This window comes from Melospiza georgiana, chromosome 32 (genome assembly GCF_028018845.1).
Source record: "Melospiza georgiana isolate bMelGeo1 chromosome 32, bMelGeo1.pri, whole genome shotgun sequence".
In the NCBI taxonomy this organism is placed as follows: domain Eukaryota; kingdom Metazoa; phylum Chordata; class Aves; order Passeriformes; family Passerellidae; genus Melospiza; species Melospiza georgiana.
Genome location: NC_080461.1, coordinates 2611107 through 2681382, shown reverse-complemented (window position 1 = coordinate 2681382; position 70276 = coordinate 2611107). Strand labels below are relative to the sequence as shown.

General features: G+C 49.4%; 3 protein-coding genes and 1 pseudogene across 4 annotated transcripts; 2 read left to right on the top strand and 2 right to left on the bottom strand.

Moving 5' to 3' along the window:
• Positions 1-35565: 35565 nt before the first annotated feature.
• LOC131094965 (zinc finger protein 239-like) lies at positions 35566-49605 on the bottom strand. 2 transcript variants are annotated; one of them, XM_058042567.1, is made up of 3 exons: positions 49164-49605; positions 38199-38274; positions 35566-37404 (listed from the first exon to the last, which is right to left on the bottom strand). In XM_058042567.1, the coding sequence occupies exons 2-3, from the start codon at positions 38245-38247 to the stop codon at positions 36566-36568; spliced, it is 888 nt and encodes a 295-aa protein (XP_057898550.1). In that variant the 5' UTR covers positions 38248-38274; positions 49164-49605; the 3' UTR covers positions 35566-36565. The 2 variants fall into 2 exon arrangements, with proteins under 2 accessions (XP_057898550.1, XP_057898551.1); XM_058042568.1 differs by lacking the exon at positions 38199-38274 and having other exon boundaries at positions 49164-49604.
• A 586-nt stretch (positions 49606-50191) lies between these two features.
• LOC131094991 (uncharacterized) lies at positions 50192-60466 on the bottom strand. The gene is made up of 6 exons (XM_058042587.1): positions 58881-60466; positions 56406-56489; positions 55645-56023; positions 54600-54720; positions 52727-52811; positions 50192-52540 (listed from the first exon to the last, which is right to left on the bottom strand). Exon 6 carries the CDS (start codon positions 51212-51214, stop codon positions 50192-50194), a length of 1023 nt encoding a protein of 340 aa, XP_057898570.1. The 5' UTR covers positions 51215-52540; positions 52727-52811; positions 54600-54720; positions 55645-56023; positions 56406-56489; positions 58881-60466.
• A 1405-nt stretch (positions 60467-61871) lies between these two features.
• Positions 61872-62621, top strand: LOC131094971 (zinc finger protein 79-like). The gene is made up of 2 exons (XM_058042570.1): positions 61872-61946; positions 62133-62621. The coding sequence occupies exons 1-2, from the start codon at positions 61925-61927 to the stop codon at positions 62471-62473; spliced, it is 363 nt and encodes a 120-aa protein (XP_057898553.1). The 5' UTR covers positions 61872-61924; the 3' UTR covers positions 62474-62621.
• On the top strand, positions 62477-63428 carry LOC131094990 (zinc finger protein 418-like; annotated as a pseudogene).
• Positions 63429-70276: the final 6848 nt, after the last annotated feature.

Genomic DNA, 70276 nt, shown 5'->3' with positions numbered 1-70276 from the left:
AGTTACAGATGCCAGACTGTCGGAGCCTGGGTGGGATCCACAAGAGCCAGACAAATTCTTACAGTTCACCTGAGCACCCATCGGCTGCAAAATACCCTTCTTCTTTCGTGAAAACCCCCATCGAAACCAAATTAAAATCCCTAACTTTCGGGCATGCACTGATTACAACATGACGGTCCTGCAGCCAGACCACCCTAGCTGGGCCACAGGCAGAACATGGACAGTGGTCCTTCAAGGGTCAAAAGAGAGGGTGAACGTGCAAATTATCAGGCTCCAGCCGTCAGCATCCCGAGCAGTCGGACCCAACAAAGTGATTAAAAGCGTGCCGAAAGGGAGAAACATAACCTACCCCAAAACCTTACCCACAGGGGTCAGCAATGTCCCGACCGGTCAAGCGGAAACCTTCCAGATGAGTCGCTTAACCGGGTCAGACGCAGACCCAATCCTTCGTATGTTAGAGGCTACCTTTGTATCCCTGAACGAATCCAACCCTAACCTAACCGAATCCTGCTGGCTTTGTTACGACGTCAAACCCCCCTTTTACGAAGGAGTCGCTTTAGACACTCCCTTCAGTTATTCCACAGCCGACGCCCCTCACCAGTGCAGATGGGACACCCCTCGCAAAGGAATCACCCTGAGTCAAGTCACAGGCCGAGGCAGATGCTTTGGCAATTCAACCCTAGCTAAGCGGGGAAGTAACATCTGCACCAAAATTAGCAGGCTGAACAGGGAAAACAATAAGTGGGCAGTCCCATCCGCATCGGGGATGTGAGTTTGCCAGCGATCCGGAGTGAGTCCTTGTGTGTTCCTTCCCAAATTCAATGACTCTAACGACTTTTGTGTCCAAGTTCTGATTGTTCCTAGAGTCTTGTACCACTCAGACGAAGAGATGTACCATCTTCTTGAGAGACCCAGCCGGATCCACAAAAGAGAAATAATGACAGGTATAACTATTGCAATGCTGCTCGGCCTGGGAGCAGCAGGAACGGCCACGGGTGTCTCAGCCCTAGCGACACAGCACCAAGGACTGTCACAACTGCAGGCAACGATTGACGAAGACCTGCAGAGGATTGAGAAATCCATCTCCTATCTAGAGAAGTCAGTCTCCTCACTCTCAGAAGTAGTCTTGCAGAACAGGCGGGGCCTGGACCTCCTGTTCATGCAGCAAGGGAGCCTGTGCGCCGCCTTGAAAGAAGAGTGCTGTTTCTATGCAGACCACACGAGAGTCATGAGAGACTCCATGGCAGAACTCCGGAACCGACTGGCCCAGAAGCAGAAAGACAGGGAGGCCCAACAGAGCTGGTACGAGTCCTGGTTCAATCAATCACCTTGGCTAACCACTCTGATTTCTGCCCTGATAGGTCCATTGGCGATGCTGTTTCTAACAGTCACCTTCAGACCATGCCTGCTGAACAAGCTGGTCTCATTCGTTCAGAGTCGCCTGGAACGGACCAACATCCTGTTCATAGGGCGACGACAACTGCTGTGAATTCAACCAGAGAATTCAACCAAAGAACACTGCCAGTCACAAGATTTTCAAAACTTGTCTGGCAAAAGCTTACTGAAGTTTCCCAAAATCCCTTTCCCTTGTCAAGTCACAACTTTATACCTCAATTCAATATCCATGTACACGACTACCTCATTCATTTGTGAAAAGGGAGGGGGAGATGTGGTAGCTAGGGAAGAGGCGCTGCGGAAGATTTCGCGATGTCACGGGAAGCTAGGACCTTCGGTTCCCCATAGATAAGACCCTCAGGTACTCATAGATAAGAAATTAACATAGGAATGTGGTCCCACTAACAATAGGAATGTTGCCCCACTGAAGCCAGTAACTTTCCATCCCTTACCCAGTACTTTTCCATCCCATACTAACCATAGGTAAGAAGGACAAACCCCTTTTTGACGTAGAGACCCCTAAGACTATAAGACCCCATGAGAAGAAGTAATAAAGGCCTTTTGACCATCCACCACATTAGTGTCTGCGTATGTCATTGGCCCGAACGGCCCTAGAGAGAGGGCTGTCGAGCTGTACCTCAGAACCAGGTCGCCTGCCTTGGTCTAGAAGGCAACAGCCCAGCATCCTAATTGTTTTGCTAAATTCATGGCTTTATTGGCAGATCCTCCTGGCAAGATAGTTGAAACCACCACCTGTTTGAATGTGCCCCAAAACCGTGGATCTCCTATCTTGCTGCAGTCTAAGTCATGTATGCTACGTTTTCTCCTGTTTGAATTTTGACTCAGCTGCATTAGCAAGGACACATTAGGATGAAACAATGACAATTTTCCCAAAAACAGGGTCCACCCTGTGGTTTAGCTGGTATACCATTCCATGCCCTGTCTCCACAAATCAGAAATATTCCTGTGGGTAATTTCATTGCTGCTGTGATATTTGTGCCGTTACATTGACTGTAATGCTGTGGAGAGAATTCACTCACTTTCAGGGATGAATCTAGGGTGGCCCATGTTTCTTTAGGTTGGTTTAAATTCTGAGCACCCGAAAGTTTGAAGCTAAACCATCCACCAGCTGTAGTGTTAGATATGCTGGCATTTGTACTTCCAAAAAGATCCAATTCCTCAGGAGGAGAATGCAAAGAGGTGTTAACTGATTGGATTAGTAAGCATTGACGATAGCCATCACTCTGACCTGCAGTATACCCTTGTTGCACCGGCAATGTGATGTTTGACATGTTAGACATACATAAGGTTTGATTGTTTATCAAACTGCAAAATTCTCCAGGAGACCACACCGGAAGTCCCACCAGGCATGTTCGAAATGGGTTAGTGACTCCTCCAAGACTAAGACAAAGTGATGATTGGTTAGTTTGATTAGCAAGTGTCACCCATAAATTTTCCCTTGGTTGACTAAAGTGTGTTACTCCTACTGCTTCACTTGCTACAGCATTGAGCAGTATAACAAAAACAAACCTCATTTTTCTTTCTGCTTGCTTTGCTTCTCCTTTTCTTCCTTCTGCTTACGTTGTTTTTCCTTTCTTCGCTGTCTTTTCCCTGGTTTGCTAGGTTGTTTATTGTAAGGCTGAGTCAATTTTTGAATATACTGATCTAACTCTAAATCAGCATCCTTGCTCACAGGTATAGCATGAGGTAAGTTTGAAGGCAAATCAGCTTTGCAGCGAGCTGCTACGATGCGTGAGGCTTTAGTAATTTCAAATATTCTAAGGTTTTCCTGTAACTTCCACCTAAGATATGCTATAATCACTTGTTCTGCACTCTCAAAGAGCTTTAATCCTGTCCGTCCTGGCAGGCCAGTACTTTGTTCAAGAGCTCTAACCCAGATATGATTTCGAATCCACTTTCCAAAACAAGATGTACACCATAAATATCCCAATGACCTCTGTGGATACCAATAAACCTGATTACAATCTGCACAATGCAAAGCTACCCATGCATAGCATTCATCTTTATCCTTTTTGCAAACATAACAAGGAAGCGAATGTAAGTAAGGACCAGTATAAAATTCTGGTTCTTCAACCCAAAGCAACCAATTCAATGGTGGTGATCGCAAAGCCTCTTCAGCTTTTTTACTATATGAGGCTAACAGCTCAAGGTCTTTCTTTAACACAAGGTGTATCTTATTTCTTAATCATAGTTCTTGTTCGTTATCCTCCTCAACAACTATATCCTCCTGAGGGTCCCACAACTGTAAAAGTGTTCTAATCATAGAAAATTAATTAGCAATCACTGATACCCCTATTCAAATGAGACCGTTCCCTTTTTGCCTTCTTTTTCTTATCTGTCTTCAATCTTGCTGCTCCTAATTTCACTGGTCCTGCCACTTTCAAACTTAATTTTTGCAACTTATCAATGCAGCAATCTAATGCTCTATCAGGATCCCCTTGGAAGGGTCCTACAACTGAATGCTGTGTTAAAGGCACTAATTTCCTACACCTTATAGAAACTATACGTGATTTACTTTGAACCTTAATTCTATTTACAATACATTGTAATTCCCATCGATAATAAGCAAGAACCTTCTGTTCAGGAGACTCATAAAGATTTAAAGCTATATATGCGTTTTGCCCTGTTTGTCTCCATAATTCATCTTGCCAGCTTTTGCCCCACGTGTGCTCATGTTCACAAGTGTGACACCACAAATCCCGTAATAATGATTGTTCTATCCAAAAAGTTCTTTTACAACCCCCACAACGCAGAGCTATCCAGGCAGCACAATGTGGATTGTGACAGTCAAGGCAATGTAGTTTCGCTGGATCTGTTAAATGAAAAGTTGATAATGAGTCAATGAAACGAATCAACTCCTGGGCCGTCCGATAGTGACGTGTCAGTGCTCTGTCCACCGCTTCCGAGTACCCCTTCAATTGTAACAGTAGTGGTTGTAGGACTAGAAGCAGTTTCTTCCCCAGTCGCTCCCTGTCCTCCTCCGTAAGGCAATCCACCAGAGGCTGCATCAAAAACAGGTTTAGTCCACTTAGCAGGCACCCAAAAAGGCCCTGTAGGTGAGGAAACACAAAGATACCCCCGACCCCAATATAATACTTTTGCAGGTTTTTCCCATAATCCTGTACTCGGGTTCTTATACTTAACCCAGACCTCTGTTTCCTTAGTATTTTCCTGACCTGGCCTCGGATGATGTTTCATTGCAGGAGGGGTATCATCTTCCCCAAAAATGCATAAATGATTAATCACATACAAAACCTTAGCCAAACATGGTTGTGGGTCTGTCAAATCTTGATGTTTTTCAATATACTGCTTAAGGGTACCGTTTGCTCTTTCCCGTAAAGCTTTCCTTAACTGTATCAGTAACTCATACAATCGTTTATTATTCACTTCCTTAATTGCTGCTTCCTCTATTCGTTTGACTACTCCTTCAACATACATAGAGTCTGTGACCACATTTAAAGGCTCCTGTAAGTTGGACACCGCCCATACTACTGCTAACAATTCCAAAGTTTGTAAGCTATCTGCAGGGTCTGCTTGTGAGGAGTTGATGCTTCCATTGTCCTTTTTCTTGCCAGGTAACAGCAGCACGCCTTGATTTCTTTCCTGCATCTGTAAAAACTGTAATAGCTCCTTCTATGGGGTTTTCTTCTCTCAACGGTCGGGTAATCCAGTTCCATTCTGTCATCCATTGCAAAACTCTAGGCACTAATTTACTAGTCTCTACTTTAGCAGGTGACATCAATAATGCTTCTTGTAAATTCTTTGAATTTATCAAGTACCAGTCCAAGGTTTCTTTTTCCATAGGCAATCTAATAGTAGCAGGTTCTCTACCATCCACTTCAAGAATTCTGAGACGCCCCTTTTTGATTAATGCAGTCAATTGTTCAATTTTTGAAGATATTGTTTTCTTATGCTGTAGTGGTGGTGACAACCATTCCAACACCCGTATCTCCCCCGTTTTCTTTTGCAACTGAGAGAGAGCACCAAGCAAGTGGCAAGGGCTATTCCAGATAGTAAGGTCAATGGGGTGGTCGAGTTGTCGATGAGACACATACCCTTGCTGTACACAGTTACTAATTTGCTGCAAGGCAAGACGATGCTCCTTTGTCAGGTGTACAGGAGTAGTAGGGTCCACGCCTTTTAACAAAGGCCGTAGGGCTTCTAATAAGTGATTTGGTATTCCCACAATAGGCTTCAGCCACTGTAAGTCTCCCAGCAACTTCTGTGCATCATGTAGAGTTTTAATGTCCAATTGTAATTCCAATTTTTGTGGTATCACTATTTGATCCGTCAAAGTCCATCCCAAATATTTCCAGGGCTTTGTAGTCTGAATTTTCTCTGCAGCAATAACAAGTGAATATGCAGCAAGAGTATTTTTAATGGTGTTAATCTGTAAAGAGGAGAATGGCTGTTGCTGTGCAAACAAAATATCGTCCATGTAATGATATATTATAGTTGCTGGCCATTTACGATGTAGTGGCTGTAATGCAGCATCAACATAAAGCTGACATAAAGCGGGGGAGTTGTGCATGCCCTGCGGAAGAGATGTCCATTCAAATCTTTTATCTGGTTCCCCACGATTTATTGCTGGTAAAGTAAAAGCAAATCTCTTCATGTCATCAGGATGCAGGGCAATAGTGAAAAAACAATCCTTTAGGTCAATAATTAAAAGTGGCCAGTGTTCTGGAATCATAGCTGGATTTGGAAGACCAGGCTGTAAGGCCCCCATTGGTTCCATTTGGTCATTTACAGCCCTCAAATCATGTATCAAACGATATTTCCCTGATTTCTTTTTGATTACAAAAATAGGTGTATTCCAAGGGCTTGTGGATAGTCGAAGGTGTCCCTTTGTATATTGTTCCTGTACCAATTCATGGGCATGCATAAGACTCTCCCCTTTTAATGGCCATTGCTTAACCATCACCGGTGTATCCGTTTTCCAGGTGAGTGGAATGGGGAAAGTCCAAGCAATGGCAATTACCCCAAAGGGTGCTGATTAGTTAACACCACTCCCAATTGTGTTAAAATGTCCCTTCCAATTAAACAGGAAACTGTAGGAGGCAGTTGAACAATTGAAAACACAGCAGATATTTGCTGATTCTCAATGCACACAGACAAAGACGGCGACCTGCTTGCCAATATAAATCCTCCCACTCCTGTGAGCATGTTTGATGAGGGAAATAGAGGCCAATGTTGTGGCCATGCTTCTGGAGAAATGATGCTAGTATCTGCTCCTGTATCCAATAATCCATAAAGGGTTATGCTTTGATGCCCATAGGTAATTTCAACCTTTTGCTTTGGTCTATTTTGTAAATCCACAGTTAAAAGTGTAACACCAGTAGAGCCAAAACCTTTTTCATCCCATGTTTGACCAGTAAATGATTGTATTCCTGCTATCATTTGTGACAGTGGTACCAATTGTGCAATGCGTTGTCCTTTTGTAATTTTAATCGGAGGATAAAGGGTGTAAGCCATAATTTGTATTTCCCCTGTAAAGTCCGCATCGATAACACCAGGCAAAACAAATAATCCCAACATAGTTATAGAGGAACATCCCAGCAATAATGCTCCACATGTTTGTCCATTTAATATAAGAGGACCCTTTACTCCAGTGGGTATCCTCTCAGGCCGGTTCGTCATTAGTGTGACGTCTACTGCTGCTGATAAGTCCAAGCCGAAGCTCCCTGTTGTTGCGGGTTGCAGACAGGAGATAGCAACGATGTCACGGCAGCTGCTGGTGTCTCCGATGTCACGGCGGCAACTTGTGTGATGAATGGTCTCGAGCCTCCTTGCGTGAATGCCAGTGAGCCATTTCAGAGAGAAGCAAGAGCAGCTAACACCTGATTTTGAGTAGACTATGCTTTTGCAACCCTAATCCTAATTCCTTTAAGGCTTCTGCTATAAATGCCTGTGAAGCTGTTGGCATTAATGCCATTCGCTCTAATGCTTCCTCAATAGTCTAATTTGCCCCTAAAGTAGCTAACACTCTTTGGATTGCTGGATTGCTATTTTGCAAGGCACACCTGCTTCAATAGCGCCCTGCAACACCAGCCCGATCTATAGCAGTAGCTGTTCTATCGATAAAATTTCCAAATGATTCTTCCCTTCCTTGCTTAATACCCATATAAGCCGGTAACCCTCCTGGCTCTTTAACCATATCTATTGCAGCATGCACTAACCACATAGACTCTGTAAGTTTATCAGCTCCCAATATCATCTGTGCCTCTGTACGTAAAAATGCCTCTAAGCCCATCAGCTCCTTTACTGTTACTCCATGTAATGGGTCATGTGCATTAAACAATAACTGCTGATGCTGAGTGAATATCAACCGAACTATTCCTCTTAAATCATTAGGACATAAAACCTGAGTATTAAAAAGATAATCTAACATTTGCTTAACAGGTTCACTTTTTACTCCAAACTGACTAACCGTAGAACGTAGCTGAGTTAACAGCTTCCAATCTAAGGGAGTATATTCTGCTATATTATGCGTAAGGTTCCCCTGTGCATCATACTGTGGTGTGTATGTAACTGGACATGCAAGACTAGAAGCTATTTCCACCGCCTCACCATCCCCCATTTGCATTACTTCTTTCGCCAAAGCAGCCCAAGCTTCCCTCCTCTGCTCAGCCATCTCCCCCCATGGATCACGGTGTGCCCCTGGGACGGGATCTGGCTCTTTAAGGGTGCTATGCTGCTGGCGCTTTGGTGCAGACACCTAGTTTTTGCGCGGGGGGGGCAGTGAAGCAGAGGCTGGCTCGCACGGGGGAAGCCCCGCTGGAGCTGACAGTGAAACCGGAGCTGACTCAAGCGGAGCCGGCCTGCGGGGGGCAATCCGCCCCTCCGCCGGAGCCGGCTCTGGCGGAGAAATGGGCCCTTCCCCCGCCGAAGCTGTAACCGGAGCCAGCTCACTGAGGGGCAGCGGCAGAGGCAAGGCTGGCGGCGGAGGCGAAGCTGGCTTGCTCCCACCCCCACCATCCGACCCGCCTGAAGCTGGTGGCGGAGGCAAAGCTGGCTTGCTCTTACCCCCACCATCCAACTCGCCCTCCCCCTCTGGCAGGAAAGGTGCAGACGGTTCCACTGCGCCTATAGAGAAATCCTCCACACCACTTTGCTGGGGACTCTTAGGCATAAGTACCTTAGTTACAGAAGGTGCCAGGGGATCATCTTCACGACCATACCCTATATTCCTCTTATGAGCTTCTGTCGCCCTTTCTGCTGCCTTTCTCTCAGAGACCTGCTGAAGTAACGTGTTATACACCACCCGCCATAACTTCCCGAATTTCTTTGCTGACTTATCATCGTCTAGTACTGTATCCCACAATATTTCCCCAAACTTTCTCCACTCTGATAACTCATGAACTGTATGAGGATTAGAAAAGATACCCTTAGCATGGCCATAAGCTAATAACCCTGGTAACTCCTTTTTTAAATCTATCCCTTTTATCCCACGCCGCTCTAAATAGGCGGTAAATACATCATATGCCGCTTGCCTATCCATACCTATTAATCAGCGCGCGCTGTTGCAGCTCTCCAGGCTCCGGCGGACATGTATTGGCTTAAGTCACAGTTGTGAACCTTAAGGGCACTTCAAATTCCGGCACCGTCCCAGCTGCAAGGACCCAAACCCAACTTCCTCGACCGTGGCGTAATCCCTTTTTCTTTTAATCCGAGAAAAAGGGCAGAGATTCGGTTATGCCTGCATTCTCCACCATTTGTCGGCGGAAGGGAACCAGGACATCAGTTTGATCATCACAGGCTCGATTTTATTGATCAGTATGGCGGGTTAAATACAGTTAATAATGAGCTTCATACATATTGCAAAAGTTGAGCTCAGGATTGGTCAGCTTACATATCAGCACCTACGCCTACTTCTACATTCCTATGGTTCTACTTTTGATACTTTCTACATATTCTTAGGATATGTTCAGGACTAATCTCAACTCCCTATCCTCATGTTGCAGCAAGGTCACTGCTGACTCTTCCTTTCAGCTTGCTGACTGCTGACTTTTCTCCTTCAGCTTAACCAGTGGCATTATATCAGTGTGGCCTTTCTCAGCTAACCAATTATTAATAATGCTCTCCACATACAGCCTGTAGAAGTGACCTGCCTTTGAGCTCGAATTACTATCAGACTTTCATTTGAATTCAAAGTGGACACTGCACTTTTTACCACAGCAGGGCCTTACACACCCCATACTAGTTCAGACTCTACCCAAACTCCAAACTTGAACCTAACGTAGTAAAGAATGTGACTGAACAACAGATCCTTAGGTCATTTTCCAAGCCGGTTGGCTGAACATTCAGGCAATGGCTGGTAAAGGGTGCTGAACTGCAGGTGGTAAATTAACCCAAGCAAGGAAGGTGATTTTCTTTATTTATAGCTATCCCTATTCCTACTGAGATTTGGATCAGTGATTGTCCCAATCTGAGGCAGTTAGATCCTGCTTAAAAGAGGTAGAGAGAGACCCCCCCTCAGAGCTCAGTAGCAGGCTGTAGGATTTTGAGCATCACTTTTGTGCTGAGTGTTTCAAGTAGCAGAAACCTGATCCCAGTTTCTTCTGAGGCACTGCAATGAATTTAGGCTCTTCTCTCAGACTTCCCCTTCATTATTTACTTGAAGCTTGGACCTGAAGCTAGGGGCAAGGTGGGTGAAGTTTTGTAGACCAGGAGAGACATTCCTGCTTGCCACACATCTGGGAAATCAGGTGCTCTGGAGGGGGAAGGAGATTCCTGAGGTCTCTACATTTCAGAACAAACATCTGCCTCAAATATGACCTAAACCTCTGTCAGATACACTTGTGAAGTGTGTCTGAATTTGCAGTGTGAGCCCAGCACATCCCTCTGGCAGGGAGGGATGGTCATAAACAGAAAGCAGTTCCTGTTCCCCATAACAAACATCTAACTGGCATATTAGGGACAAGATTAAGAGTTTTAAATGGAATTGATTCAGAAATACTGGTGAATAAACTGGCCACTGCAGCAGGTAGCCTAACAAAATTGAAGCAGCCTTTATAGTAATCTCTATTGGCATTAGGAACTAGCCAGTGACCGATTTCAAAAGTACTGCCAAAGTAAGGAAGTATGAAAAGGCCGGGGACCAAGACCACAAGTTGATAGTAGAAGCACTTAGTATAGTACAAGGTAACATGTCTTTAGCTTTCAGTTGTATACAAGCACAGTTATGGATACAAGCAACAGCAGCTCTGATCATATGAGAAAGGGGTGAAGGTAATTTTCCAGCTGAAATTCAAGAAATTGTGTGGGATAATGCAATTGATGTTGAAAGGAAGTTTCAAACCTGGCAGACTATGGTGAATTTCACCTATGATCCTGTTTCTAATGTAGCAACTGCCTTTGTGCTTACCATACATAATGCCACTGTTTATGTTATCCATCCCATCGTTGCTCTAGGATCAAACCATGAAAAAACAATACTCTATCCTTCAGAACATGGAGTGTGGGCACGAAAGATGAATGAGAAGTGGCAGACAGTAAACTTAGAATCCTGCACTACTAGAGAACAAATGGGATTCATTTGTGAAAGCAATACTATTAATGCTCAGGATGTGTGTTTAGACACTGAGCAGAGTATTTGTCACTTCGAAATTCATCCAGTCACTGACCAGAAAACTGTGCTCGTATACACTGGAAAAGGGGGTACGCAGGAGAACTGCTTGTGCTGCTGTACAAATTGATAGCAATGATATTATTCTGTCTAGTAGAAACCATTCTAATCTCTGTATATGTAATTTTGTTAAGATTATTGGATGTGATCTTTGGGTGGTCACCAACTGCAAATGGAATCTTTAATAAGTTGTGCCACCCCATTGTAGTTTTACTAATATTAGTTGAGGTAAGCTTAAGATTATCTATTATATTATTAATTTGGAACTGGAGAATGCTACAACAAATAGCTGTACTAACATCTTCGTCAAAAGCACATGGTGAAGCACTAAAAGACACTGTTGTGAAGGTTTTCATTAAGTAAAAGAATTTACTTATTTCCTAGGAAAGGGGGGAATGAGACAGAGTAAAGATCCATTCTGAATTAGGTGAAGTGTCTAAGAGAGGTGAAAAGTCTGTGAGGCCAAAGCTGAAGGAAGAACTCGCATGCCGAGACAGCAAGGAGACAGAGAAAGAACAACAGAAAAGACCACAAGGTCGATTTGCCCCCGACTTAGAAATTCCTTTGATAAAGAAGAACTGGTGCTAAATGTCACACGGAATGAATATGTATGAACTTATTGTGAAACTGTATGCATATGCATTTGGAAGGGGGATAAAAGAAGACCCGAGGTCTTCAGAGGCACGCATGCCTTGTTGGGGGACTTGCGTCCGGCGCGCGTCGTAAATAAACATACCGGGCTTTACAACTTTTATAAAGTTGTGAGGTTTCTTCTTTTCTCCACAAAACACAGCCCAGGCAGTTTTCTCACAGCATCTGACTCATTTCCCGTGCCCACTACAGGTCACCTCAGGCGTGTATTCAGTGGTGCTGTTCCTGAGCTGAGTGAGAAAGGGACATTTCATGTTCCTGGTGTTTAGGAATTCTAGAACCAGATGTCAGCTTGGCCAGTAGCAGTAGAGGACTGGCTAGGGAGACCGAAAGAAAATCCATTTTGATGCCTTCAACAAAGGTAACAAAGGCGTAAGTGGATAGTTCCTAGTTTCCCTCTCAGAGTCCTGAAGAACTACAAACTCAGTTTTGCAGAGAAAATGTCTCTTGCTGACAGCAGCCAGAGGAGAACACTGAACTAAGAGCAACATCCCAGAGAGTAGAATTAGCCCAGTTCAATTTAGTCAGAGACACTGAGAATTCCATTCCTGTCAATTTAGTGACATCTCCTTAGAAGATGCAGTTGTGGAACAAGAAGGCCATCTTGAAAAGGTGGATGCTGTATTTGAAGTCAAACAGGCAACTTTTTGCCTGGAGAGCTGCATGGGCCAAAAGGAGCCAGGGGTGGTGGCCTTGAGCAGCTGAAGATGAGGCAACATGTGGCCAGGTGGCCAAGAAGGCCAAGGGCATGGTGGCCTGAGTCCACAGCAGTGGGGCAGCAGGAGCAGGGCAGTGAGTGTGGCCCTGTGCTGGGCAGCGCCGTGGCCACAGCTGAGGTCATTCTTGGAGTTCCTCTTGGATCCCGTGAACAACAGGCTTCGGCCCACAAGGAGAATTTGTGCTGCTTTGTGACAGAGGAGAACTTCCCAGGCTCTTTTCTGTTTGCTGTAGGGAAGATTGGGTATTGCTTGGCATAAATTCACAGACCAACACAGAGCATTTGCTTTGTCTTGTCGGGGCATTGTTGCCACCTCGTCATAGTGACATCAGAAGGTTGCCTTGGTGCACGGAAGGCCTGAGTGTCAGAGCAGCCCTAGGCCTTGCCCAGTGCAGGAGGAACCTCGTGTATGAGTCATTTTTCGGTGGGCACTTGCACTTTCAAACGCATTGTTTTTTCTGGTGTTGCAGCACAGCCTGCAAACTTGCAGAGCAGTGCTATAATGATTCACCATGTTGCTCCTGCGCTTTTTGCTGTATATGGTGTTTCCTTTTCAATCTACTATTTGACTCTTTTTGCACATAAGTAGAGATAAGAAGAGAAGAGCCGTTTTTCCTCTGGCTCTCTCTATTATTGCAGAAGAAGCCAAAGAGGAGCAAACTGAGGTGGATGACTACAACCCTCCGATGGTGTTCACACTTCCCTATTCTAGACCTGTAAGTGCCAGCTGTGTGTGGTGCTGTCTTTAGTGCAAGGCACAGCTGCAAGTTTTGGAGCAGCCAGCACTTTGCTGTTTCTGGCCAAGGGTGCTGAGTGCTGGAGTCCTGCCAGGAGCTAGGGATTTCCTCTAGGCAGTGACAGCTAGAGACTGGCCTTTGACCTGTCCTGTTGGGGCAGTGCAGAGCTGGGGGCTCTGTCTGATCTTCTGGCTGCTTGATTCAGGGAAGCTCCATCTCTGGACTTGTGCGGGGTCATGGCCAAGGGCACACGTGGTAGTGCTGGAGGTCAAAAGGCTTTGTTGTTTTCTTTTCCCTTTTTGGAAAGGTGTGTTTGGCTTGTGGAAGTGTTCTGCAGTTTTCTTGAGTCGTTCTTCACTTGCAGAGTCACTGTTGACTCAATTGCCTTTTGGCTTTTGAGAAGCTGCAAACAGCAGAAGGGGAAAGTTTCTGCTAATCCATTTTGTACTGAAGTCTGCAACTTTGGCAAGTGCCTTGGAGCCCAGAGTGGGGGTGAAGCTGCAAGTCCTTGACTGCTGTCTTGTGTTGCTCAGAAAAGGAAGGCCATCTTGAAATGGTGCCTGCTGTATCTGAAGTGAAATGGGCACCTTTGTGGCTGGGGAGCTGCACAGGCCAAAACGAGCCAGGGTTGCAGCTGGTCAAGAGGAGCTGAAGATGAGGCAGCGTGTGGCCAGGTGGCCAAGAAGGCCAAGGGCATGGTGGCCTGTGTCAGCAGCAGTGGGGCAGCAGGAGCAGGGCAGTGAGCATGGCCCTGTGCTGGGCAGTGCCACGGCCACAGCTGGAGTGCTGTGTGCACTTGTGGGTCCCTGGGAAGCAGAGAGTCATTGAGGGGCTGCAGCGTGTGCACAGAAGGACAGGGCAGCTGGGCAAGGGGGTGGAGTACAAGGCCAGTGAGGAGGTGCTGAGGAAGCTTGAGCTTGGACAACAGGAGCCTCATGAGGGACCTTCAGCATCTCCTCAGTGTATCCAAATATTTAAGCCGCTTTTGGAAGCGACTTTTCCCCCTTTTTTTCCTTGGTTTTTGTTTTTGTTTGCTTGGAGGAAGAGGCTTTTTCATTTTCTTTTTCTCCCAACTAAAGTTGTTTTCATAATTTTTTTCTGCCCTTTTATAGTACTGGGACTGAGTCTGCTAGAATTTTAATTTCCAAGGTATCACTTCTGGAGAATGCAGTAGTTTTGCATGAAAACACATCATTCTGTGCAGGGACCTTGGTTTAGAAGGAGCTGTTGTGGTTCCAGGCCAGCCAGTATGGCCTCACACATCACTTTGAACTTAGTAGTGCCCGTGCCTTTTTGCAGCCCAGGGAACCAGTGTGTGTTGTTTGGGAACTGAGCAGGAGGTCAATGCCCTTGCATTCCAGCTGCTCCTCAGAGATCACAGGAGCTGGAGGGAGCTGGGCTTTATTTCTCATTCCAGCCACTTTAGCACCACCGGTGTGGTTGAGTCCAAGAGAAGAACTTGCCCGAGCACAGATGCACAAAGAGTGCAATTCCCAGTGCAATGCTCTGGGTCTGATCCCTTTCCATAAGGACCTGCACGCTCCAGATTCCCCAGGCGTGTGCTTTTTTGAATCAACAGGACAGCAATCTCAGGATTGTAACTGAGCAGGGCACTGGCTACCAAGTTCTGATGTCTGTAGCAGCAGAGAGGACAGTAAAGAGAGATTTCAGTAACGAAATCTGTCTATCTATCTATCTATCTATCTATCTATCTATCTATCTATCTATCTATCTATGTAACATTTGCATAATTGAATCTTCCTGGCTCTGGTCCAATGCAGTTGGAGGTGCAAAGCTCACCTAAAGCATCCCTTTCTGGCTAGGATTGGACACATATTCCCTCAACCGATTCTGAGCAGGCAGAGATGTTTCTGCCTCCAGATAGGATGGTTTTCCCTTTAGAGTTGTTTCCCCCCTCTGGCCTCTTCTGCCCTGATGTCTCCAGTTAATTCTTTCAATTTCTGCCTGTCCTAGAAAGGTGCAACAATTCCATGTTTAGGTGGTGTTTGGTGACTCTGCTCATACATGCATTATGTGACACATGGTTTCCTTCACTGGCATCCCCAGGCCTGTGTAAGTGCATTCGTTCATGGGGCCTTAGGAGAGTCTCTTTCCCTCAGCAGCAGCAGCAGCAGCAGCAAGGAGCGGTGGCAGGGTCAGGACCAGGAGGAGGTGCCTGCCCTGGCCCTTTGCTCCCAGGCCCCAGGCCAGGAGCGCTCTGGCTGCAGCAGGGCGCTCATCAGGCAGCCCCTGCACGGAGCACGGCACGCTGCCCTGCCCTGCTTGTGCCGCTTTTCTTCAGCAATACCCTAGCTCCTCTTCACAAGCAATAAACCCCAACAATGTAAAAAGAGCTAATTCAAGTACACTGCTATCTGCCTTTGTATTGTAGTTCAGGGCATGTATTTTTTTTTGTCTAGAATTTCATGATTTTTATGAAAACATGCATTCGTATCTGCACATTTTTGTGATTTTAATTATTCATATACCAAAATACTCCTTTTTAAACTCTTGATTTATTGCAGTTGGTAATTTTGACGTTGTATATTTAAAAATGTCACAAAACAACACCCTTTGAGTAGTTTTTCTCACTCTTAAAAAAAAAAACCCATATGCCATTTTAGTCTCTGTCTCTCCAAGTTGATTCATACCGGCCTATTTTAAATCAGGGCTACAATATTTTTAGAGGCTTGAGAGAGGGCCAATGAAATGCACACCAGTGATTCCTCTTGTGCAATGTCATGGCCCTGCCATAAAGCCTCTTTTCACTTTTTTTTTCTCTCATTAGCTCAACTGCAAACACATGTTTAGTTGCAAACTTACACAAAATGAGCAAAATGAAAATGATGTGAGGGGCCTTTGGGAGCTCCTTGCTGATCTTTCTGCTTCTTCAGCTGAGCAAGGCTCTGATCCAGGCAAAGAGATTGCACTTAGTGCTACGTAACCATTTGGCTGGAACTCTGCTGATTTCTAGGGACAGCTGGAGGCCTCAATCTCCCCAGGATGTTTTGGCTGAGCCAAGCTTTGCTGGGTTTTGGCTGCAAATACCATTGCCCTTGCTGTCTTATATCCACAAGTACCATGGCTGGGCAAAAACTGCCACATGGGCTATCTTCCAAAGGCACTTTGGTCTGGAGTTTGTCAATGAACAAGAGCCTCATCCACTGCCAAACCACATGAAAAAAATCATGAAAGAGAACTTCCCATTCTTAACAAACAACTGACAATTCAGAAGCGGATCTAGAGCATCAGAATGAAAAGGAAGGCAATCTTCCAATGGAGTTGTGCTTTCAGGAGTTTTTCTTCTGACTCCCACTCACAGCTGGCACTGGAAAAAGTCATGTCTCTGCAAGCATCAGTGTCTTCTGTCTGCCATCAGTTGCTTTGCTGCAACAATCAGAACAGGCATCAGGCTGGAGAGAGGCTCAGCTGATGCTAGCAACAGGAGCTGCCCCAAGCAGAAAAAAGAAATCAAATTTCACCTCCCAAACCCATCTCCCCAGAGGCTTAAGCAGGATTCCTCTGGGTCCCAGAAATACAAAGAAATAGGGCTGAGAAGACCCTCTGCAGCTATGTGTTCATGCACAAGACTTTGCTGATGCCATTTGGGTTTGCCTTTTTTTCTTTTCTGTATTCCTTGCACATCAATTTAGAGCTCTGTAGGCTACTCTATTTGTGACTACTTTTCCCAGTCCTTTTCCATGGCCTTTGCCTAAGCAGAAAGACAAACTTCCAGAGCTCCAAGCGCCAGGGGGTAGAAGGCCCCAGTGTTAGCTTGGTTCTTCCTGGGACAGACCCCTCTGGGGAGCTGGTGGACTCACCATCCCTGCAAGCCTTTCCAAGAAGACTGGATGTGGCACTCGGTGCCGTGCTTTAGTTGACGTGTTAGGCCATGGGTTGGACTCGATGATCTTGAAAGTGTCTGTCTTCCAAGCCAGGGATTCTGTGATTCTGTGACTGAGGCAGCTTTTCCTGCAGCACTGGAAAGGGCTGCAGGGGCCCTTGGCCAAGGATGGGGATCAGGGCTCACGGAAAAGCAGCGAAGGGCTCAAGGCGAAGGCCGAGAGGGCAGAGCTGCCACAGCGCGGCCCAGAGAGAGCCTCATGTCCTCCTCCTCAACCTGCGCCCTCTGCGCTGCCCTTTGCGGCGCTGGCGGCTCCTCTCACTGCGGAGCTCCAGGGCGTGCTGGGGGCCGGGCCCCTCGTCTCCGGGAAGCGCCGGAGCGTCGGAGGCGAGCGGCGGCTATTGTGACCGGCAGGGGAGAGCTGCGGCTGCGGCCCTGGGCACGACGAGCAGCCGCTATGGCCGGCTCCTGCCGCGGCTCCTGCCTCTGCTGTGGGCTCTGCTCCTGCCCTGTGCGCACAGACACGGCCGAGGGCTGCCCGGAAACTCCGTGCTGCTCCGCAGCGGGCCCGGCCGGGCTGCTGCTCTCTGCGGCCTCTGCCCGCCGCTGCCGGCCCCGCCGCGCTCCCGCCGGCCTCTGCCGCAGCCGGGCCCACACGAGAGGCAGCACATTGCGGCCGGCTGGGTAAAGCCCTGCCCGCAAACCGCCCGCCACGGCCTCGGCCTCAGGCCACAGGCTGCCGGCGTCCTCGCAGCTGCGAGCCGGCCCGGGCCGCCTGCCGGCCTTGGCCACAGCTCCCGCCTGTGTCTCCATGGCCGCGGCTGCTCAGCACAGCGGGCTGAGCACAGCCAGCACCAGCAGCAGCTCCTCACGGGCCCAGGGTCCGGGAGCTCCGAGCCCGCCCTCCCCCGAATCCCACCCCTGAGGGGCTTGGCGTCCCAATGCATCCCCTGGGGACAGCAGGGTCGGCCGCTGAGCTCAGCCCATGGTGACACCAACAAGTGACCAATGGAAAATTCACCAAATTCTTATCAGAGACAAGAGAAAACTCCCATGGTGCCTGACAGCCTGAAGCAACTGCCAATTACAGATCATTCCATCCATGTGGGAAAAGAGACTTTTGTGTTAAAGCAAAACAGAGTTATCAAAAAGGAGGACAGGAACAAACAACAAAGTTATTTGGACTCATGCTTCTTGTGTCTGTTAGAAAGACCAAGAAAATGCAATCCTTGCTCTTCTGACACAGCTCTCTCTGTTCATGGTGTGGGACAGCAAGTGCTGATGATGTGCAGGACCTGATGCAAGGGACAGAGAGGAGGATGCAGCAGGCACAGTGCCAAGCTGACAGAGGGATGATCTCTGGCAGTGGCACTGAAGGAGAAGAGTTTGTAGGCAGCACAGAAAATGGTACTTTGTTTCCCCTCTTCTTTCAGTGTTGCTAAGAATATAGCCTGGAGCAAGCTGGGAACACCAGAGCATGGAGCCCTTTCCAGGCAGGGCTGCATCTGCTGAAGGGGCACAGGGAGCTCAGCAAGAATCACACACAAACCAGCAGGGAACTGAGGAGCCCCTCTGGTGGCAGAGAGGAGCCTCGGGCTCTGCTCACTGCTGCTGCCATTTTCTATTGAACCATCTCCAAGGACTTCTGTTGTGCTCTGTATTTCTAAGTAGTTTCCCCGTTGGTTTTTTTTTGTTTGTCTCCTGCACCTTGATTTCTCCAAATTTTCCTACCCTGTCAGCAGCAGCCCCTGCCCAGAACTGGCTCTAAAATATGAGGAAAGCAGCTAGGAACAACAATGGATGGAATCCTGTGGCTCAGGAATTCGTATGCCAGAGCCCTGCCTGTGCATTATGCTTTGTCAGGCCCTCCTTTTCTGTGCAAAAACTAGTGAGCAGTGCAGGTTTTTTTGCCTAAGAGCTCCTGAGAAGCAAATGTTGTGCTAGGTTTCTCATGAGTGCATCCGTTAAGTTCATTACTGGAAACAGAAGGTAAGGCCAGGGTAGCAGAGTAGCTGGGAGCTGGTCACTCCCTGCAAAGGGCTGGTGTATGATGTGAGAACACCACGTTCCAGGATGGGCGAGCAGGGTAAATGTGCTCAAGGTGCTGCAGGTGAGGTTTGGGCTCACTTACAGGGCAGTCAGGGGTGGTGAGCACTGGAAGATCCAGCTGCAGTCCCCATCCGCGTCCCTTTCAGTGCTGGCATAATGTGTCTGCAGCCTGGATCCAGAGTGCCCTGGGCGGCTCCTGAGGCTGCCTTTGCACTCAGGGTGAGGATGCGCAGGAGCCCCTGAGGCCAGCAGTGGGGACCAGGGCTTGTGGCCTGGCAGGTGTGGCTCTGGGGGCTGTGACATGCCAGGGCGTGGGTCACTGTCACTGGCCTCCGCAGCCCTGGCTAGCTCTGGGACGTTCCAGGGACAATGAGTGGAGAACTGGCTAGACTAGGGTTTGCCTGAGCCAGAACCTCTAGGTCAGCTGCCTAGCAGTAGAGATCCCTGGAGGACCAAGTGGAGCAAGCAGCAGAAGCTCTTCTGTGGTATAAAGTGCAATGAATTTATCAGGAGAAGCAGAAGGAAGGTACTTAGCACAAAATCCCCAAAACGAAGCTGAAGTTAAAAGAACCCCCAGCACCCCTGTGCACGGGTTTTTAAAATCTTTCAAAACAGGGGGTGGACACCATACAGTAACCAATAAGCGACTGTTGGGGTGTGGTTTCAAGGGCCACAACAAATCAGAACAAGGGGAGGAGAGAGGGTTGGGATAGAGATTGGGTCTTGGGGTAAGAGACAGGGAACTTTCTGGAACAAAGGGTAGGGTTTGGGCTGATGGATGGGCCAAAGGGTCCGGGTTGTCTTGACAGACAGGCAAAAATCTGGTAAGGAGGAAGGGGATTCCTTGAGGGACACTTAGGGAAGAGAGCATAACACAGGGGAGAAATTAACTGTAATAACTCGGGGAACCCTTGAACATACCCCAAACTAACAGAACATTTGGCTCAATAAACTAACACACTGCAACACAGAAATTCAGGCTTTCAGCAGCTGAGAGATGGCAGTGTTAGAACGCGCAGCAGCTGGTGAAAGCCATCTCTCTCCTTCAGGTTCTTGCTGTGTGGGAAGGTGCTGCGGGTTGTGGTGGCTGCACTCCCTCTTTGCTCAGAGGATGATCTGTACCAGGGCAGAGCAGAAAGCTGCCATGGTGAGCAGAACATGCTCAGAGCATTACAGTTCAGAGAATGGCACTGCCCCTGAAGGGCAAAAAGCTTGAAAGCATAGAATTCTGTGCAGAACCGTTGCACAAATTTTCTCTTCTAGAACATGCCCATTTTTGTATGCTGTGGATGAATACATGGGATTTTTTTTCTTAAGGTTTTTGGGAGAACTCTCAGGTTTATTTCTGTTTGCATTTTCCATCCAGCATGTATACAGATTTTTTTTTAATTGTTCTTTTGTAAATATTTAGGGAAAAAATACCAAAGCATTTTTTACTCCTTTGGAATATTGTGATTAATATTCTTAGAAAGAAAACCTTGTTGAACAAGTCTGAAAACACAGAGAGAAGAAAAATAGCATAAAAGTCTTTTTTAAAAGGGTGTATAATGAGGACTGCAGAACTGAATAATTCCTCCAAGGGCCAATTCTTCAAGAACAGCCAAGATATTTCCTTAAATCAAGGGAAATATGACATGAAGCCATATAAAGAGCAGCCAAAGCAAATGAAAACCCTTTGGAAAAGACGGAATTTTGCCAGTGACATCAATCTGTCGGGATAACTAAGGGATGTCTATCATTTTTGCACTGCATTCCTTGATATTTATAGTGTGTTTTCTCCCAGTTTCTGTGAAGTGAATAAGAAACTGCAGTTGTTTACTGTGCAAATCCACAAAATTAGAGGGTTTTGGGGAGGCTACAAAATGCAGGCCCCAGAGACAGCAGAACTGTGACTAGAGCTAAGCAGCAGCCGTGAGATAGGCAGAGTTCCCGGAACAGCTATGGCAGTGACAATCTTACCTGTTCTTCTGAATCAGACACAAGAGTACTGAGAGGGAAAAATAAAGCACAATCTAAATCAGAGGTGAACCCTCCATTGCAATCACCTAATTGATCTAATATTATTCAAAATTTAGAAAAATATTTGGATTCAAAGAAACAACTCTTTGCCTTACCTGTAAGATATGGTCGTGATGATGTAAATCCACAATTTGAAAGTCTTTCTCACCATGATACAAAAGAACTCCGTCAATCTTTGGAAGAAAGTGGGTTCTCTTCTCCTTATTTTAATAATGTGTTGAAAAGTCTTTTTTATTCTTATGACCTAGTCCCTGCTGATTGTTGAAATGTGGCTTCCCTAATTTTAACCAATTCACAATATCTGTTATGGGAATTACAATGGAAAAAACTTCTTAATAAATTGTTTGAAAGATATGAAAATACTCCTTATGAGAATATAGATGTTACCCAACCTAGCAAGTGATCCATTTTACCATAGACCAGAAAATGAAGTGGCAGAATTGCCTTGGCCTGTATTACCAGATATTAAAGGTGCTGCTAGAAAAGCTTTGTTTTCAATTAAGCCAGGTGGTACCCATGTAAATGCTTATACTACTATCAGACAAGGTGGAACAGAGACAAGGTGGAACAGAATCCTATGGTTCTTTTCTAGCCAGATTAACCCAAGCAGTCGAAAAGCAATGTCCAGATGAACAAGCTTGCTCCTATATTGTTTAAAACCTTGCCTTTGTAAATGCTAATGAGGAATGTAGAAAAAATATTTTATCTTTGCCTGATCAGCCTCCAACTATTACACAGATGCTAACAGCTTGCAGTAGGCTCACTTCTCTACAACATCTTGCTAACATACAAGTCAATGCATTAGGAAAAACATTGGAAGATAATCTGACACAATGAATGCATAAATTTGAAAAGCTCCTAGAAAAACAAGAAAAAATTTGGGAAAAATCTGTTGGTAGTGTACAGTTGGACTCTGATAAAAAGACTTGTGGTAAACCAGGTCACATTAAAAAGCATTGTCCTATGAAAACAACCCAACCTAAACAACTTTCTATTTGCCCTCAATGTCGAAAAGGGAAGCATCTTGCTAAGTACTGTCACTCTCAGTTTGACGTCGATGGCAGACCTTTGTCGTTAAACTTAAAAAAGAGCACGGATTACCACCGCGCCTTGACGCAAGTAGTGGTACCCCCTGGCAACCAGTTACCCAGTCAAGTGGTGTTAGTACCTGAGTCATTTATCCCTCAATCAACCAATCCTCAAATGGTTCCAGGTCAATACCCTCATGTGCAACGTTCGAATTGGCCTCCTCAAAACTGATTAATCTATTAAATAATTTGTGTTGTGTAAGCATTCCTACTGGAATTGTCAATCTTTTTCAACAAAGATAATATTTTTTGATTCTAGGCAAAGCCAACAACAAAATTTTCAAACTCTCAATCCTTCCTTCTGTTGTTTCAGTAAATTGTAATGAAGAACTAGTGATTTTAGCTCTTGCACTTGATGTTCCTATGGTAATTCCACCAAAAACACCTATTGCTATTGCATTTCTGTGACCAATGAATATACCCAAGCAAAACAACTTTCCAAAGGATTCAGTTGTGTCTTTGGCATCTAGTACCTCAGGTCCAGAGGTCTTTTGGGTGCAATGTTTGGACAGTAACCAAGCAAAATTGACTTGTAGCCTGATTCACTGTGGTAAAACAATGTATGTTACAGGCATGCCAGACACTGGTGCAGATGTCACTGTAATTTCTCACATGTTCTGGCCCAATGGTGGGATTTGGTGGCTCCTTCAGGTTCCCTCATAGGAATTGGAGGTGCTGCTGTGTGTTTGCAAAGTGCATCCATGATTAACATTACAGGTCCTGAAGGAAAGACAGCAACGGTGCATCGTTTTGTTGTTCAGAAGCCTCTCACCATCTGGGGGAGAGATGTCCTGTCCCAATGGGGAGCCAAACTGGAAGTAGGAAGTTGGCCTGTGATGGAAACCACGTCAAAACCTGCCACTTGAAAGCTGACCTGGAAAACTGATCATCCTATATGGATTGGTCAATGGCCTTCAACAGAGAAAAATTTAAATATCCTTTAAAAAATTGGTAAAGGAGCAATTACAACAAGGTCACATCACGCCCACAAATAGTCTGTGGAATTCACCAGTGTTCATCATCTACAAGAAGACATCAGACTCGTGGAGGTTGTTTCATGACCTGAAGAAGATCAATGAAGTAATTGAAGACATGGGACCTCTTCAACCTGGACTCCCTTCTTTATCAATGATCCCAAAACACTGGCCTGTCGTTGTCATTGATTTAAAGGACTGTTTTTTCCACATTCCACTTCATCCTGATGATGCTCCAAGATTTGCTTTTTCAGTTCCCATCATCAATCGAAGAGAACCCATGCAGAGCTATCACTGGAAATCATTGCCCCAAAAAATGAAGAACTCGCCTTTAATTTGCCAGTATTTTGTTACCCAAGCGTTGTCTCCAGTTCGACAGAAGTATCCAAGATCCATGATTCTGCACTACATGGATGATTTGCTCATTGCAGCTCTAATGCAGGCAGAGATGGAGAAAACCCATGGTAGTGTTGTTACTGAAATCCAAAATGCTGGACTTGCAATTTCTGCTACAAAAATCCAAGAAGTTCTACCCTGGACGTATCTTGGATGGAAGATGACTGAGAAAACAATAACACCACAGAAGATACAGCTCCGGACCAGTGTCAGCAATCTGCAAGGCTTACAGCAGCTTTTGGGAGAAATCAGTTGGGTCAGACCTGTTTTGGGAATCATCAATGATGAACTGGGTCCACTTTTTGATTTACTGAGAGGAAGCTACAACTTCAACTCTCCAAGAACCTTAACACCTGGAGTGTGTTCAGCCCTTGACAAGGTCATGGAAGCTCTCCAAAGACAGCAAGCTCCTTGCTGTTTTCCAGAAAAGCCTTTCTTTTTTGCAATTTTAGGAGAAAAAATGCAACTTTGTGGTCTCATTTTTCAGTGGGACCCTTCTGAGAGAGATCCTTTGTTGATAATGGAGCGGATTTTTCTTCCCTACAGGTTTCCAAAGACTATTTTCATAGTTTTAGAGACGATAGCACAAATTGTAATTAAGGCCAGGACCAGATTGTTAAGTTTAGCAGGTCAAGAATTTGCAGTCATCTATTTACCATTGAAAAAAGATTATCTTAATTGGGCAATGCAAAATTCTGATGATTTGCAGTATGCATTGTTGGACTTCCCAGGTGTTTGTTCTGTTCATTACTGTCACGGTCCGTTCCGGTTAACGGGTAACGTGATAATTTTTTGGTGCAAAAATAACCAACAAGGCACAGGGGATTTGTAGTAACAAATCAACGAAATGCAGTTTTATTGAAATAACCACAACTGAAAAGCGTTGGTGAGGGGAACTGGGGAAGATAGGGAGAAAATAAGGAAAGAGGGAGGACAGGAGGGTAGAGGGGTTATAGCTGCTGAGATGTGGTGCCACTTTTGTCCTTCGGGGTCCAGCCGTCGAAGCTCAGTGGGTCACATCTGGGGAGATCTCAAAAAGCACGGCTAACCAGGGCTCCAATTATACGATTTTTTTTGTTAGGGGGAAGGGGAGCCAAACCCAAGGTCTCCGAGGAGGCTAGCCAAGCAACAGGCAAAATCATTGTTTTCATGGCCCAATGCTCGCAGGTGCGTTTATTCTGGGCAGCTTTTCCCCCCTTCGTGCACACCTCCCCTGATCTCAGGGGGGTGTTCAGTCCCAGTCTCTGGAAGAAGGTGAGAGGGGGGTTTTCTTGCACAGGGATTTCTTGTCTTGGTTCCTTGATGAAGAGGCTCACATCTCTGCTTGTCTGTCACGGTGTTTGAAGGCAGACAAGAGGGGTCTTCTCTTGGAGGGGGGCACCGCCCTAGAGCTCAGACCAGCCAGGCCAGGAGGTAGGGAGAAAGTCCAGATCCATTGTTCAGAAAGGGCAGAATGCCCCCTTCAAGTTCAGCATGGCGTGTTCTGCAAACAACACCTGTGGAAACAGTGAGCTGAGAAGCACCTGACCTCCCCTCCCCACTGGCTCAACAGTTTTTAACTTTTCTGTGGTCTTTTCTTCATGGCAATTGTGAGGCAAAAATGAAGGACATTTCGGACAGACTCTCACACGACCCCGTGACTCACGATTGTCTTGAGGGATCTTCATCAGCAGAACTCTGGAGTGTCGTTGATGAATCTTCGGAACTCGTTGCACGTCGGTAGCATAACCAGGAAAAAATAGGGATGACATAAAAAAAGAGGATAAAAAGAAGAGAGAGGGAAAAAAGAAGAAAAAAAGAAGGGAAAGGGAAGCAATAAACAAACATAAATAATATTGATTATCATAACAATTTTCACACGTGGTTATTCTTTTATAACAATTTCAAAATGGCTAATTATTATGATTTCAAAAAAAAAGCTAATTAATTAAAGCAGTATCATTTGTATAACAATTTCAAAAAATGGTTGAAACAAATCACAAATAATCAAAAAAACCAACAAACAAATCAATATAAGCATTGTCTTTTAAAAATTATTTTCTCAAATAATCTACTAAAGATCAAAATTACCTTCTGTAAATCATACTTGAGAATCAAAAATTGCTCTAAAGCACATATGCTTATTTCATAATTGTTTTGTGTCAAATGTTTTGGGGACGTCTATAGTATAGAGGACATCAGCTAAGCAGTGTGCATTGATTACAGACATCAATCTCCTTAGCCTTTTCATCATGTTCCAATTCATAACGAATAGGGCTGCTGACAAGATAAAACCAAGCATAATTAGAATCAAAAGAACAACAATTGGATGGCACACACTATTCAGGACACCTGTGGCAGTAGGTGACCACCCAAAGACAGTATCCCACCACCTATGCTCAGCATCTTGCTTTACCCTCTCCATAACCCGGTGTATTTGTTCTTGAGAATTTCAACCAGGTCCTGATGGAGCAGCAGTTGTCTCACGAGGGTGAGGTTCATTCCGATAGGAGTGGGCATCAGCTTGTGAATCAGTGTGTAGTTGGATTGCAGTAGGTAGTGAGAGGTAACTGGAGCTTCATAAGAGAAATCACATCCTACAATCTTAGTAAAGTTACAAGCACAAAAGTTTGAGTGATTCTTTGTATCTACCACAACATCTTTTACAAACACAAAATCACAAATGCTTCTAAAGCATGCACATCTATTGCCTATGTGTATAAGAACTGTTTCAGTAGCCTCATTAGGACGAATCTCAAAATGACAGATGTTTTGCTCTGTGTCTAAACAGATATCCTGAGCTATGATTGCATTGCTTTTACAGATGAACCCTTGGTTTTCTCGGACAATACAAGATTCCAGATTAACAGTTTGCCATTTGTCATTGACCTGACGGGCCCATCCCCTATGTTCTGTGGGATAGAGAGCAGCTCCGTCATGGTTTAATCCTAATGCAAGAACAGGAACAGACCAAATGCACAGAAGCATTGCGTATGCTTAAAACAAAAGCAGTGGCTGTGTTTGAAATGAGATCATAAGTAAAGTTCACCAGATTCCACCAGGATTGGAATTGTCTTTCAAACTCAGTGGCACTGTCCCAGATTATTTTCCAAATTTCTGTGGGGAAAGTTCCTTCCTCGCCCTCTCTTATAATTGAAGCAGAGACTGACTGCATCCGTAATTGTGCCTGGATACAGCTGAGGCCTAAGGAAACACTGTTCTGTGTAGCACCAAGTGCATCAATTACCAATTTGTGATTATTCACGTTCACTCTTTCCCAATTTGGCAAAATGTTTGACAGCAGCCACTGGTGTGTCCCCAAGGGTAACAGAGATGACCTCAGTGGTTGCTGTAATTTGGTCAGATCTCTAGTTGTAGCAGCCAATTTGTTCATTAGTACTTCAGAATCAATGCTATTCAGAATTCCCAATCCTGTATCCACAACACTGGTCACGTCCCTTGGTGTTCTAATTTTAAAAGAGCTTCGTTTCCGAAGCCAAGTGGTCCAACCTTCAAAAGAAGTTTGCAGAAACAGAGAACAAGCTGGCTGAATATCTGAAACTTTGTTCTGCATTAGCAATTTGATCTGTTTGAGAGACATGCCAAATTGAACAACATTTGTTGTTGGCCAGTTTTCCTGATTATATACGGTCCAATCTTGAAAATTCTTGGGATGAGTATGACCGGTGGTACGGGTGAAGTGGTGACAGTGGTAAAGTAGGTTTCAGCATTTATTACAAATTCAAAAGAAAGGTCTTGAGTATCCTTGGACCAGAGGCAAACTACCTCCACAGTGTGAGTTAATGTAAAACTGTGCCAGCAGTCTCGTACGCTTGGGTGTGTACAGACTTGCTCCTGTTTGTTTTCCTGATCTGTGGAAACACTGATTGCAGTTGCTTTGCCATAGTCAGACCCATTAACTGTTCAACACCCAATGCTAATTTGTTCTCCCACTACTCCTTGAAGCTGCCCGGTTTTGTTTCTCCCATTCTCATGTAGTATACAACTTGTCTTCATGTGTAACTACTGTTAGTAAGTTTAGACCCGTGACATCTCCCATAGATCCGGTAAATTGCAGGAAGGCTTGAGACCAGGGCCATGTAAAGGGGCTTTTTGTTGCCTCTTTCAATTGGGGTGTGATTGCTGTGTTTACCATGCTCAGTGCAGGCCTTGCAGTGTCTGCCCTTTGAGATGTATTAGAAAAGGGCTTCACACCTTGCATCTGAAAGAGCGTAATTACAGCACTTGGTGTGGGTTTTGGTACAGTGTTTATCTTAAATGTGTAAACCAAGCCTCTTAATCCGAATGGACTAGCTGTGTCATTCTGCCAACGACATGTCACGTAAGTAGGTTTGACCAAAGTAAAACTGTACCAGCAATCAAGTGATTCATCATTACAACCTCTTGCAATTGCAACATTGTTAGTTTTGGGACCTAAAGCATAACTACCAATATGTTCCTGGCGGCAACGCAGAGCGAGGGGACTTTTTATTTTGGAACTTCCCCATTTCTTCGTGGGACATAATTTTGCTGAAGGGATATCCAGATGATTCCTTCCACCTGTTTCCATAAAATTTCCAGCAATTATGATGGAGGTGGCCTTTTCATGGAGAGTTCCTTCCACCTTTCTGCATGTTACCACAATTGACTCACCAACCGTTCCCATCAGGGTTCTGACCAATTCGTTCTGGTCCCATCTCCACTCATTCGGGCGGTACACCTTGGAGTCACACTGCACTAGGGTTGCCAGGCTCGGGTAACGACCCTTGGGATAGGATCCAAGAACACTGGTGTGCTGAATGGTGGCTTTGGGCCACAGCTTCTCACCAGGGGGTTGTCCATGAAATTGTGGTAATATGCAGAAAAGTATTAGCAAAGCTATCATGTTTCAGATGATTCTCATGTCCCTTGGGGTTCTCCTGTAAAAGCATAAACAACAAAAAATCCTGCCACTGAGAGGCAGAAAGGAGTTTAAAATGAAGGGATTATCCAGCGTGTATGTATGCAGTGCTCTTTTCCAAGAGCATCAGAGGCTACCCATGCATGTTTGTTCAGAGGGGTTTTCAGCACAAGTGGTACCTTGCCCACCGTGGGGAGGTCCACTAAGACAGGTTGTCCAGGGTAATGTGATGGATTATTTGGATTGTCAGGACCCTCCAGCGAAGGGACGATGCTTGGAGGTGTAGGGTAAAAAGCAATGACTTTGGGGCAGCCGTTCACCCCCCCACCTGCCTTTCGCCCCCTTAACAGCCTCCCACAGCCGGCAGTCCCAGTTTGCTTTCTGTGGCTTAAGGAACCACTTCAAAAGGCCATTTGTCCTTTCCACGATCCCGTTAGCCTGAGGGTAGTAAGGAGTATGAAAGCTCCACTTTATGCCTTTGGTTCTGGACCAATCCTGTACCGCTTTAGCAGTAAGGTGAGACCCGATGTCAGACTGAATTTCTTGCGGGTTTGGAAAAGTTCCAAACCACCCCTGCAAAGCTTTAACTGTATTATCACCTGTGGCCCTTTTAAAAGCATCGCCTTGTACCAACCCAGATACAATTTCTACTCCTACCAACACAAAATGTTTACCTCCTGACCTTTTAAAAGGACCAATATAATCTACCTGCCACGCTTCCCACAAGCCTTTACCTTTTCTCAAATGCAGAGGGTCATCCTCTAAAGGATGCCTTTCCAGTCGCTCGTGGCACTGTTCGCATGCATGTTTTACACATTTCACAGGTAACTGGCCAGCCGTGGGTGTGTGCTTCCTGGTACAGATCTTTTGCACCTGTGTGCTGTCTTTTTACATGTAACCATTCTAATAGTTGATTCCAATCTTCTGAGATAGTTTCCTTTTTCAGGGGGCTAAGCCTTGCTAGTTCATCAACTCTGTTGTTCCATTCACCTGCTTGATTCCCATCTGTTTGGTGAGAAGCTACCCAACCAACCAAAAAGTTTCCTTTACTGGCGATTTCTGGGATTTCTTGCCATTTGTCTTTCTGCCACACTGGGATTCTGTTAACTTCCCAGCCGTTCTGTTGCCAGAAAGGGAGCCACTCAGTGCAGCCTTTGTATACTGCATATGAATCAGTGTAGATGTAGCCTTTTTATACTGCATATGAATCAGTGTAGATGTAAACAGGAGAAGTGTTCTGTGCCTCACGTTGGAAAACACTCCAGAGAGCTATGAGTTCTCCAACCTGAGCACTGCCCTCCCCTTCTGTGATAATTTTTTCACCAGATGAAATATGTAAGGCAGCTGCCTTATATTTCCAAGTCTTTCCTTCCCGCTTTGAAGAAGCATCTGTAAACCAACAGTTTGCTGCTATCTCAGGTGAGAAGGGTGGTGCTACTTTTATTACAGAAGCAGGTTTGTCTTGGCTGGTATCCAGGCTCTCAGTGTCTTGTATTGCCAAGAATTTTGCAGCACCTTCTGTGACAGGAAAGCTATTGGAATAGTACTCTATTTGAGCATACAATTTCCTGACTGACGACTTTTGGGCTATGCCATTGGGTGGAGGGGTCCCATTTGTGACAGCTTTAATTACCTTGAAGGGACCTCTCAATATGATCGCTTGCTGCCGTGTGATTTTTTCTACTTCAATAAGAGCTAAGCTAACAACAACGATCCCTTTTCCCAAACAGTGTATCTTTTTTCAGCATCTTTAAAACCACGGGAAAAGAAGCTGACAGGCCCTGTTGGACCCTCAGGACCTCGCTGCCAAATGTGTATTGATAGCCCTGAGGAGGCAAACTCCCATTCCACTTGGAAAGGGTCTTTAGGATGAATGGGCCCCAATGCCTGATGTGCTGTGGCTTCAAAAATCAGTAATTGTAATGCTTCCTCCTGAGAAGGAGTCCAATCCCATTTGACTTCTTTCCTTAGTAAATTGTAAAGGGGCCTAGCAATGATTGAGAAATCTGGGATATGTTTCCTCCAGAATACTAACAGTCCTAAGGCTTGCTGGAGGTCTTTTTTGTTTTCAGGCATTTTCATCTGCTCTAAAGAAGTTAAAGTGTCAGGTGGGATACATGTGCTTCCGGATCGCCACCAAATTCCCAGAAATTTTACTTCCTGAGAAGGCTTTTGGATTTTCTCTGGGGGAATCTTTAAATCTAGGCTCTCCAGATGAGAGATTATATTCTGCTGGAGATCCCCCACCTCCTTAATTTCCTCTCCTCCTACCAAAATGTCATCAATGTATTGGTAAACAGCTACAGTGTCAGTTTTAGGTATTTTTTCTAATTCCTTAGCTAAAGCATTGTGTGCTAGAGTTGGAGAGTGTATGTATCCCTGAGGGAATCTAGTGAATGTCTACTGTTGTCCCTCCCATGTGAATGCAATGTGGTCCATGTCCTCTGGCTGTATAGGTATCATGAAGAACATGTCTTTGACATCTATGGTTGCCATGACTCTGTGAGCTTTTTCTTGTATTGATGTTATTAATTCAGCTAAATTTGGCACTGCTGCAGTCAGGGGTCAGTGTTAGCATTGAGTCTACGATAATCAATCGTGAGCCTCCACATCCCGTTGGGCTTTCGGACTGGCCACATGGGTGAATTGCATGGAGAGTGTGTGTTAATTATTATTCCTTGGGCATGCAAATCTTTAATAACTGGTTTGATGCCTTGCCTAGCTCCAGAAGGCAAAGGATATTGTTTCACATTGATTGTTTTACTGCAAGGCAGTGCGGGTGCGGTCTGAAGCGGCCTAATGTTAAGTGGTGGAGTGCCAAAAGACCACAGAAAACCCTCAGTGTCTTCCCACTGTCTTCCTGCGAGGACATCCATCCCTAGCATATTATTCAGAATGTCCCCAATTACCATTTTGACAACTAATTGATTTTCCTCTCCAGGGAGTGTTACTCTGACTAAAGCAACATTCATGGGTTCTATAGTTCCTAAAGCATTAAGAACGCAGCATTGCCTTTTTGTTGGAAAAACTCCACACTTCTGGGCACATTTATGTGTTAGTGCAGAGATCTGGGCTCCCGTATCAACAATGAAGGTCACCAGAACTTTTTTGGGGCCCATGATAGCTGTGATTACTATATCTCCTGATTTGTTTTTTGTGAGCATTCATAGGTAAACCCAACCTCCGTCCCTTCGTCACCTGTAAGCAGTGGAGATATTAGTTTCCCGAAAGCTCTGTTGGTGTGGATTCAGTGTTTGTGTTTTGGGGTACGAGCGGGTGGGCAGTTATGTTGCTTAGGCTCTGTGAAAGAAGTTGCGAAAGAGTTACTTCCAGCTTACTGCCAGTGCTTTTTAAGAGACACGCAGCCAGGGTTTCACTGTCCAAGTTCTGAGAAAGAAGCTGAGAAAGAGTTAACTTTAGCTCACTAGCTGTGTTCTGTGGGAGGGACTGAGATGCAGTTTCACTGCTCAGATTCCAAGGGAGAAACTGGGGAAGGGTTAACTTTGCCTCATTGCCTGTGTTCTGTGGGATGGACTGAGATGTGCTGTGTGTACTGTACTGTGTATTAGAATGGGGACCTTAGGGCATCGGCCTGGCCATGGCCGTGCAGCTCACCAGGGACCCCCAGAAGCGACACCTGGGTGAGAGGGGTGTCCCCAAATGTCCCCAGGGCAGGGAGGGTGAGGGGGGACACACAGGGCGGGGAGGGGTGGATGTGGCAGATCTGTCGCAGGGCGCCGAGTCCCGGCTGGATGATAACAGGGGCGCAACAGAGCCCCCGTTGGAGCTCTGCAGAATCCCAGCTGCCAGTGGAGGTTCGGCGCGGAAACAAAAAGGCAGCAGCACGGGCCCTGGGGTGGAACTGGGGGAACTTTATTCAATGGCAAAACTCCCTGAGTCTGAGGCAGGCTCCATGGAATTGGCCAGGGCCCCATGGAGGGCTGAGGCTTAGCGAATAGGAATTGCTGAGTCATGATGAAACAGCAAAATAAGCTCCCGTCTTCTGTCTCTCGGACCTCAGCTTATCTCTGCAACCCCATAGGTCACTTTCCCCCAATCCCTACTATTGGACAAGTTTGGATCCCTTTGTACCCTATAAAAAGGGGCTGATTTAGCCCATTTGGCAGAAGAAGAGCCGTCGCTGGAACCCTTCACAGACCCCCCAATAAAACCATCGCTGTGGAACGCCAGGACCTTTTTTCTCCTCTCTCGTCTGCTTCCCCCAATAGCCTGCCAGGCACCTTAGCAAGCAAAGAGCTGGAATTCCAAGACAGCTGATAATCACTAAAGAGCTGATATCCACTCAGCTTGCTTAATGTAGCCATGGCTTCGAGCAGCCTGGGTATTTGGGCTCTCTGTCCCCAGCAGGGACTGAGCTATCCGGCCTGTGCTGCCTTGCTCCGGGGCAAAACCTGCCCTTCGGGCTGAGGGGCAATGCGAGTCCAGGATCCCAGGACCCTGAACAGAGGGCAGACAACAACTTATAAATGGGGGGGTCTCAGGGAGGATAAAATCTCTAGCTAATCGGGGGAACTGGGGGTGGAACACAAGGCAGGGAATACAATGTGTAAACCAATAAATGACTTCAAGGGAGGATAGCAGCTTGAGTAAACCAATGGGGTTTCGAAGGATACAAAACTGACAGGGAAGTTTCTATAGGGGAGGGCAGGTTCGGGCAGGGATTGACATTTAATGGAAGGAGGAGTAAGGAAGGGTCTGGGGCAAAGGTAGGGGCAGGAGGCGTTAACAGCTGGGAAGGGGGGGAGGTTTGAAACTTGGCAGGGAGTAGCTGGGTAACAAACAGAACTAAACTGAATAACGGGGAGGAAAATACAGAGGGGTTGCAAAACCACAAATTACACAGAGAACCTGCCAAATAAAGAAAGCACACTACAACAGGTGGACATCCTGGAGGTGTCCTCAACTCCTTAAGGGACACATCAGGATTGTCCCCAGCAGGGGATTTCGGGATCCCTGATGGATTTTTTGAGATCCCTGATGAATTCTGGGAGGTTTTGGGATCTGTGATGAATTTCTGGGGTTGCAGTACCGGCCAGCATGCGGAACCTGTCACGATGGATTTGGGGCCAGGACTCTCTAATGGGGTTTTTGGGATCCCTGGTGAATTTTTGGGATCCCTGATGAATTTTCGGGGTCACTGACTGATGTTTGGGGTTGCAGTCCTGGCCACCATGAGGGCCCTGTTGCAGCAGGGGCCACCAGAGGTGGCAGCCAGGGCCACCCTTGGGGACAGCCTACGGATCCTGTGGCTCAGTGTCACCAGCAACAGTTCTGTGGCCAAGAGCCTGGGGGGACTTCCAGGGGGATGCGTGGACATCATGGGTGAGGAATTTTGGGGAGTTCTGGGCTGGTTTGAAGTGAGACCCATAGCACGGGGAATGGACCCAAAATGGAGGGGGAAGGACTCAAAATCAAAGGGTGTCATGGGATGTCGTGGGGTGTCACAGGTGTCATGGCAGGACTCTGCCTGTGCCAGGGTGGGCGCAGACACTCAGTGCCAGAAACAGCCATGGGAACATCCTGAGGGACACGGGGACACCCTGCAGGACACAAAGAAACCCTGCAGGACATGACCCCAAGACCTCAGGGACTGCAGCCCCACCAGGGGTGGGGACAGGGACACAGGGGGAGGGATAGGGACACACAGAGGGGGACAGGGACACACGGGACAGGATGAGGACACAAAGAGGGGTGACAGGGACACACGGGACAGGACGGGGACACACAGAGGGGTGACAGGGAGCCATGGTGGGACACAGGGACATACAGAGGGGAGGGGACACGATGCAACCATGACAAACATCAGGGGACAATGTTGCCTCACCTGTGTGAATGCTGCCACCAGGACGCCTCTGGTGACACCCAGTGCAGGGCAACCTGACGTGCCAGGTGACACTGACCTTTTCCCCTGTCCCCAGCCTGTCCCCGGGGCAGTTGAGGTCCCCTAAGTGTGGTGGTCCTGGGACACCCTGGTGGCTGTCACTCGCTTCCGGGCCACTTGTCACCAGCTGAACAATGTCCCCACCCCGCCCTGATGTGTGGGATCTCAGCACATCAGGACTGATGTGCAGAGTCACCGAGATAACCCTTGGGGGGCTCGGAGGTCCTGGAATGTCACCAGAAGTGTCTGGTGGCTGGACTTTGATCCTGCACAGGAGACGACACCTGTATGAGGATGGGAGGATCTCACTGGGATAAATGGTGAAGGGATAGGTTAATTATAGTGTGAAACACAGGTTTTAGAATTTCGGTACAGGGGGGTCTAGAGAAGTAAGATGGAGGAATTGGGGCGTGTCCTGTCCTTCTTCTTCTTCTTCTTGGCCTCCATCTTCTGTGGTGGTGGTGGCACTTTGGGATTGGTTCTTACTAAAAGTGCACTTGTCAATAAGGATGAAAGGTATTGGGGAAAAAAGGCAAATATCTTTTACGTAGTTTTGGGTATAAAGATAAGTGACCACCCCGAGGGCTCTCAGTGTGCTCATGGCTGGCGTGCTGTGCAGACCTCTGTCGGCCGAGAGAAAATCTTGTAGATAAAAACTAATAAACACTGAAGTCTGAGAAAAAACGTGAAGACTCTTTTCGTCCTTTGGAGGGCGGGCTATCCCAAGGCCATCCCGAGCCTTTCCAGGCCATCAAAACAGCCGAGAACGGGACACTGATGGGTGGTGACATTCAGCTGGGACACTGCAGTGGTGACAGTGGGGATGTGGTGGCAGGAACTGCATCAAGCAGCGCTTTGCCATGGCCCAGATGAAGGTGCTGGTGGCACTGTGGTGGCGGAATTGACGCTGTCCCAGTTCATGTCCCCATGCATGTTTGCCATGTTCCCATCCATGTCTGTGTTCCGCCATGTCCCACATGGTCCTGTCTATGTCCATGTCCCCCCATGGCCCTACACATGCCACTGACTATTGGAAAAAGGCTCCCAATATTACCAGTTAGATTGTGCCTGGGCCAGTCTGACTCTCGCTGCTGGGCCAAAGGCAGCAACTGCGGTGTATCACCCCAGAGCTACCTTGGCTTGCTGGTGGTTGCAGCTGGGCACTGAACAAGTCCAGGCTTGTAAGGAACCCCGTTTACCTCAGGAGGAATAGCTTCAGGCGATGGTGAAGAGAAAAAGGAGAGGATTCTGCCGGAGGGTTTAATGTCCAGAGGTTTATTCCATGGTTACAGAGGTCTGAACGTGAGGAACGGCTCCAACAGAACACAGCCGCATGGTCTGATCACCCTTTTAAGCTCAGGGATAGGGGGAGGGGAGGTACAGGTGAGCCACCAACCAGGTGAGAGGGGCAGGGTCTCAGGGGAAGATGACACCCAGACAGGCCAATGACCTCTGGGAATAGGGGCATCCTTTGAACTTGACCAACCACACGACGCCTTGCTGGAATGTTAAGCCTGATTGACAGGACTCACTCAGCAAGGGGGCAAGGGGGAAGGGAGAGAGGTATAGGCACACTTGGGGAAATGACCTGGAAGGCCAAAATGGGACATTACAGCACACCACAACAATTGTCCTCCACATGTCCCCATGCATGCCTGAGTTCAACGCCTTTATTTCTACCCCAGTTTCAGGACTTTGAAAGGAATGAACAGAAACCTTTTCATTTCAAGGCAAAAAAAAAAAAACCAAACGATTTATATTTCCCTGCTGGCAGAGCAACCACGTGCTTGGCGGGTGGGAAGAACCTTTTTTGGAGGGGTTTCCACCCAACTGTGTCCAAAATTGAGAGTTTTGTCCCATTGGCAAAAACCCATTGAGAGTTTTCTCCCCATTTGGCTGTGGAAGATGCCCGTGGGCCAGAGAGAATTAAAACGATGGATTTATGTTGGAGAAGACCTCCAAGACTATCCAGTGTTGTTAAGGCCACCAAAAGAGGCAAAAAGTGATTTTTTTCTGGGGTCAGGAGTGGACAAACCAGCTCTACAAAATGGATTTTGGATGTTGGTCTGTGGACGTGTGCAGGTATCCACAGGCAGCCAGGAGGATGTGAAGCCCCCCAGCCAGGTGTCTTCCCAACAGGGATCACTGGCACCACGGATCACTGGGGATCACTGGGGATCATCCAGGGTGGATCTTCCATAGGGGATGGAGCTGGAGCAGCACAGGAAGCTCTTCCTGCACTCAGGGCACTCACAGGGCTGCCCTTAGTGGTGCCTCCGTTGATGGTGGGTCGCGGCTGAGCTTTGCCGGAATCTCTTCCCACACTCGGGACACTCATAGGGCATCTCCCTGGTGTGGATGCGCCGGTGGCTGGTGAGGTGGGTGTTGCGCTGGAAGCCCTTCCCGCAGTCGGGGCAGCGGAAGGGCCTCTCGTCTGTGTGAGTGCGCAGGTGCAGCAGGAGATGGGAGCTGGTCTTAAAAGCCTTCGAACATTGATCACACTCGTACGGCCTCGCCCCAGGCCTCTCTCCGGTGTGGATGTGCCGGTGCTTGAAGAGGGTAGACCTGTCCTTGAAGCCCTTCCTGCAGTCAGGGCAGCGGAAGGGCCTCTCATCTGAGTGAATGCGCTGGTGCTGGCGGAGATGAGAACTGGTCTGAAACCTCTTCCTGCATTTATCACACTCGTAGGGTCTCTCTCCAGTGTGGATCCGCTGGTGGACAGGCAGGTAGCAGCTCCTCCTGAAGCTCTTCCCACACTCAGGACACTCGTATGGCCGAACCTCTGTGTGGATTCTCCAATGGCGGATCAGGTAGGATCTCTTGCTGAAGCTCTTCCCACATTCTGAGCACTTGTGGGGCTTCTCCCCATCCTGAATCTGCTCATGGACCCCCAGCTCTGAGCTCCGGCCGCCTTCCCGGCCCAGGGTGGGACTTTCCTCCTCAGATCCCCGAGATTTGCGTTTGCAGCCCCTCCTCGTGCGGGTTCTCCAAGACTTTTCCTCCCCATTGGATTCCTGCGCTGTGGAGTTGCTCAAAACAGTCTCTTCCAAAAGGTTCTGCTGTGGGGATTTGTCCTCCGTGGTCTCCATGCTCAGCTCCTGGTCTGGGGGAGGAAGGACAAGGAGAGGATGGGATTTGCCTCTGTGCCACAGGGAAGGGCAAGGAGATGCCCCCAGTGCGTCCCCAGTGAAGCCCCAAAACAGATAGCCTTCAAGAAATAATGAGTTAAAACATAGAATGTGAGGCATTTGAAGAAAGCATAGCATTAGGAAACACATAAAGCAATAAATCAGCTAAAGTATGAAACACAATGACAGGAAAGAGAGATAGGTATAGGAGAACTGATGGGCTAAGCATGTTCAGAGCCAGCAATGTCAAACTGACCCTAAGAGATTTGCCAAGCCATAGGGACCGAGCCAACTACACCGGGAATTGACCAAATTAGGAAAGAAGTTCAAAAGTTTAAGGAGGAAGACTCATCAAGAGACCCCAGCCCATGATGAAGGCAACCAGAACGACCACCAAGATGATCCTCAAAAGAGGTGTCCTCGCCCACGCTCCGCCTACACCACGCCCCATATGAATATTCATGCAAAGATATGATTATGTATATGATCTGATGTAATTTTATATCCAAAAACTGTATAAAAGGCCTGCCTTTGTTACGGGAAACTCAGAAATCCATTTTGTGATTTCTCCGACGCATCGCAATAAAATACCTCCTGCTTATCTGACTTAGGCTGAGTCTCTTAAGCAGTTATTCTCGCCTTTTGGGGCAAAATTCGGCATGACCAGCAGGACAGCTTTGGCAGCAGGGTTGTCCTGCAGCCAGGGGCCGTGCTGGGCTGGGAGATGGAGCAGGAGAGAGGGGGAAAGGGGCACTGACTTTCTCCTCACCTGCCTGGGGCTCCCAGGCCATCTTCCTCTTCCTCACGGCCTCCTGCATCGGGCCAAGTTTTGTGAATGGGAAATCCTGGTTTGGGGAAAAACAAGGGATGAGCATGTTGGGTTTGATGGTCCCTCTGCCCAAGAGCAGCTGGAGAAGTCAGCACCCCTTTCAGCCTCGGAAGCCCGGAGCCCGCTCATCCCCAGCCTCCCGCACCCCTCCAGGCAGCCGGTTTGTCCGCCGGCTCCGGGATTGCCCCTCTGCGCTCTCCCCGCTCCGGGGTGTCTGAGCTCCCCCCGGCTCTCCCGGGCATCCCCAAACCCAAGATCGCCCCTGTGCCCGCCAGTACCGGGCTGTGAGAGTCTGTCCGAATTTTCCCTCATCTGCCTCACGATTGTCCTTGGGAGACCACTGAAGAGAAGACGCCTCCTGTCTAAAATATCTGGCTCTGAAGGAGAAAAGTCACATGCCAAAGGCCCTGAGACCTGAAAACTCAGTGTTAAGCTTTTGTTTTCCCAGGTGTGTTTGCTGTATGCTAAGAAAGGGGGCACGGTACCCCGTTTTCAACAATAGCAGCTTTGGAATCTGTCCCACCTCTTGGCCTGGCTGGACTTCTCCTGAGTTTCGGGTGGTCTCCCACAGAAGACCCTCACCTGTTTTACAACCACCGTGACAGACAGACTGAGATGTAAGAAGCTTCTCCATCAAGGACTGAGACGTGAAACTCCTAAAAGGCCCCTCTGCTCCTTCCAAGGACTGGGACTGAAACCCCCAGCCCGGGGGAGGTGTGTGGGGGAGGCAAGCTGACCAAAGCGAGATGTTTGCCTGCAGGTTGTGACCACTGAACCAAGAAAACAATGGCTCTCGCTTACTGCTGAGAACATGGACTACCTGTTACATCTGTTCCCTATTGTACCTGTTCACCCCCCCTCACAGTTTTCAGTAATAAAAACCTCTGAGTTAGCCAGAGCCTTTGAGATCTCCCCAGCGTAACAAACGGATCCTCGACTGGACTGGACCAAAGGACTTTGTCTCTGCGTTGGTAGCTATATCCCCCCTCTCTCTCTCTGTTATGAACAAAAACTCGGTTAATATTTTTTTATGAGAAAAAGTTTCAAAAAGGCAGCCAGACCACTGGCTCTGCCCAAGTTCTGTGTGTTTTGTTATTGTAATCACGGGTCGTTGTCGTTAATGGTTGTTTTTGTATTAGTAAAAGCCCTGGCCGGGGCGAGGTAATGGCCCTTCTCCTGGGTGGGGACCTTGCCCGAGGCTAAGTTGTACCTTTCCCAGAATAGTGAAGACACCTGAGAAGGTGGGGGGGGTTATGCAAAGTGACTCGCAAGACCAGAATGCTTTGTGAGACCCCCATCTCCAAACTCATGGAGAAACCCCAAAAACAACGAGCCACCTAAGAGTTGAGAGACTAGAGTGATGTCTGGACGTGAAGAACCGAGTGCTGAGCCTGCAGAGATGCGGAACACCTTCGGACCCTCTCGCCCTGACCATGGGAGTTGACCCCGGAGCTGAGACCAGGCCGACTGAGTGGGAGAAACTAACATCTGACACCATCTTATGGGATCAGGAGACCCAAAAAGGCTCCCAAGAGGATCTGATCCCCAGCTCTGCCCCTGGTGGACAAAGCTGCGCATATCCTCCTCCTCTGAGTCGCCCTGGGAGACGACGGACGCTGCAGACCCGTCGAGCCGCCCGATCCTGAGCTGATCACTTTTTAATAAAGGCATTACACAGGAGAAGAAGTCTCCTGGCCCTGTTTATTTCAGCTGGGGGCGCTCGTCCGGGATAGCCACACCGCAAGAGGACTCAGGACTGGCCATCTTGGATCTTCAGAGGACAGCTGGCTACCAGGACCAGAGGGACCGGCTCAGGACAGCGACGCAGAGGAGCACCGGAGCACCGGACTGGTGAGAAACTCGGTGGCGGGAGTGGGAGACGTGCGCATGTGTGTGTGAGTGAGACGAGGGCCGGCAGCCGGACCTTCGAAGCGAGAGTGGACCCCTTAGTACTGCGGTTCCGTTTTTTCGCGAGAAAAGCGGCCAGGAACAGGGGGACGCGAGTGGAATTAGTGTGAGTGAGTCGTCTCCCAAGGGGGAATAAAGGGCCCCCCCCCACTCCGGGCGTGCGGAGTGAATTACTGTGTATGAGTGGCACGCACCCCAAAGTCCTGACAAAGCGAGGTCAGGCACTTTTGTAAGTCTCGAGAAGGATTCGAGTAAGATTTGTCAGTCCCGAGAAGGATTCGGGTGGTTCACAAGCCCTGCAGGCAAAGTAAGTCCTGACGAAGGGAGGTCAGGCACTTTTGTAAAGTCTCGAGAAGGATTCGAGTAAGATTTGTCAGTCCCGAGAAGGATTCGGGTGGTTCACAAGCCCTGCAGGCAAAGTAAGTCCTGACGAAGGGAGGTCAGGCACTTTTGTAAGTCTTGAGAAGGATTCGAGTAAGATTTGTCAGTCCCGAGAAGGATTCGGGTGGTTCACAAGCCCTGCAGGCAAAGTAAGTCCTGACGAAGGGAGGTCAGGCACTTTTGTAAGTCTCGAGAAGGATTCGAGTAAGATTTGTCAGTCCCGAGAAGGATTCGGGTGGTTCACAAGCCCTGCAGGCAAAGTAAGTCCTGACGAAGGGAGGTCAGGCACTTTTGTAAGTCTCGAGAAGGATTCGAGTAAGATTTGTCAGTCCCGAGAAGGATTCGGGTGGTTCACAAGCCCTGCAGGCAAAGTAAGTCCTGACAAAGGAGTCAGGCACAAACCCCAGCGAAGGAGGCTGCGGTTTGCTTTTAAGTCCTGATACGGTGAAGCCTAAAAATTGGCGGGTTAGGCAAACTAAAAATCAGGCAGTTGTTTTTCCTGACTGAGGGTGTCAGGCACGACCCGGATTCTTGGCCGTGGCTTCGTGTGTTTAAGTCCCGATAGATGTAAGACCTGACGCTGGGAAGTTAGGCAATCAAGAGATTGGGCAGTTGTTTCAGTATAAAGTCCTGAGCATCAGGCAGTAAATTTGAAGTTCAGTGGAGGAGGCTGGAGCTCCTCAAGGAAGGTTTTTTTTGAAATTCCCGGTCAGTAGAGGCACCTTCGGGATATTTTTTATTGAGACTTGAAAAATGGGATGTTGTAGTAGTAAAAAGACTGGCAAGAGACTGAGGGATATACCTCCTAGTAGTCCCTTAGGAGAACTGTTAGTAAAATGGGATTCTATAGAGGCCACGAAGGGATTAGATAAAGTGAAAATGATCCATTATTGTATGGAAGCGTGGCCAGAATTAGAGTTGCAAGGAGGATGGCCTTGGTGTGGGACAAAGGATAAGTGGATGTGCCAACAATTAAATAATTATCTGACAGCTCGAGGGGATACTGATCCTGAGCAATTATTGTATGTAGCTTGCTGGTTAAAGAGTGCTGTTGGGGATGAAGGGGTGCGAATTTGTAAGGTACAGAGGAAGAAAGAGGGGAATGAAGGAGGGGATGATAGGACTAGTAAAAGATGGGACCCCCTGGATTATTTGCCTCCTTCTGCCCCTCCACCTTATAATCCTCTTCTTCAAGCACCTCAAATGGCAGGTCCGGTTCCTCCCCCAGCTGCCATCTCATTACCACCTGCTCAAATTCCTCCTTCTACCTCTTCAGCTTCAGCTATGATAAACCCAGTATCTCCTCCAGTTCCTTCTGCACCACCACAAGTGCCTAGTCCACCTGCTGCATTCTCCACGCCTTCTCCAGCTCCACTTAATATCTACTCAGGCTCTTCTCCCCCTCCTATTGCTGTCCCTTTACCTCCTTCTACCTGGGACACAAATGCCTCCTCGCCCGATAGACAGCTATCAGCAAATACACCTGCTGATGGGCAGAACATTCAGGGTAACCCAGAAAACCCACAAAGTAGTTTGGCATCTGAAGATGGGCCGTACTGTAGCACCAGATCCAAGACCTCCAAGGCAGAGAGACTCTTTCCCCTCAGAGAGGTTCCTATGGGAGGAGTGGCGGGAGGTGTTGGCTTTGTGAATGCTCCCCTAACTGCTTCTGAGGTGAGGGGATTCAAGAAAGAGTTGGGGCATTTAGTTGAGGACCCAGTGGGCATAGCCAAACAAGTGGATCAATTTCTAGGTCCAAATATCTACACTTGGGGGGAAATGAATTCCATCCTGAGTATATTATTTTCCCCAGAAGAGGTCCAGATGATAAGGGCGGCTGGCATAAAAATTTGGGAGAAAGATAACAGTCCAGGACCCCAGGTGCCATCAGGTGAACAGAAATTGCCACTAACGGAGCCCAACTGGAACCCTAACCAGGAGGAGGGGAGGAAGGCCATGAGGGAATATAGGTCTTTGATAATACGGGGGATCAAAGAGTCAGTTCCCAAAGGAACTAATACCCAATTGGCATTTGAGGGTGCACAGGAGAAAGATGAAGCTCCTGCTGCCTGGCTTAATCGCCTAAGGCGGAACTTTCAGTTGTACTCTAGAATAGACCCAGACACCCCGGAAGGTCAAATGCTACTAAAAGTCCAATTTGTTACCAAATCTTGGCCTGATATACGGAGAAAATTGGAAAAGATGGAAGATTGGCAAGAGAAGGACATTAATGAGTTATTAAAAGAGGCATTGAAGAAGTATTTAAGGAGGGAGGAAGATAAAGCAAAGGCCAAGGCTAAGATCATGGTTACAGTAGCTAGAGAAAGTGCAGGAGAGGTGGGCCCACCATCAGGGGGAGGCAGAGGAAGGCCAGTACTGACCGGGGCACGAAGGGTTGGGAGACCTCAAGAAGTCCCTTTGAGAGGACGACAGTGTTATTACTGTGGGGAGGTAGGACACACCAGGAGGTTTTGTAAAAAGCTCAGTCTCGATGAGGCAATAGCCAAGGAACAGGACAATTTAGGAAGGATTCTTAAGGGGGAGGACTAGGGGTGTCAAGGGCTTTTTACTATAGGGGACCCGATGAAACATCTAGAAGAGCCCTTGGTAAACTTTGAAGTGGGACCCCTAAATGAGGAATTTGAATTTTTGGTTGATACAGGGGCAGATAAGTCCTGTCTCAACAAAATACCACAAGGTATGGAAATTGGGAGACAATTTTGTGAAGTATTGGGTGCAGAGGGGAGACCATTTAGAGCATCAGTGATTGAAGAAGTGAAAATAATTGGAAACTCAAGGCAATATAAAGCTAATTTTCTTTATCTGCCTAACTTAGAAAAAAGTTTGTTAGGAAGGGATCTGCAAGTCCATTTGGGGGTTGGGATTGTTCCAAGGGAAGGGAGGATGGTAGTACAAGTGATGAAGCTGTCTCAAGGAGATGTTGCAGAAATAAATCCTGAGGTATGGGCTGAGGGGGGAAAGAGAGGCTTATTAGACATTCCACCAATAACAATAAAAATGCAGGATGATACCTCACCCATACGGGTTAAACAGTATCCGATTTCCCTAGAAGGAAAGAAGGGGCTTGCTATAGTCATTGAGCAACTGTTGCAAGAGGGAATTTTAGAACCCTGCATGTCACCACATAATACCCCTATACTGGCAGTTAAAAAGGCTGAAGGGAAATATAGGCTGGTACAAGATTTGAGGGAAGTCAACAAAAGAACCATTGCCAGACATCCAGTTGTGCCCAACCCATATAGTCTCCTAAGCAGAATTCCAAGAGAACATGCTTGGTTCACTGTCATAGATTTGAAGGATGCTTTCTGGGCATGTCCTCTGGCAGCAGAATGTAGGGATTGGTTTGCCTTTGAATGGGAGGACCCGAGTACAAAAAGGAGACAACAGCTAAGGTGGACCCGATTACCACAGGGGTTCACTGAATCCCCCAATCTCTTTGGACAAGCTTTAGAGAGTTTGTTGGAACAATTTGTCCCTGAACAAGAAGTGCAGATCTTGCAGTATGTTGATGACCTGATGGTATCAGGAAAGGAAAAAGATCAGGTCAGACAAACTAGTATTAAACTTTTGAATTTTCTAGGGGAGAAAGGACTAAAAGTTTCCCAAGGGAAACTACAATTTGTGCAATCAGAAGTAACATACTTGGGGCACATAATAGGGGGAGGGTATAAGAAACTAAGCCCTGACAGAATTTCAGGTATTTTAGCTCTCCCGGCCCCAAAAACGAAAAGAGATGTGAGAAAACTCCTGGGCTTGTTCGGGTATTGTAAGTTATGGTTGGATCGATACACACAGAGTGTGAAATTTCTGTATAATAAACTAGTAGACCCAGAACCCCTAATTTGGACAGCTGAAGATGATCAACAATTGGAAAACTTAAAAAACAAATTGTCTTCTGCCCCGGTCCTAAGCTTACCAGACCTCAGGAAGGGCTTTGACCTGTTTGTGAGTGCAGAAGGAGGTATAGCCTATGGAGTATTAACTCAAGAGTGGGGAGGGTGCAGGAAACCCGTGGCTTACATATCCAAATTGTTAGATCCAGTGGCTAGAGGCTGGCCAGTTTGTATACAGGCAGTAGCAGCAACTGCAATCCTGATAGAGGAGACTCAAAAATTGACCTTACAGGGAAAAATTAAAGTGCATACTCCTCATGATCTTAAGGCAGTACTGAGACAGAGAGCTCCGCAGTGGTTAACCGATGCTAGAATATTAAAATATGAGATAATACTAATGAATACAGAGGACTTAGAATTTATCACATCAAATGCCCTCAATCCAGCACAATTTCTAATGGGAGAGCCTATAGAGAATTTAGAACATGATTGTCTAGAATTGGTTTATCTCCAAACAAAAGTAAGAGAAGATTTGGAAGATCAGCCTCTAGCAACTGGAAGAAGCCTATTCATAGATGGCTCTTCAAGGGTAGTAAATGGAAAAAGAGCCTCAGGTTATGCCATTATAGATGGAGAAACATTACAAATTGCAGAAAAAGGGAAACTATCCCCAAGCTGGTCAGCCCAAAGTTGTGAAATATATGCCCTGAAAAGGGGACTGGACTTACTGGAGGGGGACCGGGGAACCATTTATACGGACTCCCAATATGCATATGGGACAGTTCATACATTTGGGAAAATATGGGAGGAACGTGGGTATTTAAGTTCAAAGGGAAAGAGCTTAGCCCATGAGAACCTAGTCCGATCAGTACTAGAGGCCCTACAAAAACCTACAGAAATAGCAGTGGTCCATATAAAGGGACACCAAAGAGGAGACAGTTTAGAAGTTAAAGGAAACCGACTGGCTGATCAGATAGCCAAAGAAGCAGCTCTAGAACCAGGGGATCCAGTAAAAATTTTGAAGACAAAAATGACACCTGAAAAAGGGGAGGAACCTATATTTAGTAAAGAAGAATTAGAAGCGATAAAAGATTTAAAGTTACATCAAGGACAACAGGGAGAGTGGTTAACCTCAGATGGACGGGTGTTTTTGAATAAAGCACTGGCTCGGACAGTGCTAACAGAACTACATAAATTAACTCACTGGGGAGTCCAAGGACTATGTGATCATTTCCTAAGAAATAACCTATGCATCGGGGTATATAGCCTGGCTAAAGCTGTTACCAGAGGGTGTATCATTTGTCAAAAAGTGAACCAGAAAGTTATGAGAAAAGTAGCACCTGGAGGAAGGGAATTAGCCTTGAGACCCTTCCAAAGCATACAGATAGATTTCACTGAAATGCCCCCAGTGCAAGGATACAGATATTTACTGGTTATAGTTGATCATCTCACACACTGGGTAGAAGCCTTCCCGACCAGGAGGGAAACAGCTCAAGTCGTGGCAAAAGCAATCCTCGAGAATATTATCCCCAGATATGGTATTGTGAACACCATAGACTCAGACCGAGGTCCACATTTTGTGTCCCAAACATTACAAAATATAATTGAGGCTTTAGGAATGAAATGGAGGTTGCATACTCCGTGGCACCCCCAGAGTTCTGGGAGGGTGGAGCGAATGAACAAAACTCTCAAAAATGTATTAACTAAATTGATTGAGGAAACAAAGATGAATTGGCTGAAGTGTTTGCCCCTAGCGCTATTGCGCATCAGAACAAGACCTTGGGCTGACATAAGAATTTCACCTTATGAAATGATGTTTGGGCTGCCATTCTTGTTAACACCTTATAGCACAGGAGACTATCTGGAAGGGGAAGAAGCTACCAGAAAGTATTTAGAAATAATTGGAAGAACTCTGGAGGGACTTAGAAAGAAAGGATACCTTCCTCAAACTTCCCCTCTCGACACAAAAGTTCACAACATTAGTCCAGGAGATTGGGTTTTGATAAAATCATGGACTACGGGAGCATTAATGTCTAAATTTGAAGGCCCCTTCCAGGTGCTCCTGATCACAAATTCAGCTGTGCGGACCAAAGAAAAAGGTTGGACTCATATCACAAGAATAAAAGGGCCAGTCTCACCCCCAGGTACGGGACTGGATCCAACATCAGCTTCCCTCTCTGGCATTGGGCCAGAGTCTACACCACTCTCACCCCCCGGCGCTGGACGAGATTCATCTGCTTCACAAGCTAAATCACCTGAGTACACTGTGGTAAAAGGACCAAAGGATTTAAAGTTGACTCTCAGAAGGAAGAGTCAAAAAGACTGAACTGTGTGGGAAAAAAATTGTTTTGTTAAGAGTTCTAATATTGCTTAAAATGTTTTAAGACTGTTCTGTGTAAATTATGTTAGTAAAAAGTTTAGGACTGTAAATAAGTAATTCTGGTTAAGTTCCCCAATTTATTTCTAAAGACTCCAGGTTAATCCTCTACAGAACACTCCCCTGGGAGGGGAAACCAAAATTGGTAAGGAACAGACCAAGAGAGGTTTAACCAGAGAAGCGGGTAGAAGAGACTCTAAAGAGCTTGGAAGCTTTTCCTCAGTAAAGTTCCCCAAGAGGCAAGGCCGGGTGGGCAGGCTGTGTGAGATGACCCATACCGGACTCTTGGGAAGGGTAGTGCTGATGGCTCTGATTGCTGGTGGTGCTCAGGGGAGCCCAGCTGAGCCGTGCAATGAATGCTACCAACCCCGCTGTGAGGAGGAAGTGAGCTCCTTGTCGAGAGTCCACATCAGTTCTAACCCTGATTGTGTTAACCTCTCCCAATTGGTCTTTTAAAAAAAAAAAAAAAATATGAGAGTGTATTGGATAGTATACAATACTGCCACTTTTAGGCAGCCACTCCTAGGAGAGTGCCCTATAGGGGAAGCCTGGTTGTGCCTTGAATGGGATGCTGCTGAAACAAGCTCAGCAGATCTAGTAAAAAGCAAAGAAATAGTGAAAATGGTAAGAAAAATTGTTTGTTACAAGTATTTATATGGGTATACTGGAAAAGAGATAAACTCATTTAAGAACACATTTCAGGGGAGCCTTAAACCCCTAGATTTGATCTCGTCTGGCAGCTGCACTGCTAGAGTGATAAAACCAATTTTCTTATTACCCAAAGAAACTGGATCAAGTTTGGGAGTTCCTATATATAATTTGGGAGAAATTAAACAGAACAGGCACAGTGAAATAGAAATTGAGAAAATCCAAAATTGTAAAAGCCAAATTCGGATCCCACTATCTATGTTAAACAAAGTTATCCGGCTCCAGGCAGTATTAAAAATTAAGAATTCAATTATTAGGAACATTTCAAACGAAATAAAAAGGTTAGCATGTGTAAATAATGAAGATCAAACTCCTACACTTGATCCCAGCGGGTGGGAGAACCTGGAGATTTTCAAAAAGGATGTGTGGGAAAAGGTAGTTTTTCTCGCTGTGTGTGCACTTGGAGGATTGCTATTTTTACTATGCTTATTTATCTGTTTCAGTAAAATAGTGTTTGCCGTGAAGACAAACCTGAAGAAACCAAAAAAGTAACAAGGTTAAGTAACCGTGATTACCAAAGTGCACAAGAGATTTATAGTAGATTCAAAACAAAAATCGAGAGTTGATGCGAGCTTAGAGTTTAAGCTCGATCAAAGAAAAAGAGGGGGGACTGTTATGAACAAAAACTCGGTTAATATTTTTTTATGAGAAAAAGTTTCAAAAAGGCAGCCAGACCACTGGCTCTGCCCAAGTTCTGTGTGTTTTGTTATTGTAATCACGGGTCGTTGTCGTTAATGGTTGTTTTTGTATTAGTAAAAGCCCTGGCCGGGGCGAGGTAATGGCCCTTCTCCTGGGTGGGGACCTTGCCCGAGGCTAAGTTGTACCTTTCCCAGAATAGTGAAGACACCTGAGAAGGTGGGGGGGGTTATGCAAAGTGACTCGCAAGACCAGAATGCTTTGTGAGACCCCCATCTCCAAACTCATGGAGAAACCCCAAAAACAACGAGCCACCTAAAAGTTGAGAGACTAGAGTGATGTCTGGACGTGAAGAACCGAGTGCTGAGCCTGCAGAGATGCGGAACACCTTCGGACCCTCTCGCCCTGACCATGGGAGTTGACCCCGGAGCTGAGACCAGGCCGACTGAGTGGGAGAAACTAACATCTGACACCATCTTATGGGATCAGGAGACCCAAAAAGGCTCCCAAGAGGATCTGATCCCCAGCTCTGCCCCTGGTGGACAAAGCTGCGCATATCCTCCTCCTCTGAGTCGCCCTGGGAGACGACGGACGCTGCAGACCCGTCGAGCCGCCCGATCCTGAGCTGATCACTTTTTAATAAAGGCATTACACAGGAGAAGAAGTCTCCTGGCCCTGTTTATTTCACTCTCTCTCTCTCCTCTCTCTTTATCTTTTCCTTTCCCTTAATCCCTCTATCGCATTTTGCTCTAGTTATTTCAATAAAACTGCATCTGTTTTGATTATCACTGCAAACCTCCTTGTACCGTGTTGGTTTTTGCACTCTGAGATCACTCCTACGAACCATCAGGTCATCTAGTTCACTAGGACGGATCCTGACACGGGCGAACGTGAGACGCCCCCATGCTCATTCCAGGGGAAATTTACTGTTCGGGTTCGGGGTCCTGCAAGATCCAAACATCCCCTGCCCCACGAAACCCCCCCCCCCCCCCCCGGAGACCCCTCGATGGATCTGGTGCGAGCTCCCCCATCCCCACTCACCTGTGGCTCCTGGAGGGGGCGATGCAGCAGAAGCCGGGGGAGCTTCGGCCTGAGCGGCGGGGGAAGGCGGCGGGGAAACCAGCGCGGTTCTGCAGGTCCTCTTGCTCCCGCTCCTCTTCCTTCCGCTCCTCCTCTTCCTCCTCCTCCTCTGTCCCTCCTCTTCCTCCCGCTCCTCCTCCGCTCCCAGCTCGGCCCGGGCAGTGCCGACTCCCAAAAGCAGCCGCGCTCTGCCCTGGGCGGGTTCCGAAACAACCCCGTCCCGCGCGGCACTGGGAGAGATCCTGGGAGCACCGGGAGCGATCCTGAGAGCTGCGGGAAGGAATTGGGAGCGCTTTCCCTGCCAGTGCCGCTCTTACTGGGAGCACTGGGAGGGAACTGGGAGCAAACAGCGCCCGGAGGCGGCTGCAGCCGGCGGCGGGCGGGGCCAAACCGCAGGGTGCGGTTATGCAAATACGGGAGCGATCGCGCGCTGGGATTGGTGGGCGGGAGCAGTGCCGGGTCTCCTCTCTTACGTGAGGGCTGGGGGGGCCGGAGCGATGGCGGCGGCGTGCGGTGAGAGGGGACAGGGAGCGGGAACGGGAGTAGGGGGACGGACCGGGAATGGGACCAAGAATGGAGATAGGGACCAAGAATGGGACCGGGGAAGGGGACAGGGACTAGGGACAGAGACTGGGAATGGAGACCGGGAATGGCACCGGGAATGCGGACAGGGACCAGAAATGGCACCGGGAATGGGGACAGGAGCCGAGAATGGGGGCCGGGAATGGGACCGGGGAAGGGAAATAGGGACCAGGAATGAGACCAGAGATGGGGACAGGGTCCGCAAATGGAGACAAGGACCAAGGGGGAGAATATGGGAACGGGAGGGGGAACATGGAAACAGTAACCGCAGGGAGAATATGGGCTGGAGATTGGTGCTCCAAAGTGTCCCAGTGAAAGCCAGCAGGGGCAGTGAGCTCTGCAGCTGGGCCTCCCCTGCGCTGCTGCGGCCCAGGGCCCAAAGGCGGAGCTGCAGCCTCGCTCCTGTCTCAAGAACAGGAGCCTCCTCCAGGCCCATGGCCCCTGCATGGCCCCAGCGTGAGGGAGGGCTCTGAGGCACAGCGGCTGCTGGCACGAGGGGCTGCTCCGGCCACCTGGGGGCCTCTGAGAAATGCCCAAAGCCTTGTGCTCTCTGCAGCTGGCCAAGGACAGCAGCAGGGCTGAACGGTTCGTGTGGCACAGCCAGCCCGAGCTCTGCAGCCCTCAGGAATGGGACCAGGACAGGACCGGGATTGGGAACAGGGCCAGGAATGGGGACAGGGACTGGGAATAGAACCAGGAATGAGACTGGAAATAGGAGACAGGACAGGGACCAGAACAAGGACCAGGATATTGGAACTGCAACCAGAAATGGGAACAGGGACAGGAATGAGGACAGGGACTGGGAATGGGATTGAGAAAATGGGAGAGGGACCTGGAATGGGACTGGGGACGAGAATATTGGAATGGGACAGGGAATATGGAAACAAGAACCAGACAGAGAATATGGGACAGGGATTAGGAAGATGGGATTGGGATTGGGAACAGGAATAGAGGAGTGAGAGTGGGAATGGGAATATGGGAGTGAGACAGGGAATACAGAAATGGAAATGCAGGACCAGTAGTAGGATCGGGAATACGGGAACAGGACAGGGATTATGGGATTTGGAATATGGGAACGGCAATGTAAGGTTGACCCAGGACCTTTGTGGGGGTCTGGTTCGGCAGCTCTGGACCCCAGGCCTCACTATCTCAAAAGGACCAAAGTAAAGGACGGGAGGCGCTCTTCTCCTCGGGACCAGAAATCCCACCTTAATTGTGGAATCACTCCAGGGAGGTCCAGGAGGGGAAAAGAGATCAAGTGTCTGATCGCGGGTGATTTCAACCCCAGGGAAAGGGGGCGGAGGAGAGAGGCCACGGCCAATGGGATACAACTGATGGGAGGCGCGAGGGGAGGAGTAACCCAGGGCAAGAGCAGCACCGGGGCTTTGGGGGAGAGGGCTGTGTGCGGGACAAACCATGTGATACAACATCAACTATTCCCTGCAAAATAACAAGACCAGCCAGTGCAGAACAATAACTAAAGAAACAGCTTAGTGCAATACAACCAGACAGACAGTAGAGGACAGGGAATGAGACTGGGGATGGGATGCAGACTGGGATGGAAGCAGAATGGGCCCAAGAGTGGGGTGACATGGAAATGGGCCAGAGGAAAGGAGGGTGACAGCAGGGAGAGGGGGATCCTGCACAGGGAACACCGGGAACCAGGATGGGGGAGATGGGAACAGTCCCAGGGCAGGGGGGCCTTGATCAGCTGCCCCAGAACCGCGACCAGGGCCTCCCAGCACAGCTGGAGCCACTCAGCCTGGGGTGCCCAAAGCCCTGAGCAACCCCCAAATCCCTCCCAGGAACCCTCAAATCCCTTGGACCCAGCATCCCCCACATCTCCTGGAAGATCCCCCCATGTTCCAATCAATGTCTTAGTTCAATGTCTTTATTTTTTTACTCCAGTTTTGGGTGTTTTGAAGGTCCTAAGAGGAATGAAAAGAAAACCCAGGCCATGGGGACCCAGGAGGACGTGGAGCCCGCAGGCAGGTGCCTTCCCAACATGGATCACTGGGCTCTGCCCACCGGGGGTCACTGGGGACCATCCAGCGTGGATCCTCCCATGGGGCTTGGAGCTGGAGCAGCATAGGAAACTCTTCCCGCACTCAGGGCACTCTCAGGGCTTCTCTTAGTGGTGGCTCTGTTTGTGTTGGGTCGAGCTACAGCTGTGCCTGAAGGTATTCCCACACTCGGGACACTGGTGTGCTGTGCTTGAGGAGATCCAAACTGCTCCGAGTCTTTTTCCCACGCTCGGAACACTCGTGGGGCTGTTCCCCAGTGTGGACCTTCTGGTGGGAGGTCAGAGTGGATCGAACACTGAAGCTCTCCCCACATTCCAAGCACGTGTAGGGCCGTTCTGTGGTGTGCACCCACTGGTGGTAGAGGTGGGAGCTGTGCCTGTACCTCTTGCCATATTCCCTACACTCCCAGTGCCGCTCCCCCATGTGCACCCAAAGGTGGGTGAGGAGATTGAAGCTCTGGCTGAAGCTCTTCCCACATTCCAAGCGCTCATGGAGCTTTTCCTCATCATGAAGTTGCTCCCAGCTCTGAGCTCCAGCCGCCTCCCAAGCCTCGGGTGGGTCTTTCCCCCTCAGATCCCCATGATCTGTGTCTGCAACCTCTCCATGTGCCCGATGTCCGGGGCTTTTCCTCCCCGTTGGGTTCCTGTGCCGTGGAGCTCCTCAGAACAGCCTCTTCCACGAGGTTCTGCAGTGGGGATTTGTCCTCCCTGGTCCCCATCCTCAGCTCCTGGTCTGGGGGAGGAAGGACAAGGAGAGGATGGGATTTGCCTCTGTGCCACAGGGAAGGGCAAGGAGATCCCCCCAGTGCATCCCCAGCAGGACAGCTTTGGCAGAAGGGTTGTCCTGCAGCCGGGGCCCGTGCTGGGCTGGGAGATGGAGCAGGAGAGAGGGGGAAAGGGGCACTGACTTCCTCCTCACCTGCCTGGGGCTCCCAGGCCATCTTCCTCTTCCTCGCAGCCTCCTCCTCCTCCTGCATCGGGCCAAGGTTTGGCAACGGGAAATCCTGGTTTGGGGGTGAAAACAAGGTGTGAGAGCTGAGGATTCCTCCTGCCCAAGCCCATCTCTAGAAGTCACAGGAGCAGGGATTGAGCTGGGAGAGGCCGGGATGGGCAGCGTGGGGCTCTCAGCTGCTCCCATCTGATGGGGGCGCGGGGAATCTGACTTGGGGAAAAGGAGAGGCAAACTGGGAAATCTGTGGGCTGCAAATCCACACTTGGGCTTGGTGGGGACCCTGGGTGGGAAATTCCATCCCTTTGGGCTGATGCCCGAAATATAAGCTGGAAATAAATCCCCACGAAGCAGTGTTTTTAGATGTCACGTGCTGTGGTATATTCATGCAGTAGGTGTTGCTCAGTGTCACTGTGTCACTACAACATCATCACCTACCTGCCAGAACTCATTTACATTGTATGGTCTCATGGCTATTAGATAGTTCTTCTGCACTGCACTTGCACTTTCCTAATTTGGGATCTGTCAGGAGTCTGTGATTGTCCTGGTTTTGCAGGGGGGCATTTTAGGAAAGGCTTCCAAGGCCTTCTTTGCATCTGAAATTTTCAACTTTGTCTTTGGAGCATGTGCAGCTATGGTGTTCCTCGGTGTGTCTGGTCCTAACCAGCCTAAATTCTTTGTTTTGTGGCTCATTGGCTTTGCACAATTTCTCAGTAGTACTATCCCTATCTATCTCTGAAGCTCTCCACCTGGTGAGTTTTTTCCCTTCTTTTTTCTGTCTATTCAGCATTAAGCAACTAGTTAATAATAAAAAAGCCATTGCACTGTACAAAGTTATTTATATCAGGTTATATAGGCACAAAAAATGTATGATTCAGGTTATCTAGGTATATTTATCTAGATATATAAAAAGTCATGATTTAGGTTCTATTGATACCAGGTTATACAGATCTATCAGGTTATACTGATAGAACTCAAGCAACATCATCACTTTGTAACTTTGATCTAAGTTCTGTCAGCATCAGGGCCCTTCCCAAAGGCCTGGAGGTGTTGGAGCAGGGACTGCAGAGACGGATGAGGGATCCCAGGAGTGAGATTTTGGGGATGGGATCCGTGGGGATGGGAATGTCCCGGGGCAGAGTCACACGTGAGCCAGGTGTGCAGGGCAGGACCTTGCCCTGACCCCAAGCACTGTCCCAGCTGCAGGATCTGCTTCCCATCAGCCTCTTCCTCCTGCAGCCCCAGCCCAGCTTGGTGCTGAACAAAGGGGCTGGGCCGGGGTCATCCCCTGGTGGGGGCTGTGCACTCCCTGTGCCCCCTCCCCAGATTCCCTCCTGGGGGAGCAGGAGCTGGGGCAGGAGCCCTGTGGGGAGGGACAAGGGGGTGACACCAGGATGGGAGGGTCACACACGGCCCAGGGGGATCCCCCCTCACTCCCAGGGTGCCAGGAAGACAAACCCCTACATGGAGCCCCTGTCCTCCAGCAGCACCTTGTGGGCAGGGTCGGGTGGCAGCTCTGGGGGGGTCTGGGGGGTCATGACTGCCTAAAACCCCCTCCCAGCCCCCTCAAACCACCCCACAGATCTCTGCTCACTCCCCAAACCACTCCATGCCACAGAAATGGCCCCGAGATCATCAAAACTCTTTTCCACCCCTCCAAAGACCCACTCAAATTCTTTCCAAGCTGCACAGCCCTTCCAGAACTCCCAAAACTCCCCCACAGGCCCCTCAAAAGCCCCCTACACCCTCCCAGCACCAGAAATGCCCCCAAGAGCCACCAAAACCCCTTTCCAATCCCCTCAGGATCCCCTAAACCCCTTCCCTGCCCCCCATTGGCACTGACCAGGGGAGGTCTGTGCACAGCAACATCCACAGCTGGGAGCAACTCAGGCACTTCATCAGTGTTTTAGGCACTTCCATCCCTTTGGGCTCTTCCCAGAGGCCTACAGATGTTGGAGAGGGGACTGCAGGGAGGGATGAGGGATGCCAAGGGTGGGGTTTTGGGCACAGGAGGAGGGGCTGTGTGAGCCACTTGCTCGGGGGTCCATCTGGAGGCCCCCCTGGTGGTCCCGGGGCCCCAGGCTGCAGAGCTGTCACCACCTCCTACTTGGGGTGGTGGCTCTGGGGGGACCTCTGCTCCTTGGGGCTCTTCCTGCAGCCAGAGAACTTGGAGGGACCCTCCTCTGGCTGGGTCCTCCAGGCGTTCCATGAGCTTTGCTCCATGAGCTCCTACTGCAAGTGACTGGGCTCTCCTGGGATCATACGGAGATCATACTGGGAGTGACTGGGAAAGACTCCGAGCATGCTGAGGGCAACTGAGATATACTGGGAGTGTCTGTAACCCTATTGGGAGTGACAGAGACCACACTGGGAACAACAGGGACCATGCTGGGGACAACAAGGACCATGCTGGAGGCAACTGGGAGCAAGTGGGAGTGACTGGGTCTACACTGAGGGCAACTGGGCATGACTGGGACCCTGGTGGAAGAGACTAGGATCATACAGGGAGTGACTGCGACTATACTGGAGGCCACTGGTATCACTGAGGGCAACTGAGGGCAACTGGGCATGACTGGGACCCTGGTGGAAGAGACTGGGATCATACAGGGAGTGACTGCGACTATACTGGAGGCCACTGGTATCACCCTGGGAGCAACAGGGAGCAGTTGGAGCCATGCTGAGGGCAAGAGGGATCATACTGGGAGTGACTGGGCTCTGGGAAGCACAGGATGGTGAGGAGCAGGAGGACAACTCTCATGCCAGCCCCACAAATAACCTCTCTTGCTGCGGATCCCCCCAGCCCCTGGCTCCCCCAGCTCAGCCCTGCTCTGACTGTTCTGGACTTGCAGCAGCTCCGGGTCAGTGGGGGATGTGCTGGGTGCACTCACCAGGCTGGCTCTGGGACTCCCAATATTCTGGCTCAAATCTGGCCCTGCTCAAAGGGGGTCCCAGCCAGGTGCATGCAAAGGTGGGTGAGGAGGCTGGAGCACTGCCTGAAGCTCTTCCCACATTCCAAGCACTTGTAGGGCTTCTCCCTGCCATGAAGGTGCTCAGGAACCACCGGCTCCAAGCTGCATCTGGATCTCCGGCTGCTTTCCCAGCACAGGGTGGGTCTTTCCCCCTCACGGCTTCCTGGGCTGGGTTTGCAGCCCCTCTTCATGTGGGATCTCTGGGGCTTTTTGTCCCCAGTGAATTCCTGCACTGTCAAGCCTCTCAGAACAGCCTCTTCCACGAGGTTCTGCAGTGGGGATTTGTCCTCTCTGGCTCCTGCGGGAGGAAGGAGAGGAAGGGAAGGGAAGGGAAGGGAAGGGAAGGGAAGGGAAGGGAAGGGAAGGGAAGGGAAGGGAAGGGAAGGGAAGGGAAGGGAAGGGAAGGGAAGGGAAGGGAAGGGAAGGGAAGGGAAGGGAAGGGAAGGGAAGGGAAGGGAAGGGAAGGGAAGGGAAGGGAAGGGAAGGGAAGGGAAGGGAAGGGAAGGGAAGGGAAGGGAAGGGAAGGGAAGGGGAAGGAAATTTACTTTTGTGCCACAGGGAAAGAGAAAGAGATTTCTCCCATCCAGTCCTGGCAGGACGGTGTTGGCAGTAGGGTTGTCCTGCTTGGCTGGGAGATGGAGCAGGAGAGAGGGGGAAACGGGCACTGACTTCTTCCTCACCTGCCTGGGGCTGCCAGGGCATCTTCATCTTCCTCATGGTCTCCTCCTCCATCAGGTCAAACTTCGGGAACTGAAATTCCTTTTCTGGGGAAAAAACAAGGTGTGAGTGTGTTGGCTTGGGTGTTCCTCCTGCCCAATTCCATCTCCAGAAGTCACCAGGTGTCTGGTGTCCATAAAAACCTCCAGACCACCAAGGTTCAGCCACCCTCATAAAAACCCAAACCACCAGGATTCACCAAACAACCATTCACCCAGGAGTTCCCCCGCTCTGGTCTCTCCACTTTGGGGTTCAGGGGTCCCTCCTGCCTGGCCTTCTGCAGCTCCAGTGTGTATTGGCGTCCCCTCTCTCTGGGCTGCAGGGGCTCCTGGCAATCCCAGAGGTTCCCTTCCCTGGGCTCCCAGGTGGGTGTCAGAGGGGCTCCAGGGGTACCAGCTGTGCGGGTCCCCGTTTCAGGGCCCCGGGGTACCCATGGGTCTCTCTTGTCCATGGTCCCAACATCTCCAGGCTGCAGAGGGTCCCCCCTATCCAGGCTCCACGTTCCAGGCTCCCGGGGTCCCCCTTATCGGGATGTCCGACCCCGCAGGCTGCAGAGGCTCCCCCAGCTCCGGTGCCACCCAGGCACTGTGGATTCTGCCGCAAGGCTGAATATTCAGTTCTTGGAATCTTTGTTATCTCTGCTTACATGTGCAAAACCAGCTGCTGCTGAGACAATCCTAGCTCCGACTGAAGGCTTCCCACCCAAAATGCTGCATTCAGTTCTGACACACCATTAAGAAATCCAAGAGCAAAACTGAACACTGATTATAGAATCTTGCAAAATCCCATTCCAGAACATTTTGTCATAAAATCACAAATATTAACAGGTGCTGAGAAAGTCAGCAACATTACAAAACAAGGTTCCAACAGTGTGACTAGAAGAGTTCAGGCAATGCATTTGATTGGAATGACCCCTCTCTTTCTGACATGTGAGCAATGCCATTGAATTTCCCAAACCAGGGAAATGGGGAGCCCTGGCAGCAGCAGCTTCACACACAGCAATGACACAGAACAGGGCAGGACAAGAGGCTGGAAAAATGATAACTTCTACTTGCAATTAAGAACGCTTGTTTCAAGTTCTACTAAAGACACTTAATATAGAGTCAAAAAGATTAAAAAATACAAGTAGTAACTGTAATATTAAGAGCAAAAGTAGCCAAAATAGCAATAATAAGAATGAATAATGGTAATAAAACCCAACCATATTTATACTAGGTTTGCATGGCCAGGTTTTGGTAAGAGGTGGCTCTAGGAGCACCTTCTGTGAGAGGAAGATGGAAGCAGCTGCTCCTCCATGTCCCACAGAGGCAATTCCAGACAGTTCCAGGACAGACCAGCTGCTGGCCAAGGCTGGGCCCGTTAGAAATGGTGGTAACACCTTTGGTCTCAGAGTTTAGTTGTTAATTGCTGCCCTGAGATGTGTGAAAGGTCTCTGTTTCAGCCTGTGTGTCCGAAGAACGAATCAGAGCTCTTCAGTTTTCGGTCTTGAAGTTGTTTATTAATTCTTATCTAAAAAATTTTCTTTCTGCCCAGCCGAGATCTGCTCAGCAGGGCAGCCAAAGGCACTCTGACCGCCCCCGGGGCGGTGTTGTCTTTTTATACTACAAACTACATATAACATATTTACAATTACTTTCCAATACCTATCACCTATGTTAGACAGTGCACTTCTATTCTAAACCAATCCCAAAGTGCCAGCATCACAGCAGAAGATGAAGACCAAGAAGAAGAAAGGTTAGACACGTTCCTCCATTTTGTCCCCAAAACCCCCATTCCAAAAATCCTAAAATCTACATTTTCACCCTGCGATAATTTTATTATTATACTATTTAAACTTCCGTGACTTTCAGGTCCTCATACAAAGCTGGTAATTTGCTCCACAGGTCATAATCAAATCCCCAGGTGTTCTGGGCTGCATGCCAGGGTCTCCAAGCCCCCCGACAGGGTCTCTGGCAACTCTGGACACCTGGAGGGATGTACTGAGTTCCGACACTTTGGGATAAGAGATTTATGAAAATCAGTTATCATGTAGTTGTAGCTGTGACCAGGGTGAGAACATGTGAGAGAGGAACAACTCTGCACACCCCAGGGCAGGGCAGGACAAGGGGCAGGAGCTGCTCCAGGGGCTGGAGTTGATTGCCCTGAGATTCCCTGGGGCAGCCCCTGGGGAGGCAGCTGGGCCCCTGCAGCCCATGAAGGGCACGGAGAGCAGAGATGCACCTGCAGCGCCTGGAGGAGCCCGTGATGAAGCAGGGGGTGCCTGAGCAGGGGCTGTGACCCCATGACAAACCTGTGCTGGAACAGGGACCAGGCAGGGGCCTGCAAACCCATGGAAAGAGGAGCCCACACTGGAGCAGGGTCCTTCCATGTGAGCCCATGGGAGAGTGAGGCACGCTGCAGCAGTTTGTGAAGAGCTGCTGTCCCTGAGATGAACTCACCTTGGAGAAGTTCATGGAGAAGTGTCTCCAGGAGGGACCCCATGGTGCAGCAGGGGAACGACTCCTCTCCTTGAGCAGCAGGAGAAACAACAGGAATGAACTGAGCAGAACCCCCATACCTGTCTGCCTGCACCCACTGGGGGAGGAGGCAGAGCTGGGAGGGAGGGAGGGATGGGCAGAAGGTGTTTTTAAAGCTTTATTTTACTTCTCACTATCCTGCTCTGATTGATAGTAATAAATTCAATTAATGTCTCTAATTTTGAACTGTTTTGCCCATGATGGCATTTGCTGAGTGATCTGTCCCAGTCCTTAACTCAACCCATGGAGACTTCATTCTATTTTCTCTCTCCTCTCCATCTCTGGAAGGGATTGAGAGCAGCTTTGGTGGGTGCCTGACATCCATCTCCGCTCCTTGTGATGTCACAGGCCCATGAGTGTCCCAAGTGTGGGAAGAGCTTCTGCCAGAGCTCAGCCTTGACCCAACACCAGTGGAGGCACCACTAAGGGCAGCCCTGTGAGTGCCCTGAGTGCGGGAAGAGCTCCGTGCACTGCTCCAGCTCCATCCCCCATGGGACAGTCCACGCTGGATGATCCCCAGTGACCCGAGGTGGGCAGAGCCCCGGTGATCCTTGGTACTGGTGTTCCATTTTGGGAAGACACCTGCCTGGGGGACTCCAATTCTTCCTGGCTCCTGTACCCTTGATATTCTTTTAATTTCTCTTTGCCCTTTCAAAAAACCCAAAAACTGGGTAAAAATAAAGATGTTGAACCAAGGCAAGGATGGGGACATGGGGGAATCTTGCAGGGGATGTGGGGGATGCTGGGTTTGAGGGAGCTGAGGGTTCCAGGGAGGGACTTGGGGGTTGCTCAGGCCTTTGAGCACCCCAGGCCAAGCAGCTCCAGCTGCACTGGGAGACCCCGGTGGAAGTTCTGGGGCAGCTGATCAAGGAGCCCCTGGCCCAGGACTGTCCCCATGTCTCCCCGTCTCAGTTCCCGGTGTCCCCTGTGCAGGATCCCTCTCTCCCTCCCGTTCCCATGTCACCCTGCTCTGGGACACGTTGCGCTCCCATCCCAGCGTGAATCCCACTCCCGGTCTCAATTTCTGTTTCTGTCCCACATTCCCTGTCCTGTTCCTACTCCTGGTCCCAATGCTGCTCTGAGATTTCCATTCCTGTATTCCCTGTCCCGTTCCCATATTCCCATTCCTGGTCCCATTCCAGGTCCCTCTCCCATATTCCTGGTCCTAGTCCTGGTCCCTGTCCCCATTCATGTCCTTGTCCCCAGTCCCGTATTTCCTGTCCCTGTATCCATGCCCGATCCCAGTATTGATCCCAGTCCCGTACTCTCGGTCCCATTCCCGAGGGCCGCCTCTCCCATGGGGCCCTGAAGGCTGCAGAGCTCGGGCTGGCTGTGCCACACGAACCGTTCAGCCCTGCTGCTGTCCTTGGCCAGCTGCAGAGAGCACAAGGCTTTGGGCATTTCTCAGAGGCCCCCAGGTGGCCGGAGCAGCCCCTCGTGCCAGCAGCCGCTGTGCCTCAGAGCCCTCCCTCACGCTGGGGCCATGCAGGGGCCATGGGCCTGGAGGAGGCTCCTGTTCTTGAGACAGGAGCGAGGCTGCAGCTCCGCCTTTGGGCCCTGGGCCGCAGCAGCGCAGGGGAGGCGCAGCTGCAGAGCTCACAGCCCCTGCTGGCTTTCACTGGGACACTTTGGAGCACCAATCTCCAGCCCATATTCTCTCTGTGGTTGCTCTTTCCATGGTCCCTGTCCCGTTCCCACATTCCCATCCCAGGTCTCATTCACAGTCCCTGTCCCCATCCCCGCTCCCTGTCCCCATTCCCATCCCCATCCCCGGTGCCTGTCGCCATTCCCGGTCCCTATCTCCATTCCCTGTCCCCATCCCCGCTCCCTGTCCCCATTCCCATCCCCATCCCCGGTGCCTGTCGCCATTCCCGGTCCCTATCTCCATTCCCTGTCCCCATCCCCGCTCCCTGTCCCCATTCTCATTCTCATTTCCCAGCCCCATTCCCGCTGCCGGTCCCCTCTCACCGGACGCCGCCGCCATCGCCCCGGCTCCCCCGGCCCTCACACAACCGAGCAAACCCCGCGCTGCTCCCGCCAACCAATCCCAGCGCGTGATCGCTCCCGTATTTGCATAACCACTCCCTGCGGTTTGGCCCCGCCCACCGCCGGCTGCAGCCGCCTCCGGGCGCTGTTTGCTCCCAGTTCCCTCCCAGTGCTCCCAGTAAGAGCAGGACTGGCAGGGAAAGCGGTCCCAATTCCTTCCCGCTGCTCTCAGGATCGCTCCCGGTGCTTCCAGGTTCACTCCCAGTGCCGTGCTGTTTCGGAACCTGCCCAGGGCATAGCGCGGCAGCTTTTGGGTGTCGGCATATCCCGGGCAGGGCTGGGAGCGAAAGAAAAGCAGGGGGAAGAGGCGGAACAGAGGACAAGGAGGAAGAGGAGGAGCGGGAGGAAGAGGAGCAGCAGAACCACGTTGGTTTCCCCGCCGCCTTCCCCCGCCGCTCAGGCCGAAGCTCCCCCGGCTTCTGCTGCATCGCCCCCTCCAGCAGCCGCAGGGGAGCGGGATGGGGGAGCTCGCACCAGATCCATCGGGGGGTCTCCGGGAGGGTTTTTTCGTGGGGCAGGGGATGTTTGACTCTTGCAGGACCTCAAAGCCGAAACGTAAATTTCCCGTGGAGGGAACAGTCTCACGTTCGCCCGGTACCGGCGGGCACAGGGGCGATCTCGGGCTGGGAGATGCCCGGGAGAGCCGGGGGGAGCTCAGGAACCCCGGAGCGGGGAGAGCGCAGAGGGGCAGTCCCGGAGCCGGGGGACAAACCGGCTGACTGGAGGGGTGCGGGAGGCTGGGGATGAGCGGGCTCCGGTCTCCCCGAGGCTGAAAGGGACGCTGACTTCTCCAGCTACACTTGGGCAGCGGGACCATCAAACTCAACACGTTCAGCCCTTCTTTTCCCCCAAACCAGGATTTCCCATTCCCAAACCTTGGCCCGATAGAGGAGGAGGAGGAGGAGGCCGTGAGGAGGAAGATGGCTCGGGAGCCCCAGGCAGGTGAGGAGGAAGTCAGTGCCCCTTTCCCCCTCTGTCCTGCTCCATCTCCCAGCCCAGCACAGCCCCCGGCTGCAGGACAACCCTGCTGCCAAAGCTGTCCTGCTGGGGACGCACTGGGAGGATCTCCTTGCCCTTCCCTGTGGCACAGAGGCAAATCCCATCCTCTCCTTGTCCTTCCTTCCCCAGAGAGGGAGCTAAAGCCAGAGACCAGGGAGGACAAATCCCCACAGCAGAACCTCGTGGAGGAGGCCGTTTTGTGCAGCTCCAAAGCACAGGAATCGAAGGGGAAAGAAAAGCCCCAGAGATCTCTCACGTGGAGGGGCTGCAAATGCAGATCACGGGGATCTGAGGAGGAAAGACCCACCCTGGGCCAGGGAGGGAGCTGGAGCTCAGAGCGGGGGGTCCATGAGCAGCTTCAGGATGGGGAGAAGTCTCACAAGTGCTCAGAATGTGGGAAGAGTTTCTCCCTAAGATCCTCCCTGATCCGCCACATGAGAATCCACACAGGAACGGCCCTACGAGTGTGATAAATGCAGAAAGAGGTTTCAGATGAGTTCCTGTCTCATCAGGCATCAGCAGAGTCACACAGATTGAGAGACCCTTCTGCTGCCCCCATTGTGCAAAGGGCTTCAAGAACAACTCCGGCCTCATCACTGCCTGCGCATCCACAGCGGGGAGAGGCCCTACGAGTGTGCAGAGTGTGGGAAGAGCTTCAGGACGAGCTTAGAACTGACCATCCTCCAGAGAAACCACACTGGGGAACGGCCTTGAGTGTGGGGAATGTGGGAACAGCTACCAGAGGAGGTGCCGCCTGACCCACCACATGGAAGTCCACACAGGGCTGGAACAGCCCTACAGATGTGGGCGGTGTGGGAATAGCTTCATGTCAAAGTCCCACCTGATTGACCACCAGAGGATCCACACTGGGGAGAGGCCCTATGAGTGTGATAAATGCATGAAGACGTTTCAGACCAGCTCCTTTCTCCTCCTGCACCAGCAGCTTCACACAGATGAGAGGCCCTTCCGCTGCCATGACTGCGGGAAGGGCTTCAAGCAGAACGCTGCTCTCATCAGCCACTGGTGCATCCACACCGGGGAAACGCCCTACAAGTGTTCTGAGTGTGGGAAGAGCTTCTGTCAGAGCTCTCTCTTGAGCAGATACCAATAGAGCCTGCACTAAGGGCAGCCCTGCGAGTACCCCAAGTGCAGGAAGAGCTTCGTTCCCATGACACCCTTTGTCCTCTGATTTTGGGTCCTTTCCCCCCACTTTGGACGTTTCCCCCTGTTTTGGATCCTTTCCCCGTCTTTTGCGTCTTTTCTCTCTATTTTGTCTTTTCCTCCCTATTTTGGATCCTTTCTCTGTCATTTGGGTCCTCCCCCCCATTTTGGGTCACTCTTCCCCTATTTGGGGTCCTTTTCCCCCTTTTTGGCTCCTTTCCCTCATTTCCATCCTTCCCCCCCCCCCAATTTTGAACCTCCTCCCCTTTGACTTGGTGAAGTTCTGGGTGCACCCCGCCCTCCAACCCTCTCCCCACCCCTAAACCCCCTTCACCCCCACCCCCGTCCACCTAGGCATGTCCCCAGCTGTGTTCCTAACTGTTGCCCCATGCCACATGGACTCAGTGCTCGCTATCCTGGATGTCCTTGAGTCCCCAGCCCAGGACTGTGGATCTCCTTTTCCAGGAGTTCCAGAGCTGGCCTGGCTTCCAGGGCACACCAGTGGTACTGGGGCTTGGAGTGGGTGGCCTGGTGGGATTGCTGGGACGGGGTTTGGGGTCATCTTGGCACTGACTGAGGGTCTTGTCCAATCTGCAGTGAGGAGTGGCCCTGGCCAGAGAGTACGGGATGGATGGGGGCAGGAGAGGTTGGACCCTGGTCCAGATGGACATGAGACCATGGATCCCACTCTGGATGGTCACTGGTCCAGATGGACACCAGACCGTGGATCCCACTCTGGATGGACCCTGGTCCAGATGGACACCAGAGCCATGGATCCCACTCTGGATGGACCCTGGTCCAGATGGACACCAGAGCCATGGATCCCACTCTGGATGGACACTGGTGCAGATGCACACCAGAGCCGTGGATCCCAGCTGGATTCTGATCTGGACAGCCCCTGACCCTGCAGCCCCCCAGCCTGGCCTGCCCCCAGGCCAGATGACCACCAGCCTGGCCACAGCCTGGCCCATCCCACTGTCCCACCAGCCCATTCCAGTAGCCCCCAACCCAAAATTCCCCAAAATAAACCCAATGCTATAACATCAGCTCCACATGGTCCCTGTACAGCTAGAGGGAAACTGAGGTGAGGGCTGGGGAGGTGACTTTGTGGTGATGGTAGGGGATTTTGGGACCCACCCGGGAGACCCCAAAAAGAGCACCCACCCCTCAAATTGTCACCACAGCATTGGTGTCACCCAGCTGTCACTGCAGGAGCCATCAGCTGTCCCTCCAGGACCCACTGTGATCCTGCACTCCCTTTGAGCGGTGACCCACGGTGTCCCCTCGGTGTCACTGGCACGTCTCCAGTGGGAGCAGCGGCATCACCTCCTGGGGCACAGGTGAGGGAGGAGGAGGAGGTGTGGGGGGGTGGTGCAGAGTCGCACAGCATCCTCGGGGGGATGTTGTTGTCTCTTCCCCCCCACCATAGGATGTGGGCCACCCCCTGTTTTGGGGCACTGGTGACCCACCACTGGCGGGTGGCGGTGACAAAAAGCACAGGTGCCACCTCAGGGATGGCACAGAGAGGGGTCCTGTGGTGCCACCAAGCCCCTCCCCAGGCTGAGGGAGTGACAAAGGGGGGGTTGGCAGGGGGGAGGGGAAGCGTGGCAGGGGTGCCACAGAAATGCCCCCAGTTCACCTGTGCCCGGGATGTGGGGGTGGCAGAGCTCCGGTCACCCTGTCTCCCTGGCAGCCTGTCACCGTGACCGTGTTCACAGGGGTCTTAGGATGAGGGAATAGACAAGGATCTGACTCCATGTTTCAGAAGGCTTGATTTATTATTTAATTATGTATATTATATTAAAACTATACTAAAAGAATAAAAGAAAGGATTTCATCAGAAGGCTAGCTAAGAATAGAATAGCAAAGAATGATAACCAAGGCATGTGGCTCAAACTCTCTGTCCGAGCCAGCTCACTGTGATTGGCCATTATTTAGAAAGAACCAACATGGGCCAATCAAAGATCCACCTGTTGCATTCCACAGCAGCAGATAACCATTGTTTACATTTTGTTCCTGAGGCCTCTCATCTTCTCAGGAGGAAAAATCCTAAGGAAAGGATTTTTCTTAAAAGATGTCTGTGACATATCACCCTTTTTATTTTAGTTAAATTAAAAAGAAAAGTATTTGTAATTTTGTCTGCCATACCTATGCAGAGGAAAGAACAAAGACTTGACGGGTTATCTGTTGCCAATGAAAAACCTCAATCAAGTGCTGATGTGGAATGATCAGGGAAATTCTTCACTTGTAGAACATAAAATTCTACCATATCAATAAAACAATCTTAGAATATAAGAAAATGCAAAAACAATGCAAAGAAATTCATTGCTTCAACTCCAAACAGCTGAGTTTCAGGAGAAACTCCACGGACTGAAGATGTTCCTCTTTGACATTTCTGAAAGTCCCTTTTGGTCTTGAAACAGGCTTGCAGAATCCTGAAACAAGAAATTGCTAAAGAATAATAATCAATAATTATCAAAAATCCATTGACAGTTATCAAACAATTTTGAGAAAATTTCTTTAATGTCTTGGCCACATCCCTTTATTGAACCACTTGTAATTTTTGGCTCTTCAATGCTTATGAGCTGCTACTAGCTCTTTCAACTTTTTTTTTTTTTTCTGGAAAGAGCAGCAGCAGCAGAGAGGAGCCTGAGAGGCCCTGAGTGGGCCCTGGCCCACGTGGAAGGATCAGGAATCCCAGAGCTGCCCCACAGAACAGTGGTCCAGGTCCTGATGGGGGAAGCAAAGCCCCCAAACCCAACAGCCGGCCGGGCAGTGGCCCTGGCCCAGGGAACCGAGCCAAACAGCCAGGCCTGGCCTGCGAGGGGTGCTCTGTGTTGTCACAGCCTGGCACCACAGTGCCAGTGCAATGGCAGAGCAAGTGACCAAACGCTTCCTTCCCCCAAAATCACCGATGCATGCTGGCAGTGGGGGGACAGAAGCTGTCCCGAGAATCTCTCCATCTTCGGTCTGGGAATGTTTGTTCCCCACAGCAAACGAGATGATGGCTTTTTGCCATTCCCTTGCCTCTGCAATGCAAATGCAAAAGGTGTTCCCCCCATCTGCCTCCCAGTACCACCCCCACCCCATCTGGCTGGAAACCAAAGGCAGAACTTTCAGGACCCACCTTCCCCTCGCCACTGGGGCGCGCAGGACAGCAGGGAGATTCGCACCCCCCAAGGGGAAACAACCGACCAAACACCCCCCAACCCACCAAGAATGCTGAGCTAGAAAGAAGGCAGCCGGGCTGCACTCGCACTCAGCTGTTGAGCCATCGGCCTGGGACGGTCTGAGCTCGGATATGCCGCCGGTTCCAGGGCAGCCTCTGACGCAGACATGGAGGATGGAGTTCCCGAAGGCGGCAGAACTGCCGGGGCGTCTGGTGGGGGCGGCGAGGCCAGAGAGAGTGCAGTTGCAGCAGGCTGCAGGGGGGGACGAGGGCAGCGGCGCCAGGTCTCTGGTCTCAACTGCAACCTCCGGCATTGGCGCTGCGGGCAAAGGCAGGGCCACCGCGAGCAGGGCTATGGGGACCCACATGGGGTCAGCTCTTGGTGCATCTGCAGGCAGCGCAGCCTCGGACACACGCTGGCAGCAACTGCCATTGTCACTGAGTGCGTCGCCTAGCAACACAGGCGCAGCCGCGGGAAGCGCTGGAAGCGGTGCCTGAGCGCTGTTGCCTAGAAACACCGGCACAGCCGTGGGAAGCAGTGGAAAGCAGTGTGTCTGAGCTCACAGACACAGGCGGGCCGCCGCGCCCACAGGCTCTGATGGAGGGAAGGGAGAGGCCATGTGGGGAAGCGCCCGCACCCACGGGGAGGGTTGGGGAAGCCCCACAAACTCGGGAGATGGGATCTCGGGACCGATGCCGCCCCCAGGTCTGAGCGATGCGAGGTCCAAGAGGCTGGCCGGGGCGATGCCTGCACGGCTTCCAGTGAAAGCTCAGCCCACTCAAACCCCCTCTGAGAGCAACGGAGGAAGGAAAAAGCGGCTCCATCTGGGCATGCTCCGAAAACACAGGGGAAAAACTTCTTTGGCTGCGGGCAAGACTTCACCCCTCTGCTGCGAGCCAGGGAGACTGGGAAGCAGCAGATCGTCTCCCCCAAAAGGAACTTCTCCCGTGGGAATTTGGGGGAATAGGGCTTGCCTCCTGCAGTCAGCAATCCAGGGAAAGGCAGCCCCTCTCTGTTTCAAAACCAGGAAGAGTGCCCTGAACACTAAATAAATGCAGGGGTACCCGAATCCATGGTTCAAAACGGCTTGGAAAATGGATTCCATGCATTCCCATTCAAGCATATCAAGGGCATAGAGCACATTCTATGCCCTTGATATGTTTGAAAACCCAAAGAACTTTGCCCATCGAAAAAACTCATAGAAGTGTCTCTCCAACAGGGGAATTCTGTCCTCTTCATCCCATTTTTGCCAAAGGGCAATAAGCTTCTCCTCTGAGGGGGAGAAATGAACATCTGCCTCTGTGGGAGAGGTCCTCAATATGTGCAGCAACAATCTGTGAATGGCAACATCTTCAGGAAGGGAAAAGCTAACAGTACCTTGTGACAGTGTCCAGCACACTCTGGCCAGCTGCTTGGTGCTGCTAGGCTTTCCGAACATCTTCCTGGAGGCTTTGCAAAAGGTTCTCTCTGTGATCAGCCTTGCTGTGAACTCTGTCCAAATCAGGATCTTCAGTTCTTCAGCTCCTGGCTAGAATCAACTTCTGTGGTCACTTGTGAGGTGACCATCAATGCCACATACCCGGGGTTTACCTAAATGTAGCAATGCTCATCTGGTGGTCTCATCAAGTGATGAATTTCTTCCTCATTCACTCGAGGGTCAACATCTGTTACAGTGGTCACAGAGGTTTTCAGGTGAAGGGAGAGACGAGGATGTTGACCCCATGTTGAGAAGGCTTGATTTATTTTTTTATTATCTATATATTTCATTATAACTATACTAAGAAGAAAGAGAATGCAAGGTTTCACCAGAAGCTAGCTAAGCTAAGAATACAAAAGAATGAATAAAAAATGCAGCCAGCTAGGACAGAGAGAGAGAGCCAGCTCTGCCATGACTGGTCAATACATCCAAACATTACAGCAGACCAAAAAAGGATCCACCTCTTGCATTAAACAGCAGCAGATATCCATTGTTTACATTCTGTTTCTGAGGCCTCAGCTCCTCAAAATGGAAAAAATCCTAAAGAAAAAATTTCAAAAAACATGCCTGCAACAACTGGGAAAATCCTAGGTGGTCCATCGACCCATAGATGAGGTCTCCAAATTTGCCCCAAAAGGGGCGCCAGCCTTTATAGGCATAAAAGAGCAAGTCGAAATGACTGGATGATATTTTTAGCCCAGAGAGCGCTGCAGCTGAAGGCACACTTCACAATCAGCAGGGGACACAGCTAGGCCAAAGCCCAGACCTCTGCTGGGAGGCTTTCCATTCAAACACCCTTCAAACAAGCCTCCATGCAAGTCAGTTGGGAAAGTTTCTTCAAATGATCCATTTCTGGCACCTAACTACACAGGGTTATGTGAAAGATTCTAAAGGAGTCAAAGAGGCAGCCCTAAGAGTCCTTGTCATCTATTTGTAGCTAAATCACACTTTGGGGGATTGGAAGGGGTTTGGAACAAGCTAGAGAGTGGACCTCTGAGTTTTTTAGATGATGCCATTGCTTTTTTTTCTCTTCTACATAGGCAGGAAGGTTGAGTTGGGCTCACATCTCCACCGCATGGCTCACAGGGCCGCAAGACTTGTAGTTACAAGAGCTTTGAAGGATTTCTTGGCCAAGAAGACACGGCCAACAAGGATTTTTATGTTTTGGACCCAATCTTCAAGATTTCATCTTGCGGACTCATGCTCTCGGGGTCTCTAGCTGGTCAGAGTGACCCTGAGATAAGTTAAAAAGTCTCTTGTCCCAGCCCGGTGGTCGAAGGAGGAGTCAGAGCTCTTAATTTCTCAGTCTCAAGGTTGTTTATTGTATCTTATCTATAAAATTCTTTCTCCTGTCCTGCCGAGGTCTGCTCAGCAAGACAGTCTAAGGCACTCTGCCTCCCCTGGGGTGGTGTTATCTTTTTATACTAAAAACTACCTGTACAATATTTACAATTACTTTCCTATCCCTATCATCTATGTTAGACAGTGAGCTTCTACTCTAGACCAATCTCAAAGTGCCAACATGTTATGATTTGGGCCTGGGAAAGCCAAAGCCCCCATTAGTATACCTTCTACCTAATATCTGCTGTGAGATGTGAGCAGGAATAAGCAAAGCAGGCTCCAGTTTAAGCATAAAGAAAAGTTTATTAACTAAACTACACACAATTACTAAACTACACACAATTACTAAGCTACACATACGCACACACAAAAAAAAAGAAATCACAAGGAGAATGAAAACTACACAGAAACACTTCCCCCTCCTCTTCCAGATCCCAATACAATTCATTTCCCAAAATTATCCACACTTGGTCTGGTACCACCCTTTAGAAAATCAAATCTTCAGCTTATGAAGAGTAGACGGAGGCCTTCCTTGTACCACGGACTTCTTGTCACAATTAGCACCGCCCGGAGTCCTGCTATCTCGTGACATCTCCTTTCCATGCCAAGGTGCTCTCACCACCAGGCATGGGATGAGGCAGAGGCCTGGTTTCAGGGTGGGCCTTTTAAGGATGCCTTGTCTCCTTCCAAGCAGAGCACACTCTCATCTCTGGGACCTTTGTCCCCCCCATTTCTTCTATAGACCCTGGGGCCGAAGGGTCTCAACACCAAACTCTCCTGGCTCCAAGCCTCCGCTTCCCCCTGCAATGCAGCCTCTGTATCACCAGGAAACAGTCCATGGATCTACAAAAAAAGAGTCCAGCAAAGTTGCCACACCATCTTCCCCCATTCCTTCAACATTTCTCTTTCTCTTTGCCGGACCCCCTTACTGGCCTGTTTCTTCCTTCATCTTCCACTCCTATCCTTTTCCGAGGAAAGGTAATGTTCCGTGAAGTTCTCACTATCCACAAGGGTTAAAAGCTCTCCCAGGCGGCTGGGCTGCTCACAGCCCCCCCCCCCTTCTCCTCCCAGCCGTGCTGCCAGCACATGATATCAAGTTTCAAGATAACAGAACAGGCTGCATT

Bases quoted from the DNA above. Each gene is read 5' to 3' on its own strand.
- LOC131094965 (XM_058042567.1), bottom strand. From the start codon at position 38,247: ATGCAGGAGGCCGTGAGGAAGAGGAAGATGGCCTGGGAGCCCCAGGCA. The intron at 37,405-38,198 runs GTGAGGAGAAAG...TTCCTCCCCCAG, and splicing joins GGCCTGGGAGCCCCAGGCAG to ACCAGGAGCTGAGCATGGAG.
- LOC131094991 (XM_058042587.1), bottom strand. From the start codon at position 51,214: ATGTTGTATCACATGGTTTGTCCCGCACACAGCCCTCTCCCCCAAAGC.
- LOC131094971 (XM_058042570.1), top strand. From the start codon at position 61,925: ATGGCTCGGGAGCCCCAGGCAG. The intron at 61,947-62,132 runs GTGAGGAGGAAG...TTCCTTCCCCAG, and splicing joins GGCTCGGGAGCCCCAGGCAG to AGAGGGAGCTAAAGCCAGAG.